The 72,089-nt window shown below is 40.6% G+C and overlaps 2 protein-coding genes across 5 annotated transcripts in view; one reads left to right on the top strand and one right to left on the bottom strand.

The window, feature by feature from the left end:
- SIDT1 (SID1 transmembrane family member 1) overlaps positions 1–8,191 on the top strand; it is a 109,120-nt gene extending 100,929 nt beyond the window's left edge. Inside the window, exon 25 of the mRNA XM_040224116.1 lies at positions 1,242–8,191. Coding sequence (XP_040080050.1) covers positions 1,242–1,304 — 63 coding nt within the window. The 3' untranslated portion in view covers positions 1,305–8,191. The remainder of the gene's footprint in view (positions 1–1,241) is intronic.
- A 9,990-nt stretch (positions 8,192–18,181) lies between these two features.
- On the bottom strand, positions 18,182–66,653 carry USF3 (upstream transcription factor family member 3). 4 transcript variants are annotated; one of them, XM_040223822.1, is made up of 7 exons: positions 66,385–66,653; positions 42,721–42,836; positions 39,705–39,769; positions 38,422–38,450; positions 35,283–35,365; positions 28,177–28,273; positions 18,182–25,499 (listed from the first exon to the last, which is right to left on the bottom strand). In XM_040223822.1, the coding sequence occupies exons 3-7, from the start codon at positions 39,749–39,751 to the stop codon at positions 19,069–19,071; spliced, it is 6,687 nt and encodes a 2,228-aa protein (XP_040079756.1). In that variant the 5' UTR covers positions 39,752–39,769; positions 42,721–42,836; positions 66,385–66,653; the 3' UTR covers positions 18,182–19,068. The 4 variants fall into 4 exon arrangements, with proteins under 4 accessions (XP_040079756.1, XP_040079770.1, XP_040079776.1 ...); XM_040223836.1 differs by having other exon boundaries at positions 42,712–42,836; positions 66,385–66,580; XM_040223842.1 differs by lacking the exon at positions 42,721–42,836 and having other exon boundaries at positions 66,385–66,580.
- Positions 66,654–72,089: the final 5,436 nt, after the last annotated feature.

Here is a 72,089-nt window from a genome sequence, read left to right as displayed (position 1 = left end):
TTTAAACATTGTATCCTCTAGTTAAATCTTCATTTTGTTCTTTTACTCTTCAAAACTTTAAGACACAGTGATAAAATAGTTTTCCTTTAGTTGCACAATGCTTGGACTGTACTGATGATTAGAACTCATGTGCCCAGCTCCCCCAGGAAGCACTTTCGGTGGCACTCGCTACCATCTCAGCCACACTAGGTTGGTTATTCCTTCATGTTTCATACCACATTCCTTCCTCTCCTCCAGTCTCACAACATACCTTAATACAAACATTTTACAAGTTCCTGGAGTGGCTCAGGATAGCAGCCAGGCCTCTTGCTGCCTCTCTAACCAGTCTCTTTCAAATCTGCAGTCCCTTCGTTTTTTGCCCACACACATTCCCTGAAGCTGTGCATATTATAACAACCCAGGATGACAACTCCCAGCATACTTCCATCTTGACTTTTCCAAAATAAACGTATATGGTGCCTGCACACAAGTTCTTTTAACAAGTAATAGGGGCCTCCTGGGTTCACTCTGACCCTTTACTTTAGTCTCAGCCAAGGAACCTCAAGAGTGGAGCGGGGCCGCCTCCTAGTGGCCAGTTTGGGAAGTTTAACGAGTCTGCATAAACATTCTTCCTTAAGGCTCTCTTTAATCGTCACATTCTCTGGGGAGACAGAGATAATAAAAGTAGAGCTAAGAGTTCCCTCTGCATCACAGAGAGAGTGATGGTGGAGGGAACTATAAATGGAGAGTGGGGGAACAATTCTTATAGCAATACCCTATTGCAACAGAGTTTTATTCCCTTTAGGTCCCCATTCAAATGTCCCCTTCTAAGTGGTAATGTTGTCCCCAGCCACCCCCCCAAAATTTTTTTACCTCATCCCATCCCATACTCCCTATATTCCCTCCACAGTTTAATTTTTATCCTTAGTACATACTGCTATCTAACATAGTAGCCTCTGTTCATGCATTTGCTTCATGTCTGAAGCCCTCTCTCAAATGTAAGCTCCATCAGGGTAGACATTTGTCTCTCTTTTATTCTAAGCTGTATCCCTAGCATCTAGAATAGCACTTAGTAGACCCTTGATATATACTTGAATAAATGAATTGTGGAATTACAAGTGTCTATTAAGAGCAGAGCGCTGCAGAAGACATGAAAACAATTAAGTACACTTGTGAGTCTTAGAAAACAATTGTGAGTCTTAGAAAACAGGGACTTATCGCAACTGTGCATTCCTCTCATTTTTCTGCCCGTCTTGTTTCAGGTTTTGTTAACCCTAGATGACGACCTGGATTTGGTTCGGAGAGACCAGATTCCTGTCTTCTAAGCCTTCCAGCATGGAGGGCTGGGGAGAGAGAGCCACTGATCTTGGTGCTGTTTCATGAAAAATACAGGGACTGCAGCAAAGTCACCACTGCCAAATGCTCCACTCACCGCTGACGGGTGAGCTCTGTACACATTCCCACAGGGAGGAGAGGAGCTAAGGGGGACCCAAACCTGCAAGAAAGGGAGGCAGAAGAGAAGTTGCAGCTGTGGACAGAGATGAGCCCTCCAGAGTCAGAAACACCCACCATCCCCTTTTGTTGCAACTCTGAACTAGACGTGGGCAAGCTGCATCGAAGTCAACCACCTTGGGACTCCTCCTACCCTCACCTGAGACTCGCCAGCCATGGCAGAACCATGCTACACTCTGCCCTCCACCTGCCTCCCTGCCCAGAGAGGCCAGCAGCCCAGATTTCCTGCCCAGAAACTCCAGGCTGTGCACCTCTGTAACATCCGCTGCTCTAGATATCCCCAGACAACAGCCTCCTTCTCCAAGGTCCTGGGATGATGTGATTCCCTGAAGTCTGGTAGAGGGGTGGCTCTAAGGCCCTGCCCAACTGGGATAGATGTTCTGCAGCACCAGCTGGTCACCCCCACTGCAGGAATGCTGTACGCTTCCCTCAGGTTCCTGGAAGCATTAGGGAGACTCCAGGTTGGGCTCCAGGTTGTCACACACCCTTGGCAGGTAGCTGTCTCTGGGACCAAGGCGTGGGTGCTTCCCTGTTCCCTGAGTCTTCATCCCACCATTGTGTGTTGACCCCATGACTCAGGCTCTACCTTCTTGGGAAGGCCCTGTTTCTCCACAGATCAGCTCCAAGGTGGAAGGGGAAATGGGAAATTCTTCCACCATCAGGAGGAACAAGAGGAATGCCCGACAGCACTAGGAGACTGGTGACATCAGCATCAGGCCAACGGGCCTCGCACAAAAGACTTGGGCTCCTGGAATAGATTTAGCAAAGGCAAAAGTACCTCCAGTTCAAATAGCTCCATCCCGTGCCCACATCACCCTTGGGGAAGACATAAGTGTTCTCCTCAGGGTCACAGCTCTCACGCTCCTGTGCCACCAACCATGGCCCTCCTCGGCTGCTGCATGCAGATCAGGGCTCCAGACTCTCCCCCCGAGGTTCTCTGGAGGCCAGTCTCAGGGTGAGCGCATCTCCCTCCTCCTCTCCAGTTGCAGAGAGCTCAGCCAGTTTGGGGTTGTCTCTCGGATTCACATTCTCTCCCCAGGACAGTGTTGAAAAGCTCAGCAGCCCCCACCCTCACTCTCACGCTGGTGGCTGCTCTGCCCCTAGAAAGTCCCATTTTGACCAAACTCCCCTGTTACCTGGGCTAGATGCTATCATAACTTGTACATGCAAACACATGTACACAGGTATGTCTGCCTGTGAAACCGAAGTTACTTTCTCACCTCTGCTTTCCCAATCTTTCATTAGAGAAATGGATCAGCCACCCTTTTTAAAATATATTATTCTTTCTCGAAAACAATGTTCAAAACACATTTTTGAAGTTTAAATAGCAAACTTTCCCTAATTTTAAGAACAGAGATGCTTTCAATGAAGCATTGTGACCGTTTTTTTCTAAAATGCTCCCAAATTTGTAATTAGTCTTCTGTTATTCTTTGTTTCTTAAAAATTGTTGGCTTCCATAGGCCACATGCGGCTTCCCAGGCGGCGCTAGTGGTAAAGAACCACCTGCCAAAGCAGGAGACATAAGAGACATGGGTTCGATCCCTGGGTCTGGAAGATCCCTTAGAGGAGGGCATGGAAACCCATTCCAGTTTTCTTGCCTGGAAAATCCCATGCACAAAGGAACCTGACATGCTGTAGTCCATGGGGTTGCAAAGAGTTGGACACGACTGAGCGACTGAACTCAACACATAGGCCATATGAAGGCCACCTAGTAAATGGTTCTATTAATCTAACATCTAAAACAAATTTCAAACCCGTTTAACTTTGCTGAGTTGACCTAGTTCTTTTATTTTTAATGCACTAAAGGATTTTGTATCCAAAAAAGGTGGGGCAGGATGTGAACAACAAAGTTTGTTCAAGCACCCCTGTGGCCTGAAGTGAATAAACTGTAGGACACTTAACCTGCTCGGTAGCTTGTCTGGGAAATATGTCCATGGAAGTGGAGAGGGGGGCCCTGTAGAAATGGATGGATTATGCTGCTGTATTCTTCAGCATTGTTTTCTGACAGTGTCTGCTGAGTGCTATAAACTCACATATTGTGGTTCGGTTTTGTTCTCTGCAGCAGGACTGAAAACCCAGACCAAGCCTGCTCCTATAAATATCAATTCTAAATGTATTTGTTGTTCGCTCTTTCTATTGTGCTGATTTGTGCAGTGGTAGGAAGATACAAGAAAAGCATTTGACTGTGTCTGTTGGGTTGATAGGAACTCAGGGTGGAGGGGGTGGCCAGAGTTATTCATAGTGGTCCCGCATCCACGCTTAGCACAGGCCTGTGCAAATTCTGTGCTCATGGACTTCTCTCTTTACATGAGGGGAAGGCAACTCTGAGTTCAACAGGAGGGTAACGGGAGACAGCCAGCCTGTGAGGAGGATCTTGGCAGAGGCACAGGGTAACGAGAGCAGTTCACTTGGAGGGCAGAGACATGGCAGCCAGAGGGGCAAAACGGCACATAAGAAATGGGCTCTTCACACCTCTGACGAAGGCTGCAGGCAGCCCCAGCTGTTAGCACTGGGTGGTAGAGGGATCAGCCTGGTTCTATTTTAGCAGCAGGAGTAGCCAGTGGAAAACCAGAGTCTATCTGGGGAAGGGACTTTCCGTGGCTGAGATGGAGACAGCTCCTGGAGCAACGACCGTGGCAGCTGCTGCTTCTGTGGCTCCAGGCAGCCCCCAGAATGATCTGTGGGGTCACAAATGTATGTGTCAGGGGAACAGTAATACCCAAATATTTCTCCTCCTAGGAGACTGTCTAAAGCTTGGGGAAAGGGGGAAAACAAAAATAAACATTCTTCATAGAAGGACCTGTTGGGTCTCGGAAAAATTCTCGAGTCAGACTTTAGTCCAGATATGTTCATCTGCTTGCTGTGTGACCGTGTGCAACTCTCTGGTCTTCACCTGCCACATCTACCCGACACTCCATGGAGCAGAGCAGGAGGAGCAGTGCCTGCAAAGAGAAGATCCTCACCTGCGCCTCTTGAATCCTACAGGGTGGCAGGTTCCCGTGCTTGGATGGCATCTCTCACCCGTGCCGGCCCTTCATTGAAACCAGCTGTGCTGTTATCTGTCCTCAGTCCCAGGAGGCCCTGAAGGGGCTGGGAGGCCTCTCCACCTCCAGAGGAACTGTCCCGAGTTAACAAATATCTCCCTCCCCTCCTTGTCCTTTTAAAGCTGCATTTCACAGATGAAAAATCGCTACCAAAGCTACAGCCAAGTGGAAAGTCTGGCTGTGCACAAAGTCACACCTCATTACTGCCAGCTCTGCCCTGGGAATCTCAGAGAAAACCTAGACTTTCTCCTCTCCCCAGCAGTTACTGCTACCACGGTCCAGGGGATGCCCTGTGCAAACGTTTCCCCTGACCCTCCCCACCCTTATCTGTAGAGAAAGCTGGGATGTTCAGCCTGCAGGTGACGAAACTGGTCCCAGAGGAGGCCTGGGAGCGTCTCCTGGTGAAACTAACGAAGATCATTAGGAGTAAAGTTAGAACCGGAATCTGCCCGAAGTAAAGTAAAGCCCTTGTTTACCATAATTTTGCCCAGCTTTTTTTTTTTTTTTTGGCTTTGCTTTTAATGCTCTTTGGTGGTGTTACGGAACCAGGTCCATTTTATCTGACGTACAGCAACCAAAATGCCGAGACGCTGAGGTTCGCAACAAAGACGGGGTTTATCGACATGGCAGCCATGCAAGTAGACGGCAGAACAAACCAGATCCTCCTCCGCGAAGGCACGGAGCAGGGTATATCTGGGATGAGGAATAAAGAAGCCCCGATGCACGGTGGGCTGGAGCGCAGGGAGCGTGGCGAGACGGGAATAGGTGATGGGGGAAACCTGTGTCGACATCTTTCCTGCAGGCGTGACTAGGCTACGGGCATCTGCACATTCCAAAGGGCACAGGTAGACACCCGCGCATGCCCAGTTGGAGGGTCAGGGGGCCCACCTAGTTTCAGCCAGTTCAGCTGAGCTAGATGCCACTGACTCCAGGTTCCTGGAAAACATCTCAGGCAAACAGGTTACTTATTGTCTGGGCCACATGCAGCTTGGAGGACGTGGGAGTCTTAAAACAACCTTGATTAGGGAATGCAGGGGAAATGGATTTGACTAATTACCAACAGTTTCAGTGGGAACAAGATATATTTGTGTGGCTAAGTTCAAATGTCTCCTCCATATTAAGGCACCATCATCAATAAGGTTAATCACCTGCTAAATCTTAGGCTTTAACACATGAATTCAAATAAGCTTGGTTAGGGTGGTGGATCAGCCTTTGCCAATTAGTTTCTAAAAGGTGGTATAAGGGGACCCTTCCCTCTTTCTAAATATCTGTAGATTAGAAGTTTTCATGATTTCCCCTGAACTAAGAATTTTAACTCCTACCTCTTTTTCATTGCCTTGAAGTCCCTGTCATCTAAGGCTTATCCATTTCACTGGAGATGAAAAATAGCTAACCACCATATAATAGCTTTGAAGTCATATCACATTACAGCTATGCTAATGTCTGGGTGCCCCATTTCTTATCCTAGTATTATAGTTATGACTCAGAAGACAAGAAATTTAAACACTGCAATATTTTCAAGTCAGAACATACAATCCCATTGTGGCTGGTTCCTGGGCCCCTAATTTCCTCTGACTCTTTACATTCTTTGTGAATTAGAGCTTTTAAATCCTTTAAAGAGAAGATTATCCAAATTAACTCAAAGCCCTCCCTGTTAGGGTGCTCTAATGTTGCCACCACAGAAAAAAAAAAAAAGTTGATCTGTGTTTCATGATTTTTATTGTGTTGCTTATCTGGGCCTTTCACAAAGTTCAGTACCTGGATCTAGGCAGGCCTCTTCAAGGGACAGAACAAGTTCAGGCCTGAGGTTCACCCTGTTTCTCTCTCAGTGTGGGATACCTTGTCAAGTCACTTGCTTTTTAGGGCATCCATTTCCCCTTTATCTTCTTCTCACCAGCTCTCTGTTCACTTATGTAGAATCAGAAACACTGCTTCAGTGAAAAATCAATCAAGAAATATCTGGGCCAAGCACCGCGAGGAACCAAGCACAGCAATGAACTAAACACAGTCTCTTCCATCATGGGTCTATGCTCCAAAAGAGGAGAAACAAATAGTTTGTTCATTATAAGCAGGCAAAGAGCTCCAAGAAGAGAATGGTCTAATGCAGACCCAAAGAGAGTCCAAATATTTATCAGCAATATTTATGCCCAGACGTGTAGCCCCTAAACTACTGATACAACGCTCAAAACCAAATTCCTAGAAGAAAATATCTGATAGGTTTCCAGGAGGACCTCTGCAAGAAGGTGTAGATTCTCGCCATCGTGGCTGCCAATTCTACCACACGATCAAGCAAGGAAATAGAATAATTGGAGGCACTCTGCTCAGTGTCAGAGAGAAGGTGCTACAAATAGTTCCCAGGAACGTACAACTTTGATGACATTAGCTTATTGCTAATATTGTGCCAACTATGTCAGAATTTCAAATTGACTTTCGAGTGCTAGAACAATATAATAACTAGGTGCGTGAAGAATTAAGGAGAAGGAAAAGCTGAGATGAGGCAAGAATAAGCAAACGTAAACCTGAGAGACCAACTTGAGATTCGACCAAAGGTCTGGTTCAAGCAGAAGTGTTTCCTGGGAAGCTTAAAAGGGAAGGGACCAATGAGATTTCAGCCTGACCCATCCCTAAGAAACTATAAATGCAGAAGGTGGCATTAAACAAAAGGGTAAATTGAGACTTGATTGGGACACAGAGGGGAAGACAGCTGATTCTTTGAGTAACAAAAGTTTAAGAGTAAACTAGAAGGGAAAGAAAGTCGTTTACCTTCCAGAGAAGCGCCGGGCAGTGGTGTTGGTGGCACACGTGACGGGAAGAGCCTAGAGAATGTTGTTTTAGTGAGAACTCTGTGAAGATGGTCAGAGAAGAGGGCTGAGCCAAAGGAGGTTGGATACTCTTTTGATGTGGTCCAGTTGTGAGTTTGGTTTTGTTTTCAGGAAGACTGAAAGCAAAATGAAAGAGACCCTTAGGCTCCTCTGAGCTGAGGCTGCCGAGCGGGGCAGTACTTGAAAATGTCAATTTGGACTCGCAGGAAGGTTACACTGCTGGGCTCTCACAACCTGCCTGTCATACCCAGAGGAAGAGAAAAGTGAGTCCTCTCCAGTGAAAGGGGAGAAATCAGAAAAATAAGACAAATACTTTGAACCAACAACCTCAGTTTTCCATAAGAAAAACAAAAGTCACAGTTTTAATCCCAGCAGAGGACAGAGACATAAAAAGAGAGATGATTGAGGTGGGATCATTTTAATTTATCCTAGAAGAAACAAAAACAGCTCCATCTCCCTAATTCCTAGGAATTGCAAAAACCCCTCCCTGCTGGAGGACAAGCACGGGACTGAGGTCTGAGGTTTGCCCTTTCAGTGGGATCTTGCTATTGGAAACTATTGCCCTCAATTTTCATCTCCAACCTCTACAAGATTAACGTTGGCAGAACTGATTATTAAAAGAGCAAACGTGTCATTGGCATTGTGCCAAGGGTTTATATATATTCTATACACTGATCCTGAAATACTTACCACCACTAACCCCTTGAAGTTTGCGTTATTACTATTATCCCCATTTCCCAGATGGAGAAAACTGAAACATCGAAATAAGTGGTTTATGTAATAAGAACAGAGACAGGCAAGATAAATTGTAGCTTTTATTTGTGTCTGTATATGCAAAACACAGCCTGGAATTGTATACCCCCTGAACATATTAACAAAAAGCGAAAGTTTTTCCAAAATTGAGATGTTTGTTATATAAACCTGAGTGACACTGAACGCATTGTGCTTTAGGAAAGCCAACCAAAATAAAACTGTGGCTTTGAATCATGTGGGCTCCCTAAAGTGGACTCTTGCTTCAGTTTCTAAGCTTGTACAGTTAAGAACCAAAGCCCTTCTTATACACTCACTGACTACATTTGGCAAAACCCTGAAGACCCAAAGACTTTCATTTTAAATTAAAATATACGTAGCCTAAGCTGTCAGGTCTCTACTGGGAGCCTGTTGGTTCACAAACAAAATTAAAAGTGAAGAGAAATCACAAGAATACAGTGGTCTTTTTAACTTCCTAAAACACATTCAAAAACTCTAAATACTGTCAAGAGTCAAAAAGTCTTTCAAAGTTGCCTCTGAAACTCATCTATGCTGGTCCAGTAGACCAGGCAGAATCTACGACTGCCATCAACAAAGACTGCTGAACTGTCTTTGCTCCTGGTGACTGGGAGTGGTGGTGGTGTTCAGTCGGTCAGTTGTGTCCAACTCTTTGCGACCCCACGAACTGCAGCATGCCAAGGTTCCCTGTCCTTCACCATCTCCCAGAATTTGCTCAAACTCACGTCCATTGAATCATCAAAGCCAACCATCTCATCCTCTGTCGTCTCCTTCTCCTCCTGCCTTCAATCTTTCCCAGCATCAAGGTCTTTTCCAGTGAGTCGGCTCTTCACATCAGGTGGCCAAAATACTGGAGCTTCAGTTTCAGCTTCAGCATCAGTCCTTTCAATGAATATTCAGGGTTGATTTCCTTTAGGATTGACTGGTTTGATCTCCTTGCTGTCCGAGGGACTTTCAAGAGGCTTCTCCAGTACCATTGTTTGGAAGCATCAATTCCTTGGCATTCAGCCTTCTTTATGGTCCAACTCTCAAATCCGTACATGACTACTGGAAAAACCATATGGACCTTTGTCAGCAGAGTGATCTGCTTTTTAATATGTCGTCTAGGTTTGTCATAGGTTTTCTTCTAAGAAGCAAGCATCTTTTAATTTTGTGGCTTTTTAACGATGGGAATGGTGTCATTTCACCACCGTAAGGCAGTGGAATTAGACTGCATTGAACTGGGAAATCGTAATTCTTCAATTAGGGGTACAATGATAATGGGGACAAAGGTTTCTAAATTTGTCCAGGAGTAAGACCAAAAAAAAAAAAAAAACCCCCCCAAAAAATCCAAAAAGCAATATGACTTGGTTTGAAACACTGACATACTAACCAATTTTCTTCTCCCATACTATACGCTATCTCTTGGGCTTTCAAAACATAATAATGTGAATTTGCACATTTGCCAGTCAGCAGCACTTTTTTAATGGGGTTTAACCAAACTGAATAATGAGTTCCCAGAAGGAAAGTTCCCTGAAGCAGGAAGTTCTCCACCGCTACTATTAGGCTTCAGTCTCTTTCCAAACCTGTGATAAAGCAATGTAAGAAAACACCACCCAGACCGGACCTACACAGCACACACTTAGTTAAAAACTGGATTTTTGTGTCATCCCCAAATCTGTAGCTTATGTGGTTACTTGAAAAATAAAGTGGCACATTTCTATTAGATAACCAACCTACCTGACTTCTGAACCTATGCAGGCAGGAAATTAGCTGCTGCTGCTGCTGCCAAGTCGCTTCACTAGGGTCCGACTCTGTGCGACCCCATAGACGGCAGCCCACCAGGCTCCCCCGTCCCTGGGGTTCTCCAGGCAAGAACACTGGAGTGGGCTGCCATTTCCTATCTCCTTAATTTCTCACAGTAAAAAGTAAAGGTCAAAGCAGATGTTGAGACTGACCAACATAAATGGATGCTGAATTTTATCAGCTGTTCAAATGATCATATTTTATCTCTTTTATCCTAGTAATACAACAAACTGTATAAATTGACTTTAAAATGTTCAAATAACTTTGCACTCCTGAAAAATAAACCTCATTTGGTCATGATGTACTATTCTTATATCAGTAGATTCAATTTGACATTTTGTTTAGAATTTTTACACCTATGTTTATTAGGGATATTGAGCTATAATTTTCTTTTATTATAATGTTATGACCGACTTGGTATCAATTTGGTTATGTTAACTTCCTAAAAGAGGTTTAGAAATAATCCCTGTTTCTCATGAATTTGAGTAGATTGATGTTAATTCTTCCTTTAATATTTAGAGAAATTTCCCACTAAAATCTGGTGGGCTTGAGGTTTTTTTGTGGGAATACCTTAACAAAAAACAAAACAGCTGTCAAGATGTAATTCACACATCATTGAATTCCCCCATTTAAAGTGTATGATTCAACAGCTTTTAGCACATTCACAGAGTTGGGCAATCATCACCAAAATTTTAGAACATTTTCATCAACCCTGACAAAACCACATGGACATTAGCAGTCACGTCCCATTTTCTCCCAAACTCCCCAACCCTGGGCAACCACAAAGCCACTTTCTGTTCTTCAGATTTGCCTATTCTGGACATTCATAGAAATGGAATTATATATGGTAGGAAGGTTTTTTACTTACAGATTTAATTTGGCTAATGGGTATAGGTGTTAAAGATTTTCTGTTTTCTTCTTGCATTCATTTTGGTAAACTGTATTTTTCAACAATTGTGTCCATTTCATCTAAGATGCCAGTAATGTTGTCATAAAGTTGTAAATAATGTTTTATGATTTTAATTTTTGTATGCTTTTTTGTGAAGTCCCCTTTTCCATTCATTTTATTGGTAATTTATATTTTCTTTTTTTTTTTCTCCTGATCAGTCTTTCTAGGAGCTCTTTTGTTTGCTTTTTAATCTTTTCCAAAAATCAGCTTTTGGGTTTTCTGATTTTCTCTGTCATGCATCTGCCTTTTCTTCTGCTTATTGGTCACATTTTTTGTATTGGACACTGTATATATTTCCTGCATATTGTACATAAATGAACTGCAGAGATTGAAGTTATTTTTCACTAGAAAGGAATCACACTTTTCTTCTGTTAGAGTTGAGCTGAGTGAGAGCTCAGATGCAGCTGTAGTTAGATGCAGTGAGATATAGTTCTCTTCTGGTTTTCAACATCTAGATGGTGAGACGGCTTCATTGAGCAGGAATTTGTCTCCTAAGTTTCATAAAACTGTGGGAACTTTCACACTACGTTTTCAACCCATACTCATCCGATGTCCCCAGGAGAAAAAAGAGAGGCTGGAGATCTCATCTTACAGTAGGGAAGACTTTTTTTTCTCTCTGGAGTTTTGTTCAGATGTATCTAGTCAAAGGAATTTTGTCTTTATCGATGGGTTTTAATATCTTTTAAAACGTAATTTTTCTAACAACAATGTCCTATTGTATATTCAATATCCTGTAATAAACCATAATGGAAAAAATATGGAAAAGAATGTATACACACATATATATACATATATATATATATATATACACACACACACAATATAACTGAGTCACTTTGATGCATGGCAGTAATTAACACAACATTGTAATTCAACTGGATTTCAATAAAAAATACATTTAAAAATAATTTTTCTAATTTATCTCTTTGTTCTAGTTGGTGCAGTGGGATTGTGAACCTGCCACTTGCTATTAAATTTTACCTAAAAGTGAAAATCCCCTAGATAGCTTTCAAAGAAATTTGTCACTAATCTTCCTCCAAACATCCAACTAGATCAGAAAGCTAACAAAATGTTACAGTATATAGCTATTATAATCTGCACATTCATTTTAGGGAGATTGAATTTATGCCTAGTGGTTGCACTATTATGGGCTGTATACACTTTATGCCTTATTAGGGCTACTTGTATAATCAAAACGTGTGCTTCATCTGTAACCTGAGATGAGTGCCAGTGGGCAATAGCAGAAAGAATGCTAAACCCTCGATAGTCAGAAAACTGAGCTTTAACCTGAACTCGCAAAAAGCTCGACCAGGAAATACTGTGAGCACTAGTTTTCCAGAGGACATGTGGGAATAAGTGTGTGCTGAGGTCCTTATTTTACCTGTTTTAGTATTAGGCTATGTTTTATTCACTCCTAAGACAAACATGTCAGGTGTGAGATGAACACCTGGGTATCTGCTCTCCAATCCAATAAACCCGACCAATGCTTTACAAGAACCACTCTCGATACTCTCCTCCTCCCTCCTTTCCTAGGAAAGATTCATCACCCTGAACTTTTAGGTTTATCATTTCTTGAATTTATAATTTTTACAACTGTAGGCTATCCCCGAAGAACAAATTGTTTGATTTATAGGCATTTAAACTGTAAATAGTTTTATACTGTGCAAGTTCCTCAGTGATCTGTTTTTTCCCCTCAAACTTCATGCTTGTGAGATGTGACAAGCTGATGTGGGTAGTTGTAATGAAAGGCCTAATTCTTGTCCCAAACTGATTTTGTGCTTGTTTCCGACACTATAAATATACAAGAATTTAAATTGAATCATCTCTCAGTTCTCTCCAGACCTGAAATTCTAATCCTACTTTTCACAATAAGTATAGAGGCGTACAGTTTACTGCAAAAGTACAGCACTGATCATAATTATGATTTGAGGTTGATTCTTTGATCAGAAATACAATCCTCATGGGCAATGTGCCATGATATCATTTTCGGAAATTTTGGCAAAATTTCAAGATTACTCGAATACAAAACTTCAGCATGCAAGACAAATCATTTTAATACCAGGTTTGAAGCGATACACGCAATGATCAGAAAAGACAGAATTCACAATGCAAAAATGCAAAGTTTATTTTCTTAAATAAAATACTATATTCATATCTATACAAATAATTATTACAACCATTAAAATGTTACATTTACCAATAAAAATTTCAAAACTTTAAACAAGAGCATGGTTCAGAATATTCACACCCTAATACAATGCATTTGTAAAAAGATGTCAAAATAAACAGGACCTATTCTTATTTACAACTGTAGGACAATCCTGGCCATATTATACATATCTGCTCTGAATTCATTACAAAACAAATTAGTTCCCATTAGAATTATAAACCAGGTGATTTACAGTAATAGGACACACTGCACAGCAGACATCGCTGGCATGGGAATAGATACAAATATTACATATACTGAAAGCACTACAGTTAGGTTTTTTTCTGGTGACTGCCCTACAGTAAGCTTCTCACCCAGTGTATCTATAAATAATGTGTGAAGGTAACTATGTTCTCAGATTTTTCCACCCACTTGTACTGAAATGGATATATATGTGTATATGTGTGTGTGTGTGTGTGTGTGTGTGTGTGTGTGTGTATATCTCCTGTTGAAAGTGGAAGCAAATCTTTTCTTCACAGTAACACAACTGCAGCATTTTAAGCAACACTGTCTGGTCCCTTTCTTTTGGAAGATCAACAGTTCAATTCCCCCTAAAAGTTACCAATATAGTCAAGTCCAGTGACTCAATGACCTCACAGATAAAAAAACGGTTTTAAGACTTAGGGGGCGGGGGAATAGAGATCTAGAAAAGTGAAGAGGGGATTGACATGGAGTAAACTTTAAGTTCCTATGACATAGTATGGTGTATACCTGTACATAACAACTGAGGGGGGGAAAAAAGAATTCATTATTGTTTTAAATGTCAAATTACAAATGAAGACTTATCTTCTATGTCTCATGAAATCCCTAGTGACAGATTATGCAATCATCCAAAATAACACCACTTTCAATATTATCCCCAATATTTTCAACCTGGGTAGGCTCATGTTTATGAAGCATCTGAACACATGCGTGCACCAGAAAAAGACTACAGTTGACAAGGTTTGTGCAAATCTAGAAATAAGAATATTGAATGGCCACCACACACAAGCTCTGAGTTTAAAAGGAGTCTTGCATCTAACTAGTAAATTTTTTTTTATAAGATCAGCATTAAAGATGGCTCAGAGAATGATAAGGCAACAGTGAGAAACGTCAGCTGTATTTGTCATCTAGGTGTTTGATTACACAGCATGTACCAGGCTGGTCCTTTGCCGTAACAGAGGAGTGGGTGAGCGGTATGTTCCAATGGCTGGTCCTAGGTAGGACCAGAGGCACAGTTGCAGGTAAAGTGCAGTTTCCGGGTAGAGGCATGTGGGCACAGCTAGAAGTTCTGTGTCTAAGAAGGTCCTCAACACTTCTTCCCAGAACACCTCAATCTGAACTTGATGACCCCCACAGACTCTAGTAGAAACACTCTTAGGCTCACACAGAAATGTAGAATACAGGGAGAATATGATTAAGTTATAAAGGACCCTTTTCTGTTGAACTTACAGGGGAAGGAGAAATGGTTTCATTCAGCCAAAAAGTTATCAAAGAAGAAACTAATTTCTGGCCTTTAATTTGCATAAGTGTATCAAAAATTATTACTTGCTATTACTGCCCTCTGGAAGTACACAGCTATAGGTGATCAACAAAGGCAGATTTGGAGACAGCAGAATTAGAACAATGACTGCTAGGTTCCTAACGATATCAACCCAAAGCCATCTGATTTTGGTACCACCTTTGCCCTTTCTTTACTCCTCCATGGGGGAAAAAAACAAGCTCTCCAAAACAAGGAACAAAATTATATGGCACATAAAATATTTTCAATCAATCTTGAATTACTTTTGTTTTGAGGAATTCTCTTTGCCCTAGCTTTGGGAATCACTGATTTGGGAGTATGAGTCGCTACTATGCACTGATCCAATGACGCTGGGCCCAATAAATGTTTCAAGGCAGAGGAGTAATCATTCTGCTAAGAAATGAGTGGGTTCCCTGCCACTTGTTTAACATGGAGCAGACAGAAGAGAATAAGAGCCTAGGTACATTGCATCAAAGGAAGGATACAGCTAAGAAGAGTCTTAACCTTTTCTCAAGTTCTAAAAACATCACTCCCATTAAAATGTATTTCCACACTTTTTTGGAGTGTAAATATCAGCCTCTCCATGAAATGGCTAATGTTAGAAGGCAAGAGCAGGGCAAGTGAATTATGTTTAAAATATTTAAATAATTTGTATACTAAGAAGGCTAATTTTAAAAAGTCAATCCTCATTGCAGTTAACCCTGAAATGTGACTGAAAATCACTGAAAAAGAAGATTCCCTCCTCATTCTTCTCTTTCCACAGTTCTGACACATTAAATTTTATAAAGCATGATCACTCTGGAATGCACACTCTTTACTGCACGATCACTCTGGAATGCGCACTCTCTACTTAGAAAAAGGGTACCATTGCTGGAACACCCCAAAGGTCTTAACATAAAAACAAAAACAAACTTCCTGGAATAGTATAAAATATCCCCAAACAACTTTTATGTACCAAAAAAAAAGAAATGACATCTTTTATCCATGATTGACACATTAGAAATTTTTGCATGATAAGAAATATGAAATTTTTTACCCTATCAGAAGTTGTTGTGTTAAATGTTTAGAGGAATCAACATCTTTCTGAAATTGATTCCAGGTGATCAATAACACTATGAGAGAAATTAATCAATGATTCACTTATGCTTCATACATGTTTGTGTATTTCTAGAAATGACAAATTTATCTGCAGAAGTGACTTTACATTCTGTAGACATATATTAGCAAGCCATGAATAACATTAGATTTACTATAACCAAAACTATGTTCTGCCATTTGTTTGCCAAAAAAAAAATCCAGATTGTTATATATTAAATAATAAATTTCCTTGCCCAAATCATGTAGCTCTAATTATCAAATAATACTGCTGGTAAATCTCATATAATCATGCTTATAAATGAAGTAAGATTACTGTGCTCTGAACATTTTCAGACTTGAGTTTGTATATAAACACATACATACACATATGTCTATAAGACAATTAGAGCTGTATGGAAGCAGGCAGGAGCCAAATTATTTGCAGATGGTCACATCTTTCCTCAGATGGTCAATGAGCCTTTCTTAGGGGTAGAGACTCATTTGGAATCAGTGTTGGACGCTTGGAATGAAAGTTCTGAGGAATGTAAATATTATCTCTGAAGAGAGCTGAGCAGAAAAATACAATCAAGACAACAGAGAAATATTTGCAAGTACCAGGCTTGAGGCCTTTCCACTGAATGTTCAAATTCAGCTTCTCCTTGGCCTGTTACCTTAGTTCTGATTTTACCTAACAGTCCCCAGTTTTTCAGAACTCAGCAGCCACTGTGTGTGTGTGCGTGCACGCAGGGGGAAGAGAAAGAGAAGGTAGGAAAGAAGAGAGAGAGGATGAATAGCCGAACACTCTAAGAACAATTCTTGAAACTGGCAGATTAGACCTTTCAAGTACCAGGAAAAACTTGAATGTTAAAGCTTAAAACTCAGTTAAGTTATAAATGTCATATTTTTCTCAATAAATGTTTTAACTGTTTACTTAAGTAACTTATTTATGAATCTCTCCTATTTCTCCCCATGACCATTCTGAAGGAAGAAAATACAGACATTTTCTTTGTTTTCAGTATATTTTTTGCGCCGAGGAGGCTGCCTCCGCCAGCAGCAGGGGAGTTTGGCGAGAACAGCTAAAGAGGCACAGATGACCCTTTTGCTGAGACCCTTTTACTATAGTAGAGGTATCTGCTAGAGTTATCTGCTCTAACCAAGCCTTCTGTGTATGTTCAGTCACTCAGGCCTGTCTGACTCTTTGTGATCCCATGGACTGTAGCCTGCTAGGTGCCTCTGTCCATGGGATTTCCCAGGCAAGAATACTGGAGTGGGTTGCCATTTCTTTCTCCAACCAAGCCTTAGGAGTTTTTTTTTTTTTTTTTAATGAGAATAAAACCAAAACACTGGTCCGTGGGTTAACTTTGTTAACAGAGCAGACAGAACAGTTTATATCTCTCACTCCATTCCATTTTTGGCAGAATATAACAAGAAGCAACGGGCTTGAAATATGAGTACACATCAATTGTTTTCTTAACTTTTAATAAAGTTTTCAAAATGGAATACATGAATTTTGAAATATATCTTTAAAATTCAAAATTCATTATTAACTTCAGTGGGGCTTAAAAAAAAACTCTATATCAAGTTCTACTCCTCAGCAGGTCTCAGGTGCCAATTTCCTATTTTCAGATGGCAGGCCTATTTTGAAAGAGCTAGTTTATACCTTAAAATCTATGTCCAGGTACACACACACTCACACACGTGAACTTATATAAAGACAATTTTTTGAAGCACCATTTCACATCTACCATCAGGAAAAGCAATGAACAAATTCATCTTCTCACTGTAAGTGAAAATACTGACAGAGCTTCAGTATTTTCAGGTTCTGAAAGCTTCAGAGCTTTCAGAAATATTTGAAAAGTAAGGCTCAAATAACTGTAGATTCCAAACACACTATTAAGTGATCAGTCCCTGATGATTAAACAAATGTCAAAGAACCTATTTCAAAATCAAATAAATGGAACAAAGAGAGAATTCTACAACAAAATTCAATGAATGAAACAATCCTTAACTGAACACATGCAAAATCTCCCAATACAACTGGCTATCATCCTTATGGCCTGATGCAAAACGCAAGGACAAAATGGAAAATATCTGTGTACTCTGCTGTTTAGCTTTCCACTTTTAAGGCTACTTGTTTAAGGAAGACCTTTGCTTTACAGGACCTTGGCACATTAAAGGATAAAATCACTGGAGATGGTGATTGCAGTCATGAAATTAAAAGATACTTACTTCTTGGAAGGAAAGTTATGACCCATCTAGATAGCATACTGAAAAGCAGAGACATTACTTTGTCAACAAAGGTCCATCTAGTCAAGGTTATGGTTTTTCCAGTAGTCATGTATGGATGTGAGAGTTGGACTACAAAGGAAGCTGAGCGCTGAAGAATTGATGCTTTTGAACTGTGGTGTTGGAGAAGACTCTTGAGAGTCCCTTGGACTGCAAGGAGATCCAACCAGTTCATCCTGAAATAAATCAGTCCTGAGTGTTCACTGGAAGGACTGATGTTGAAGCTGAAACTCCAATACTCTGGCCACCTGATGCAAAGAGCTGACTCATTTGAAAAGACCCTGATGCTGGGAAAGACTGAGGGCAGGAGGAGAAGGGGACAACAGATGAGATGGTTGGATGGCATCACTGACTCAATGGACATGAGTTTGGGTAAACTCCAGGAGTTGGTGACGGCCAGGGAGGCCTGATGTGCTGCGGTTCATGGGGTCACAAAGAGTCGGACATGACTGAGCAACTGAACTGAACTGACGGTTCCCTCATTTGAAAAACAAGACATGGAATTCAGATAATTTATGAATTGTTATAATTAAGGAAGAAGCTTCTACCTAAACCAAACCTTGGGGTTAAAGGTTGATTCACTAACTCACCTATTTGCTAACTGCTTGACTTGAATCATGGACATTCATTCTACATTAATTCAACATCTGCCATGGGTTAAGAGACTGTTCCAGAATACACTTGGCCAGCATTTGGTTACGAGCCACTGTGTTCTATCGAAATGTCTGTATTGTTGGAAAGCAACTCAACTATCTCAACTGTCTATTTTACAAATTGTCAACAATCAAATTTAAAATCTAGGTGATGACGCCAAGATGACTTCCCCCAACTTCTAGTTGATTAGTATCTAGACAATGTCAGATTACAAATCAAACCTGAAAATGTAAGTCTGCTTGGGAAATTTAAAGCACACACCGTGCAGTTAAAAATGAAAGATAAGATTTTTTTTGACAACCTAGGATGTGCCTCATCTCTGACATGGCTTCCTTACATTCAGAAGATAACTGGCAACTGATTAGACAAACACAAGGAGATACACTCACACAATCTCTCTCTTCCTGTGCATGTATGTGTGAACACACACACAAATATATTTGTAATCTCACTCGTTACACTTATGTTTAGTCAGTTGGTATTTAAACAGCTGAACTGCAATCATGACCTAAGATATGGCTTATGTTGTGGGCAGGTCTGTTGGAGGACTGCTTGGAAGAGTCTGAGGCAGAGGAGTTTGCTATCGTAAGCAAAGGGGACATCGCTGAGCCGTCAGGAAGAGCTGTAGCTATTTCTGGAAACAAAGATGTCATATTAAAATTGGATAAGTGAGAGTTGGTCATGTGCATTGGGGGCATGTCGGGGAGAAGAGGAAAACTTGGTTGAGCAAAGCCAACAGGTCGGGGAGGAGACAGAATTGATCCAAATCGGTTATTCAAACTTCCACTGTTTACCTTCTCTGTGCTGGGATTTGAGAACATTTGATTAGAAAAATATGGGATTGAAATATCATTGGACAGTGTGGGATGAGCAGGAGAGTATGGAGGATAGAAGGAGGGGAGAGTATTTTGGGGATCCACAGGGATGAGGGCTGGGGTTCGAGTGGCACTAGGCTGAGTAACCTGTGGAATAAAAGAAGCATTAGCGTTTATTGGCGGGTTCATGCCACCCTCAGGGATAAAAGGGAAACCAAAATTTTGTGACAGCGTGTGCTGGTCAGGCACTGAATTATCATTAGGTACTTGTGGGCTATCTGGCATGAAACGAACAATACTTCCTCTCTTTTCTGCAGCAGGTTGTTGGCGTCCAAGAATCATACTGCCGCCAGTAGACAGAGGAAGGTGAGGAAGACTTGGATCAAAGACATTGCTATGTCTTGGGTTTCCAGAGCGAGTCCTTTCAGGTGGACGAATTTTGGAACTGCTGCTGTCTTGCAATGGATGCCTTGATCGCTGGGGAACTGAAGAACTGGTTTGACGTACAGGAGGCCCTTGGTCAGCGTTTCCGTGAGACGCAGACGGATGCGGCAAAGCTGGCCTTACAACCCCATGCATGTTGGTTGTGACTGGAGGGTTCATGTGGCCCTTGGCCCCATGACTGTCAGTAATCCTCATGGGATTGGATTTCTGTACAGAAACATTGGGACTCGTGTTTCGACCTTGAATATCTCCTGAAGACGAAGAACTTGAAAACGGAATATTCAAGGTGCTGTTCCGGGTGTTAATTGCGCCCAGGGACATGTCACAGCTCTCCCTACTCTGACTCTCACTCTCCCTTCTAATATGGACACTTTCATGGCTCGGGGGACAGTTATATTCAATTGCAGAGGAGGGACCACACTGTGTATTCCTCTGATGTTCTGAGAGGGATCTCTGACTCCCAATGACCTGATCGCCCAGGTGAGGGGCAAGTAAACTCTGCATGAAACTTTGGTGACATGTATTTTCACTGTCCCTTGTTGGGATAGCATTTCCTGTTGGGATGCTCTGAACTGGTGGATAAGGTAATCGCTTTTGGCGGTCGACTGGTGGTGGACCAGGGTTTTGACTAATACGAAAAGCTTGGGGCTGCATACTCCTCAAGGATGATACAGGGTTACCTATTTCATTATTTCTTGAAGACTGTACTTCAAAATTATTCTGGGGCTGCTGAGTGGCTCCACTTGGTTTAAATGTCTGACAGTCAGAAAGGCGGATATCTGGGGCAGTATGGTCCACACGACCCTGCATATTATGAATGGCTAAACTCTTGTTTCTGGGAACATCAAGGTAGCTTCTCATTTCAAGCTGATCTGAAACTCTGGAACCCTGAATCGATATACCCATTCTCTGCTCTGAATTAGAAGATGTTTTTCCAATGAGTGCCTCAGCAGAGTAACTTGAAACTCTGTTTCTCTCTGGCCTGTGTGGAGCACAGGTCATGTCTGAAGGTCTCGTCACAATACTCGATTGGGATGCCATTTGCTGCTCTATGCCTCTTGATGTCAACAGCCTCTGCATTGGATTATGCCCGGATACGTGTTCAGAAGAAACCCCCGGAGCTTGCTGCCGGCTTCCCACCTCCTGCTGGTGCAGAAGATCTTGACTGAGATGGTTCTGGTGGTTCCGGCTGGTGGAAGGGTTCTCACAGCCCTTCTCTGCCTGGGAGCTTCCAAAATGTTGCTGCACCTGTTGCTGCATCTGCTGATGGTGTGGGTGCGGCTGCCCGCTCTTAGGCCGCGATTGGTCAGTTCCGTGATGCTTGGGTTGTAAAGACAGCTGAGAGGCCTGAGTGCCCTGAACAAGATTCCTCTTTTTTTGCATCTGAACTTCCTGTTGCAGGGTTCTCTGTTGGTGGATGCTGTGGGGCTGAGAGTGGACAGAGCTCTCTGCGTGAGGTACGTGACGCTGCAGCTGATACAAGTGATGCCTCTCTCTCAACTGCCCTGCTTGCTGCTGCTGCTTTAAGTAGAGGTGGTTACTATGTAGGTGAGGTACCCCTTGAGCTGGAACATGTTGCTGCAGGGCCTGCAGATGTTGGCCGGCCTGGGCTGGTTGCTGCTCAGCAATGGAAGCCTGTGAACCACACTGAACCTCGGTCTGCCTCAACGTGGGGACCACAAAGTTGTTACTAGGCGGAAATAATCGGGTAAGGCCGTCCCCGTGTGCTGGGTTGCTAATAGGTACAACTGAGTTTGAAGAGTTGGGAGGAATCTGACCAACCATCATTTGAGTTTGATCGGAAATGCTGTCTGGAGTTCGGCTCATCAAGGACAGACCTTCAAGCCGGAGTGGGGCTGGCTGACAATGCTTCTGACGTTTAGCTGAAGACAGTAAAAGGTCATCCTGGACAGCACGCTTAGCAGAGTCTTTACGGCTTTCGTGACTTGGCTTTAAGAGTGGCTCTGGAATCGGTGTGTTTGGTACGGTACCAGCAATAGTATTTAGCTGTTCTTGGGAGTATTCGGTCATCAGGGATGGTCCAGGAGGCTGACTGCCATAGGAGCCAGATGAAACTGTCAGATTCACTGTTGTAGGAACAGCTGTTTGCCCTGAAGTTTGGGATAAACCAGTGCAGCTGACCAGAGGATGGCTGAGGGTACTCTGGTGGATAAGATTATTCACACTTAAACTGGTGATGCTTGGTGGTTGGGAAGTCGAAACCTGTAAAGAGGCATTTGATGTTTTCATTCCTATAGAACAACTTGGTTTTTCAAGGGGCCTATCCACACTGGCTTCAACTGAGTCCTGAGAATTAAATTCATTTGGTGTTGCTTCTACCTGTCCTGGACCATTCTCTTTAGATATCTGTGTTTTGAAAGGCTGGTCTCCCTCTAAAGAGGATGCTTCAGAAGGCTTTGAAGGAACTTCCCGTATATCAGCTGGTACCTGGGTACCAGCTCTTCCCTTCTCAAGGTTCTCCTGGTCAAAAATAGCTCGTGCTGCAAGAGCAACTATATCAGTTTGCTCCACAAAGGTACAGCTGTCACACGTATTAGTTGTTGCATTGCTGGTGACATCCTCTCTGGCTGTTTCAGGAAGCATAGATGCAACTGAGAAACTACGACTACTGCCAGAGCTGGTCGACATGGGAGAGTCAGCCTGCCTACTGGTGAGCAAAGAACCATTAATAACCTCCTGGTCAGGGATGCAGGAATGAGGCTGTCCTGGATCTCTATCATCACTGTTCATCAGTAATAGCTCCTGTTTGGGATGCAACTCAACATTTGAATCAGCTATTTTAGAATTTTCTGAAGAGAAGTCAGGATGGTCCACCTGGACTGAAAGAGATGATTTCTGAGGGTCTTTTTCTTTAGCAAGACCAGATAGCAGTGCAGTTAAACCTTGCCCCTTTAAGAGACCTGCAGTTTGTACTGTATCTGATGACTCTTGCTCAGCCCTGCAAGGGTCGGCAATGACTTCTACCTCAGAAACACAGTCAGTACTTGTAGTGCTCGTGGCAGATGACAGATGAGAAACCTGAGAGGCCAAGATGGGGGCATCATTCGCAGAGGAAATCAACACACTGGCCGACGTGCAGGATTTGGCAGCCTCTGGCAACGCCAAACTACTTGGTGGCTTATCCTGAGATGTCTCTCGTTGCGAAATGGGGAGAAAATCTTTGGATTTTGCTGGGGCCATTGTAAATTGTTCACTTGTTACAGATTCTTGAGAGGGTGAGCTAGACTCTTCGGCTGACTTAGATTTGGGTACAGACTCAGGCATCACTGATTCAGAATTCAGAACATTCAAAGAATGTGAACCAGAAACACTTACACTATTCGTCTGGGACACAATGGCAGATGGTAACACACCAGGGAGGCTTTCCAGAAGTCCATCATTACAGGATGGCTCTGTGGAACCTTCAGTGCTAGGGCCATCTGACTTGCCCACATCTCTGACTGGATTCAGGGAGCAGGCTGACTTGTTAGTGGCTAAGTGTTTCTTGACACCCGGCTTCTTATTCAACCTTTTTGCCTTCGTGTTAGGCAAACAAGCCACAGTGTTCACTGAGGGAGTGGTCACTAGGTTATAAGTACTGGGTGGTGTGGCTGAATTATCTGTTGTCACGGGAGGTGCTACAGTTGTTAATGAAATACAGTTAGCTGGGGTGATTTGACTATTTGCAGCAGTTTGAGGATGGACTGGCTGGCTAACAGACAACTGTACACAGCTTTGCCCAGCCATCTGCGATATGCTTTGATTGAGGCTGGCCAAAGCGCCAAATGTATTCAGGGCAACATTGGTATTTGGATCTTCGCTGGTGGTGGGCTGAATAATTTGCATAGGGGTTTGATTTGTAGTTCCTGATGAAGACATCACAGGCTGCAAAGCAAAGAGCTGTCCATTTAAAGAAATGGTTTGAGGCTGCTGTTGGCTGGATACAGTAACAGAAAAAGTTTGTGTGGAATTCGATGCTGATAAAGATGTAGGTCGTGGTAATATGTGGACAAGGTGCTTTCCTCCAAAAGTCTGCGGGGTGGAAACATTTTGCACTGAATTGTTAGACCCTATGATAGCACTGGCTCCATTGACAGGGAGTCGAACAGAACCAGGAGGTGGAGCAGAGAGAAGTGGCAAAGTATTCTGGTTAGCTGCCTGGATGATGACTATCTGCTGACCTACTGTTTGGTTGGGAACCTCTGCCCTCATCACTGTTGGGCACGGGGTGGTGCTGGGTGGTTGAAGAATGATAACGTTCTGATTAGCAGGAGCTGCATTAACAGCTGACCCCACTGGCTGAGCCATCTGAATCACCTGCATGGCGGAATTCAATGGGAGGATACTTTTTGGAGGCTGAGACTTAACTTGTGGCTGGGTGATCAGTGGCTGCATAGGTAAAGGTGGACAGGAAGGCAAGGTTACAACTACTTGCTCAACTGGCTGCCCCTCTGCTGGAAAGGAATTATTCAAGCTGATGCCTGGAGCCACACATCTACTGTGGTTGGCTGTGGTGGGGCTAGTGCCAGACTCATTTAATACCGGGGTCACAGCAGAAGACGGTGTCTGGCTTAAGGGCTGAATAGTGTTTCCCGCCAGCTGCAAAGTAGTCCACGTTGTCTGTGTGTTTCCAGCTGAGGAAATTCGGGTAAGGCTATTCATGTTTTTCAAATCTGAAGCACTGACAGCTGAAGAAGGCAAAGAGCAAGAAAGAGTCCAACCACTGTCCATAGGGTTTGCAGAAAGGGTGCTTACAGGCATGGTGGCCATCCCTCCTCCAGGGACAGATGGGGATACCACCATGGTAACACTTGCGGAGTCTGCACCCTTGCTACTGCTTGCCACACAAGAATCACCGGCAGGTCTGGGAGGCTGGGAGCAGACTGCAGTGGTGATGGAAACAACCAGGGTGGTTTGAAGATCACTTCTGTGATCCTGTGCGCTCAGGCAGGACTCGCTTCCAGGCTGTCCTTGAGTGGCAGTTGCTGAGCAGCTGGAGGAGATGCTTGTGGCACAAGGGACTGTTTTCTTCAATACTTGGGGGCTTTCTTGCCCCTTCTTATTTTCAGAAGAATTCTGATCATTTGGACACGTATGCGATGAACGATGCTGGAGTGTTTCAGGCCCAACAGGAACAGCGATCAGTGAGCTGCTGGTGGGACCAAGCACACTCGACTCACTTTCAGAGGTGGAAAGCTCGAGAATATTTTGAGCAGAAAGAGCAGCAGGAAGACAAAGAGGAACAGGCTTGTTGGCAGCCAATGCAGAAACCGTGGTCTGATGCCATGGCTTGTTTTCAGAAGGGTAAACTCCAGAAATAGACACAGGAGTCACAAGACTGCAAGTCCTCTGCACTGGCACCACATTGGCAGTTTGCTTTTGTAAATTATGACCAACATTAAAGGTTATCCCCTGAACAGCTGTTCCCTGGCTGTTTCCACCAGGCTGATTCCCACTGGAATAAACAATGATATTTTTTTGAACCTGGTCACTGGGAATAACAACAGAGACCTTTGAATTTTTAAGATTTCCTTTCCAGTGGATTGTGGGGTCGTCATATAAACATATGTCATTTGCTTTTAGTAATTCAATATATCGGCCATTTTCTTTTTGAATTTCTTCCAGTTGTTTACGTAGCTTTTTAATTTCTTCAGCTATAATATCAAAAAGAAAAAAATTTTTAAATTACCTCTAAATGTCAGTATTTACATTAATTTAAGAAAGAGCTGTATACTGAGCTACAGAATTCTAATTTTAGCAGCCTAAATACCTCAATTGAGAATCTTCAGCTCTTTTACAATATAAGTTCTTCTTTTTAGAATGGTATCTCAAACCTCTACTCAATCCTTGTAAAGGTACATATCTTTAAAGATCAACAATTCAAAGGTCAAAAATTACTCATTATGTAGAAATCTCAAAATTACCAAATTCAAAATAGGGCAGCTAAAAAGGTGAAGCAAGGAAAGACATACTGCTTTCATGGAAACATGCTAGGAAAATAACACTGAATATCAGTATAGTAGCATTTCAATGTTAAAATAACAAACATTACTTATGGTGGTAACAGTCTTTTCCCCCCTCCCCCAACCGGCTACACCTGCCACCCAGCTTGTGGAATCTCAGTACCTTGATTAGGGGCTGAACCCATGTCATGGCAGGGAAAGTTCAGAATCCTAACCACTAGGCAACCAGGGAACTCCAGAGCGTCTCTTTTATAAATGGCTTTGAAAAGTAGAGACCAAGTAGAACATGTAAGAAGTAAGGTGGGAGGGCGATAAGAAAGCATCAGTGGTAAAACTTGCATTTTCCTTGGTAGGGCCATGTACTCTACTGAGGAATGAAGATGTCTCTGATGCCCTAAACCATTTTAAAAGAGACAGCCTCACTCATGGATCCTACTAAGGATTAGGCTTGGCTGCTGGTATTTATGCTCTGTGACGCTATATAGCTCCACCTGCCTTGTCATAGTGCTAGGCATTCACCACTCCCTCCGCCAAAGGCAGCTGATCCTCAAGGCCAGTACCCTACATGGTAGCCTGAAATAAAAAGTTCTGTTCCAACAAGGAGGAGCTGAGACTATCAAATTGCTTTTCTCAGGTATTTAAACAGGAGACACAGAAGATCAGAAATTAAAGGACAATTATCATGGACTAAATAATAAAGATGACTGTTCTCACTTACTGGACACTTACTCTATGCCTGGTACTTTGCATTCACTGTCTCATTTAATAATAACAAAAATAGTAACAACAACAGATAACATTTATCAAGCATTTTCTATGTTCTGGGCTTTACTCTAAGTGCTTCACCTGTGTTATCTCTTTTAATCCTCATAACGACCATGAGATGGGAACTACCTTTGTCATCATTACTTTTAGATGTAAAAAAGCAGGTTCAGAATAACCATATAATTTGTTTAAAGTTGACCAGATAGATGTTATAATTATCCTCATTTTAAGATAGAGAGACTGAGACTTGGCGCTGAGTGAAGGAAGCCAAGATTCAAACCCTGATGGTCCTGACTCCCAAGGCCACTGCTGTGGTCACTGTGCGAGACTGTCACATGGACAGTGAGTATGCGGAGGAAGCTGTTGGGAGAAGAAAAGAAGAGAGAGCAGAGGCACACACACACACAAAGGATGAGGACAGAAACGACAACACAATAGGACTTGAGGGCCCTCAGGTGGCCCCCAACTCCTGGTCTGGCTATTCAGCTCCTCTTGAATCCCATGCCACTTGAGTTTCCCTTCTCCTTAAGGTAACTTGATGGCCTCAGACACTGGGCTATGAAACCAGAGGAGCCCTCACTAGAAACGTACACATCACTCTAGCCTTATCATCCCTTTTGTGGGTGCCAAACATTGATTGGTTACCAAACATTGATTACGTATCTAATTGCCCGACAGCAGCATAAAACAGGACCTGGACCATAAAAGACAGCTGGCTGAGGCAGGTGGGGTAAGCTGTCATCTAACTTAAAAGTAAACAAGAATTCAGAGCGCTGACCTTCTAGATGTGCTTTCCAGTATCCTCCTCGTTTCTTACAATAATCACTGGTTTGCATCATCTCCACCTCAATAAATTCCGCCTTTGTTTCTCTCCTTTTAAGGTGACCTACTGAGTTGTCACAGGAGATTCTCTCTCTGCTATTCTCAGAGACATAAATGAAACATGGCTCAAACTGCCCTACCCCTCAGAGCTTTACACTTGCCTGGGGTGTATTTCTTCTCAGCTGTCGAAAGGAAACCTTCCCTTCAGTGCAAGTGGGAAAACAGAACTCATCTGACAGCATTAAAAAAGTCACCTCTAAAAATTAATATTATTAAATGATCAGGAAGTCTGAGTCACACAATACATGCAGTACACACAATTATGAACTGAATGCTTTGGCCTTCTGAGTTAATCCACAGTTGAGGGTTGACACAGGCATATACCTGTTTTTAAGTTACACTGAGCAGGACTCCCCCTACATCCTCTTATGGGATTTTCCCTAGCTAGGAGATCCATCTAGAATAAAGGAGAAACAGAACTATTCATGAGTTAAGCAAACAGAAAGTACAAAAAAGAGTATAAAATAAAAATTGTGTATGCCTACAAGGTAAGAATTGGGGAAGAGATATGCCTACAAAGAAGAGGGGAAGAGATAAACTTGAATAAAGGCTGAATTTATTTACAACACTATTCTCACAGACCCACTGAATACAAGGTCTTAATAATGTTTTGGGGCAAAAAAAACCTTCTGTATCCTAATACAGTATCGTAAGTTGCACTGTGTCACAAAGGCCTGAACACTGAAAAAACAATGAAAAGTAAGACTCTCAAAATCTTTACCTTGTTCATTGTTTCCTCCGTTAAGCAGGAGTTCATCGTTCTGCCTTTTCAATTCTGTTATGTACTTAAAGGCTTGGTCCAGGATCATATTCTTGCTCTGTGAAAGAAAGTCAACCATTTAAAAGTTTCACTGGAGGTTAAGAACTTGCCAGAAGAAAGTTAAAGCTTTGGTTTTTCCGATACGTATGATACATATCTTTTCACAATTTAAAACTGGCACTGTAATTCAAAAACTTCTACTATTCACCTTTTATTTATTAAGTATTTATTGAGGCTCTGTTCTAGGCACTTGGGATGTAATAAACAAAAAGGACAAAGTTCTTGACCTTGAGGAATATTACTTGTTTATGAGGGATTATTATATAAAAATATTTATATTTACAAATAAAATCAGGTGGTGACAAGTGTTATGAAGAAAAATAAAGTAGGGTCTTTTACTCTTTCAATCAAGTCGCCTCCCCTCCAGGCTCCAGTTTGAGTTTAGATGCATCTTTCTCTAGGAACTCTTTCATGGGCCTCTCTGTTCTAGAATTCTGCGTCTGTCTACATTGCAGGAGACCTGGGTTCAGTCCCTGGGTTGGAAGATCCCCTGGAGAAGGAAATGGCAATCCACTCCAGTACTATTGCCTGGAAAATCCCACGGACAGAGGCACCTGGTAGGCTACAGTCCATAGGGTCGCAAAGAGTCGGACACGACTGAGCGACTTCACTTCACTTCACTTCACTTTCACTTTGGGTAAACTGCAGGAATTGTTCCTCCCTTACTAGAATATTTACTGTATGCTAGAATCACAACATAGCATAATGGGTGGGAATGCAGGCTCCTCCACTTAACATTTTTGTAACTTGGGAAAGTAACAGTCTTTCTAAACCTCAGTTCATTTGTAAAATGAGGATAATAAAAATGTCTACTTTGAAGGTGTGGTAATGTTAAAGGCTTTATACAGAGAGACTCTTCGAACTCGATGGGGTATAGAGAAAAAGTGCTTCATAAGTGTTAGGTACTTGTGGCTACTATATATCTGGTCCTATGTTAAGTACTTCAAATGCATTATTTCTTGGACTCATTAGAAGAACTATGTTGTTATTCCTTACTTTTTTAAACTTTATTGAGGTACAACTGACTAAGATATTTTTTAAAAAGTAATAGTAAAGAAGGGTAAGGAAGGAATTACAGAGATGGCAGAGGCTACTCTGTGCTGTGGACTGAATGTTTGTGTCACCCCATAATCCATGTTGAGTCCCTAATCCCTGAAGTGATGGGGCCTTTGGAAGATAAGTAGGTCATGAGGGTCTATTCTCATGGACGAGCTCACTGCCCTTAGAAGAAAAAACATGAGAGAGGTGATCACTGTCTCTGCCATGTGAGGACACAACCAGGAAGAAGGCCCACATCAGGATCCAACCAGCTGGCACCTTGGTCTGGGACTCCCAGCCTCCAGAATTGTGAGAAATGCATTTCTGTTGTTTAAGTCACTCAGTCTGTGGATGTTCTTAGAACAACCCAAACCGACTTAGACATTCTGCTACAATATATTTCATAACAGGAGGCAGAGGAAGGCTCTCTGTGAGGTGATGTCTAAGCAAAAATTTTAAGGGAGTATAAGAAAGCATGCCCTGTGGACATCTGGAGAAAGAAGGCTCAAGCAGCAGGACTGGCAAGGACTAAGGCCTCCAGGCAGGGTTGAGTTTGGCGTGTTGGAGGAACAGAATGAGACAAATGAGATGAATGAGACAAACGGCAAGTATACAGGGAAACAGTGGGAGGAGACAGGCCAGAGAGGGCCTTTGCTGCTGCTGCTGCTGCTAAGTTGCTTCAGTCGTGTCCGACTCTGTGCGACCCCACAGACGGCAGCCTACCAGGCTCCCCCATCCCTGGGATTCTCCAGGCAAGAACACTGGAGTGGGTTGCCATTTCCTTCTCCAATGCATGAAAGTGAAAAGTGAAAGTGAAGTCGCTCAGTCGTGCCAGACCCTCAGCGACCCCATGGACTGCAGCCTTCCAGGCTCCTCCATCCATGGGATTTTCCAGGCAAGAGTACTGGAGTGGGGTGCCACTGCCTTCTCTGGAGAGGGCCTTTAAGACCATACAAAAATTTCAGATTTTAATGTTATCCTTTACTGTGTCAAACACAACTACAAACTATTCTAAACAGTAGGTTGAGATAACAATGGCACTTGATTGGGTTTTGGTGCCATGCTCCTAGTATATTCCATTTCTAAGCTTTTACAGAAAGGTTGCATTTTACATCAAAGTCCCTGTACTCTTTATTCAAATTTTAAAAATGGAAAACATAATATATACATAATGCAAAAAACGTAAATAATGAAGAGATATATAATGAAAAGCACATTCCTTTTGACTTTAGCCCTCTAAAGCCCTGTCCAGAGTCAACCAAGTTACTTATGTCTTTCCAGAAATATTACATGCCAATACATGTATATGTTATATATATGTATATGTTATATATATGTATATGTATACACACACATATCTTTTTTTAAAACTCCAAAAAGAAGGATACTATAAACAGTATGTTACATGGATACAACTAGAGATTATCATACTAAGTGAAGTAAGTCAGAAAGAGACGGACAAATACCATATGGTATCACTTATATGTGGAATCTAAAACACAGCACAAATGAACCTATCCACGAAACAGAAACAGACTCACAGACACTGAGATGGGACTTGTGGTTGCCAAGGTGGAGGGAGGGAGGGAAAGGGATGGACTGGAAGTCTGAGGTTGGTAGATGCAAACTATTATATTTAGAATGCATAACAACAAGGTTCCACTGTATAGCACAGGGATATCCCTGGGATAAACCATAGTGGAAATGAATTTTTAAAAGAGAAATATATATATATATGCATATAACTGAATCATTCTGCTGTACAGTAGAGATTGACACAATATTATCAGCCAACTATACTTCCCTGATAGCTCAGGTGATAAAGAATCTGCCTGCAATGTAGGAAACCCTGGTTTGATTCCTGGGTCGGGAAGATCTGCTGGAGAAAGGGTAGCTTACCCACTCCAGTATACTTGGTCTTCCCTTGTGGCTCAGCTGGTAAAGAATCTGCCTGCAATGCGGGAGACCTGGGTTCAATCGCTGGTTGGGAAGATCCCTTGGAGAAGGGAAAGGCAACCCACTCTAGAGTCTGGCCTGGAGAATTCCATGGACTGTATAGTCCCTGAGGTCGCAAAGAGTCGGACACGACTGAGCGACTTTCACTTCATACTTCAATAAAAAGATTTTTAAGCATGTTATAATTTTTAAAAACATACTTTATTATGGTCATTTTAACAATATTAATTCTTTGAATCCTTGAGCATGGTATATCTTTCCATTTGTTTGTGTCGTCTTTAATTTTTTTCACCTGTGTCTTATAGTTTTCCAAGTACAAGTTTTTACCTCCTCAGTTAAGAGTTATCCCTAGGTATTTTGTAGCTTTTGATGCAACTGTAAATGGGATTGTTTTCTTAATTTCTTTTTCAGATAGTTTGCTCTTAGTGTATAGAAACATAACTGATGTCTGTATGTTAATTTTGTATCCTGTAAATGTATCATACAACTTTACTAAATTCATTCATGAGTTCTAGTAGTTTCCTGGTGGCATCATTAGGATTTTCTATGAAGAATACCATGTTATCTGCAAAGAGTAAAAGTTAACTTCTTTCTTCCCAATTTACATTCATTTTCTTTGTTTTTCTTATCTGATTTCTGTGGCTAGCACTTTTTTTCTATTGGAAGATAATTACTTTACAATGTTGTATTGGTTTCTGCCATACAACAACATGAGTCAGCCATAAGTATACATATGTCCTCTCCTTCTTGAACCTCCCTCCCACCCCTCCATCCCATCCTACCTCTCAAGGTTGTCACAGAGCACCAGGTTGAGCTTCCCCTGTTATAAAGCAACTTCCCACTATTTTACATACGGTAATGTAAATGCTTCAATGCTATTCTCTGAATTCATCCCATCCTCTCCTTCCCCCATGTGTCCCCAAGTTCTCTATGTCTGCATCCTATTCCTGCCCTGCAAATATGTTCATCAGTATCATTTTCCTAGATTCCATTTATATGCATTAATATATGATATTTGTTTTTCTCTTTCTGACTTATTTCACTCTGTATAACAGGCTCTAGGTTCATTGACCTCACTAGAACTGACTCAAATTTGTTCCTTTTTTATGGCTGAGTAATATTCCATATATATATATATATATACCCATTCATCTGTTGATGGGCATCTAGGTTGCTTCCATGTCCTGGCTATTGTAAATAGGGTTGCAATGAATACTGGGGTGTGACTAGCACTTCTAATACTATGATGAGTAAAAGTGGCAAGAGTGGGCATTCTTGTCCTGAATAAATGCTTGCAGCTTTTTACCACTGGGTATGTTAGCTGTGGGCTTGTCATATATGGCTTTATTATGCTGAGGTATGTTTTCTCTATACCCACTTTGTTGGGAGCTTTTATCACAAATGGATGTTGAATTTTGTCAAAAGCTTTTTCTGCATCTATTGATATGATCACATGATTTTTATTTTTCATTTTATTAATATGGTATAAAACATTGATTGCTCTGCAGAGAGTGAACCATTCTTGCATCACAGGGATAAACCCTTCTTGATCATTGTTTATGATTTTTTAATGTTCTTTTGAATTTGATTTGCTTATATTTTGTTAAGAATTTTTGCATCTACATTCATCAATGATATTGGCCAGTAATTTTTGCACTCTTGGTTTGAAAGGATTAATATTGTTAAAATGAGCATACTACCCAAGGCAATCTACAGATTCAATGCAAAATCAAAATACCAATGGCATTTTTCACGGAACTAGAACAAATAATTTCAATATTTGTATGGAAACAATCTTGAAAAAGAACAGAGTTGGAGGTATCATGCTCCTTTATTTCAAATTATACTACAAAGCTTCAGTAATCAAAACAGCATGGTACTGTCCTAACACACACAGCAATGAACAGAACAGAGAGCCCAGAAATAAACCTATCTATTTATGGTCAATTAATCTATGACAAAGGAGCCAAGAATACTTTGAGGAAAAAGACAATCTCTTCAGTACATGGGAAAACTGGACAGCTACACATAAAAGAATAAAATTGGAAATTTTCTAACACCATACACAAAATAAACCAAAAATGGATTAAAGACTTAAATCTAAGACTGGAAACCATAACATTCCTAGAAAAAAACCCAGGCCAACATTCTTTGACATAAATTGTAGCAATATTTCTTTGTATCGGTCTCCTAAAGCAAGAGAAACAATAGCAAAAATAGATAAAACAGACTACATCAAACTAAAACTAAGATAATGTCCTTTCTTAAAGCAAAAGTTGAGACAAAAGCAATTGATAATGCCCACCTGCTGTTCTCTACTGCAGACAGGGGTGGGGACATGAGGCAAAAGTGAAGAAAGTCTAAATCTATTCAGCTTCTAGAAACCAATACTGACTTCCACTGCACACTCTAGGGTACCAAGAAAGAAATGATTATGGTTTCCTTTCAGAGAAACTTGTAGGAATAAAAGCCAAGAGGAGGAATATTTCACTAGGCAAATAACAAAGCGTACTGAGCAGTTACTATACACTGAGATATGGGGAAAGAAAAACAATCAGGAGACACAGTGCCAGCCCTTACGTTTGCTTTTGTGTTAAGGAAACAAAAAGTATATTTTTAAGAAGACTGAAAAACACATTTAGGCAAGATGGGGTACCACCTTGCAGGGAAGAATGAAAATAAACTGAATTATAAGAACTTGCTGAGGGAAACAGTGTTGAGAAGTGAACAAATTGATCTGGCCCTCCCCAACAAATGTCTGGGATGGTTTGGGACTGGGAGGCTCCAGTAACCATGGAAGGTGGGGTGAGGCACGGGGCTAAAAATGAGGAGACTGGTAGAAAGATTCTTCTTTTGTAATAAGAACCAGTCCCCACACACACTCTATGCAACTGGATGACTTCCACTCCTCCCCAACCACAGGAGACAAGTTTCTTTTCTGTGAAATTTGAACCCAAGGATTTCAGCCTCAGAGATACTTTCATGGCACAGAAGTGGATAAGATGAGGCTCCTAAGCGAAAACATGGTGGATGGGGAAGTAAAACAATGCTTCCTAAAGCATGAGACTCTCCAGCGCCTGTTCCCTGCCCCAGCTCCCAGAATAATGGCAATGAGTTAGTCCTCTTCCAACCATCCCCACTACTAGGTAGGGTGGTGAAGGATCTTTCTCTAGAAAATAAAAATTAATATCTAATTCCAAAAGAAGAAAATCTACAAATGTTGGCACTTTTTCATTCAATAACAACAACTACAACAACACTAGATCATCAGACAATCACTAAACTATTAGGACCACCAAAAGATAAGCCTGTTCAATCAGCTTTTTAACTCCTCCTTCTCAAATATGAAAAAACCAGCTGAGGTGTCATTAAATGTTTAAGGAGTGTCTCCAAAAAGAAAGACAGAACATCAAAACAGAGGAGAAACATTTTTAAAAACCAAACCCCTTTACATTATTCTCAAAGATGAGATATACTGGATCATCATAAATAACATAAAAGGAACAGAGACAATAAGAAAAAAAGACATGGGAATTAAAAATATAAGAGCTGAAATTAAAACCAGAAGAGTTGAGGACTCCCCTGTGATCCAGTGGCTAAGACTGTGCTTCCACTACAGAGGGCGTGGGTTCTGTCCCTGGTCAGGGAACTAAGACCCCACATGCCGCCTGGCCAAAAACAAAAAACAGAAGATTTGAAAGAGACCAACTAATTGAGACTGAAAAAGAAGGGTAGAGGGTTCCAGAAGTAAAGTCTCAAAGGAAAAATAAGGAAAATGAAATTTCATGGCAATTTGACCATGCAGAAATTACACTAAGAGACTGTTGGGAGGTGTGGAAAGAATTAGAGCTATGTACATTAAAAAATTGAGCAAATGAAAAACCATGAGGTAATTATTAACTCTAAAAAAACATTTTTTGACAGGGAACAAAAATAATCATTCTGAGCACAGAAACAACTTAGGGAATTATCTGATCACAAGCAATTGGTTAAAGTATAAGAGGATTTCTTACCTGTTTCAGTGCAGGAGAGCATGGGATCAGCTCTCCTATTCTATTTATCCCAGCATTGATTTTCTTCTTTCTATGCCTCTCCACTAGATAGAGAAAAAATTCATTTATCAAACCTTGCAGTCCTGCTGCCAAAGTGCCTAATTCTCCAAGGGTAAAGAAATTTTAGGTAAAGAAATCTCAAAGAAAGTCTTATCAAACAGTGTCTACTGAATACAAATAACCATAAGAAGATTACTAAGAATGTCATATTCTAAGTTTAGTGTTACGGAAATCAATACAAGCCATACTTTTTTTTCTTTTTTCCTCTCCCCCACCTCCCCAAGAGCTTTCTCTACCTTTAATCACCTTTTATTTGGATTTTAAATAAAGGGATCTGTAATAATTAAATTCAAATTACAAAAACAAATTACTAATACTGTATTACTCTTAGGTCATTATTATATTTCAAGTAATTATTAGAGATTTTAATAACTAAATTTCAAAAACCTGCTACTAGTTATGTTACTAGAAAGCTGCTGCTTTATAGCAAACATCAAATTAGACCTTTCCAGGCAGATTAAAGAACTTTAAAACACCTTTTATGCTGACTAGACAGAATTTTGGAGTAGAAATAGCTATTAGTTGTGACTTAAATAGATGAGAAAAGGCAGTGGCTTATTTTTCTCTATGGTGTCTGTGCTGTTCACTTTGCCCCATGTTAGGAGCTAGACAACTGACGACTTGTGAGAAATGTTCCAGGCTTGCATGCTACAACTTTAAAAGCTGTATGAAAGAGGCAAGAAGATACAAGAGATGATCTAAACAGTTTCTACAAGATAATGAAAATAGAAAAATTGGTTTACATTTTGTTAATTTTCTAAAATCTTCCTTTTAACAAAGGATTTCAGTGCTTCTAAGAAGATGACCTTTCAGATATAGCATAAGTAGGTCTTATTCCACAAATATATATTTTTGCCTCATAATCTAGCAGTGAGAATGACAGTGATTTACTTTCTCAATAAATTACTATCAGGACATATTTATTGTCCCATGTGACATTTAATTCCAATAAAAAAATTTAGTTCATAAGGCAAAAAAAAAAAACTTAGATGTACTGATAGGGCAAAAAAATCACACAGAGTGATAAAATAGAGCTCACCATTCTTCTGAATGCTCTAACAATAATATTTGTTGTTATCTAAGCACATATTTTCTAATGTGTGTAGACAAAACAACAACAAAAATAACATTAAGACTCTATCCACAGTGATAAAAGGGAATTGACATGCAGTGAACTCCCATTCTGAGGAACAGCAGTGTCCCATCAGTGTTCAACACTTCTTTCCATAAAGTTTCCTCCAGGTTCCTTTCCTTAGGGAAAGGAAGATATTATTTATAGAGTAAAAGAAACAATATGTATATTTAGATCTGACTACAGTCCCTGATGGAAAATAAAATGTTAAACAATATATCAAATTGTCAATGTATGCACAATTACTTCTATAAATGCTTACCTGGCTATGGCCTGTAATTCTGATATTTAAGATAAAAGCAAAATTTTTTTTTCTATATTTCTTCTTATAATTGAGGATTCCACAGCTTAATTTAAAACTGGTCACATTTCAAGTACCTTTAAAATCTACAGCCATTTCTTCCCAACTCCTGTAGGCAGCTAGCCTCCTCTAAAATTTCTGCAGACACATACTCTTCACTCTTTCCATAAGGAGTATACCTGGAATTCCTCAGTGGGGAAATCACTTAAAACACTAGCTCCAATGGTATACTAATCCTTAAATTAATACTAACAGTAGTATTCCCATCTCTCTCAGAATTTTCCACAGTTTATTGTGATCCACACAGTCAAAGGCTTTGGCATAGTCAGTAAAGCAGAAATAGATGTTTCCAGTCCATTCTGAAGGAGATCAGCCCTGGGTGTTCTTTGGAAGGAATGATGCTAAAGCTGAAACTCCAGTACTTTGGCCACCTCATGAGAAGAGTTGACTCATTGGAAAAGACTCTGATGCTGGGAGGGATTGGGGGCAGGAGGAGAAGGGGACGACCGAGGATGAGATGGCTGGATGGCATCACTGACTCGATGGACGTGAGTCTGAGTGAACTCTGGGAGTTGGTGATGGGCAGGGAGGGCTGGCGTGCTGCGATTCATGGGGTCGCAAAGAGTTGGATACGACTGAGCGACTGAACTGAACTGAACTGAATAGTAGTATTATTAGTAATACTAATAGTCGACTGGTAATACTAATAGTTGACTAGTCTACTAATAGTAGACTAATTAGTAATACTACTAATAGCTACTAATAGTAATACTACTAATAGCTGCTAATAGTACTATTAGTAATACTAATAGTAGACTAGTAATACTAACAGTAGACTAGTCTACTAATAGTAGACTTTTAGTAGCTACTATTTAATTGCTACTAATAGTAGACTTTTAGTAGCTACTATTTAATTGCTACTAATAGTCTGCTGCTGCTGCTGCTAAGTTGCTTCAGTCGTGCCCGACTCTGTGCGACCCCATAGACGGCAGCCCACCAGGCTCCCCCATCCCTGGGATTCTCCAGGCAAGAACACTGGAGTGGGTTGCCATTTCCTTCTCCAATGCATGAAAGTGAAAGTGAAGTCACCCAGTCATGTCCGACTCTCAGCGACCCCATGAACTGCAGCCCACCAGGCTCCTCCGTCCATGGTATTTTCCAGGCAAGAGTACTGGAGTGGGGTGCCATTGCCTTCTCCGTCTACTAATAGCCAAATAGCTAATTAGACTATAAGTCTTCATGAGACTTAGGGAGTGCTTTGTCAACTAAAAACAATACAGCACAAATCATTACGTATAAAATAAATAAGCTATATGGTACAACATAGGGAATACAGCCAATATTTTATAATGACTATACATGGAGTATAACTTTTAAAAATTGTGAGTCACCATGTCATACACTTGTAATTTATATAATACTGCACATCAACTTTACTTCAACTTTTAAAAATGAAAAATAAAACCCCAAACAATAAAAGAATACTTTCCTAGAATGTAATGAATAATGATTCTGTGCTCATAACATGAAAACACAATCAGCTACAGTATAATTTCATTTTGAATACAAAAAATGCTAACAAATAAAATTTAAAGTATTGTTTCTACCTGCATTGTGTGTCTCCCGATTTTTCTTTCTGAAACAAAAAAATATAGATAATAGGAACATGAAAATAATAAGAAAACATTTTACTTTATATTTTGAGAACCAAAAAAATTAATTTGATGAATCTGTATTTGTTGAATCAATAAGAAGCCATTTAAAAAAAATTTTTCTCAATAATAGATTATGGTATAAAAACCTGACTGCAGATACATCAGTATAAATTCAGAATTCACAACTGCTGAAAGTAACTACTATTCTCTATTTTCTCTTACCCCAAAGTAATTGGTTGGGAAGTAACTCAGTCACTGAAAACTGACCTATTTGAAAAATGTAATTAAGGAGCTAGTCAACTCCTAAAGTGATATGCCAAGTACCGCTGACTCTTAAACAACATGAGCTGGGACTTGTTCACTTATACAGAGATTTTCTTCAATAGTGAATTCTATAGTACCATAGGAACCAGAGTTGGTTGAATCCATGGATATGGAACAGTGGATATGGAGGAACCGTGAATAAGAGGTCTGGCTATACCCTAACCACCACTATGTTCAAGGGTCAACTGTAGCTGATTTCCAATGTTTGTTCTGGCACTGGCTAAGGGTTGGGGTGACTGTGTAAAGAAGACAAACAATAAAGAGGAACCTTGTAATCCCAGAGAGGGAAGTGTGGCAGGCACTGGCACTCACACACTAACAACTGGCATCTGAGACATCTTTTGCATTTATATACGTTAGGTTATCCAAATTCTTACATTTTCTCAAAAGGTGATCTACTAAAATCACCAATTTTCCCATCTATTCAATACATAAGCATTCTCTAATAGCTATTTAATCTCTAACAAAGATTGTAATATTTAATAATGGAAACATTGGTCATCCAATTCTAAGCAGAAACATTGCCCAAAATGATGGTTCGTAACATCACAAAATGTCTATTCAAACTGACTTTAGTCTAAGTGAGCTTTGCATCCACCACAAAGACTAATATTGAATGCAAGTAAAAACCTCAGAAGAAACTAAACATTTAGCATATATTTAGGTATTATATTAACTACTGATAGTCATTTAACCACTTACACGGTTAGCAGAATTCAAAGGACAGGTAAATTTTAACTATATACCCCTTTCCATATATCTATTTATATTTATCCACAGCTATTTTTGAAGAGTAATGGTTTTCTAGACATCCAAATTAAAGTTCCCTAAAGGACTACCTATTTCAAAAAGTGGGGACCAATTCTGCTTATCTGCCAAAACTATATTATTTTTGGACTGTGGCTTCATACCTGTGCTGCTTTTTTGTAGGAGTCTCATTCTCTGTCATTTCTGGCATGGTTACAGTGATAGGAACCTACAAGGCATGAAAAGACATGTCAGAAAGTCTAAAGGCATTCTAGTATCTGGGAGAAACTGATTAATAGCAATTCGGTTTGAATACCAAGATGCTAAAAAAATAAAAGTGACATCATGAAAAAGCACTGGATTAGGTATTGTGGACAGGAAAAAAAGTATAAGAAGATAGGACAAAAAATATTATAACCAGCAGGTGGAGAACATGGTGAATGTCAAATGGGAGATATAGCCAGGAAGTGCTTCAGAACACTGGAGAAGAGAAAGATCATTACAGATTTAGAAATCAAGAAAAGCCTAAAGGGGGTACAGATTTGAGCAAGATCTGGAAAGACAGGTAAAACATACTTGAGTTGGGAGAATATGTTCTTTGCTCATGATACAAAATTGAAAACAATGGTCATTCTCTCTGAATGCAGAAAAACCAAAAGTGACAAGTGCACAAATATATGCTATCCCATATATGGAAGCAAGCGTTCATTCATTTACTCATTTGCTGGGCTTCTTTCATTTCAAACTTCTAGAAGTTTTAAACACTATCAGTTGAGAATCATTAAAATCGGAGTTTGAGCATGAAAATTCTATTAATACTTAAAATACCATGATACTAAAGAATACATATATTATATGGAAATACACTCAAAAAGCCTGAAAGCAAATATATTACAATATTAAACAAAGTTATATAAGCCCAGGAATATTATAGGTGATTTATCTCTCTTTTCTGATTTTCAAGAATTTTGCAATAACTTTAATGCCTTTAAATCCCAGGGATTGGCAATCTTTCAAAAGAGGCCTGTCAAGTTGGGCTACCTGTTCTGATACACTGCAAGAGGTTGCAAGTGCAGTTTCCCATTTTCTCTCTGAAGGCAGTAAATAAGGAACTGGAGTCAGTGCGAGTTTAAAATCTGGTTCTGCCATTTCCTAGTTAGGAGGTCCTGGGCAAGTTGTGTAACCTCTTGGAAAGTCAGACATTTCATCTAGAAAGTGGATCATAATCACAGTATCTAGATCACTGGGTTGTTTCAAGAAAGAAAAGATGAAATAATGCAAGGAAAGGACAACAGCATGGTGCCTAGTTGTAGTAAGGATTTAATCAATGTTAGCCATGGATATAAATGACCTGGATAACCACAATGATGTGGTCACTCACCTAGAGCCAGACATCCTGGAGTCAAGTCAAGTGGGCCTTAGGAAGCATTACTATGAATGAAGCTAGTGGAGGTGATAGAATTCCAGCTGAGCTATTTCAAATCCTAAAAGATGATGCTGTTAAAGTACTGCACTCAATATGCCAGCAAATTTGGAAAACTCAGCAATGGCCACAGAACTGGAAAAGGTTCAGCTTTCATTCCAATCCCAAAAAAGGGCAATGCCAAACAATGTTCAAACTACTGCACAACTGTGCTCATTTCACATGCTAGCAAGGTAATGCTCAATATACCTCAAGTTAGCCTTCAGCAGTGCATGAACCAAGAACTTCCAGATGTACAAGCTGAATTTAGAAAAGGCAGGGGAACCAGAGATAAAATTGCTAACATCAGATGAATCACAGAAAAAGCAAGAGAATTCCAGAAAAATCTACTTCTGCTTCATCGACTATGCAAAAGCCCTTGACTGTGTGGATCACAACAAACTGCAGAATAATTCTTAAAGAGATGGGAATGCCAGACCACTTTACCTGTCTCCTGAGTAAGTTATATGTGAACCAAGAAGCAACAGTTAGAACCTTATAGGGAACAACTGGTTCAAACTGGGAAAACAGTACAACAAGGCTGTATATTGTCACCCTGATTATTTAACTTCTACGCAGAGGACATCATGCAAAATGCCAGGCTAATGAATCACAAGCTAGAATTAAGACTGCTGGGAGAAATATCAATAACCTCAGATATGCAGATGATATGACTCTAATCGCAGAAAGCAAAGAGGACCTAAAGAACCTCTTAATGGGGGTAAAAGAGGAGAGTGAAAAAGCTGGCGTAAAACTCAACATTCAGAAAACTAAGATCGTGGCATCTAGTTCCATCATTTCATGGCCAATACATGGGGAAAAGTGGAAACAGTGGCAGTCTTTATTTTCTTGGGCTCCAAAATCACTCCAGATGGTGACTGCAGCCTTGAAATTAAAAGATGCTTGCTCCTTGGAAGAAAAGCTATGACAGACCTAAACAGTGTATTTAAAAGCAGAGATAGCACTTTGCCAAGAAAAGTCTGACAAAACCAAAACAAAGCTTTGGTTTTTCCAGTAGTCATGTACAGATGTGAGAGTTGGACCATAAAGAAGACTGAAAGTCAAATAACTGATGCTTTCAAATTGTGTCCTGGAGAAGATTCTTGAGAGTCTCTTGGACAGCAAGGGGATCAAACCAGTCAAGCCTAAAGGAAATCAACCCTGAATGTTCACTGAAAGGACTGATGCTGAAGCTTGAATACTTTGGCCACGTGATGTGAAAAGCTGACTCACTGGAAAAGGCCCTGATGCTGGGAAAGGTTGAGGGCAAGAGGAGAAGGCGACAACGGAGGATGAGATGTTCAGACAGCATCACGGAGTCGATGGACATGAGTTTGAGCAAACTCCAGAAGACAGTGAAGGACAGGGAAGCCTGGCTTGCTGCAGTCCATGGGGTCACAGAGAGTCAGACATGACTCAGTGACTGAACAACAACAGCCATGGATACAGATGATGCATTTCGGGTTAAGGCTTTAGCTCTAGAAAGGAGGGAGAAGAGTCCTGGGAAAGAAGTAGAAGTAGGTGCAGACAAGGTGCTGATAGAAAGTTCTGATTGAATCAGTCTGAGGAGAAGCGTGTGCTCTAGATCTATTTCTGGCAGCTTATTTATTCCATTTTCTCCCTAACATTTATGAAGTCCAGATCAGCCTAAAAGCAGGTTCACATTACATAATGTGGGACACGTGAGTAAATAAATCAATCCCTGTCACCTTTCTCACCCAAGGGCTTGCAGAATCTCTTCACTTTTGATTCCTGGCTTCCAACGCCTCCCGTTTCTGATCCAAATCTATCATCTTCTGCCAGAAGATGGTCTATAAGTTATGTTTTCTTCTTACTACACAAGAGAAAAATCAGTGAATGTTTATAGGTTTCCATTAGCAGCATGAAATAAAACGAGGACTAGCAACCTAGGCCAAGCAGGCAGATTTTCCATGGCTTACAGGGTGATCCTGAATTCTCTGTACCTTTTAAAAAATTCTCGGTACCTCTTGAAACGAACCTAGTTGCTTTCAAAAGTCACTTCCCAGTGGGTTATGCATGCTCCACCCCCATAAAAATGGTAGCACAGCAGCCATTGGACCATCTCCAGGAGGTGCGTCTCTCCTTTCTTATGATGGCTCATTGTCACTTGCCTTCAGCCTAGCTTTTACACTAATTGTCCTCAATTCTAAAATTATCTTTCCTTCAATCTCCTACCTACTTCCCCATTATCTCTTGTGAGAGTGACTGAAGACTTACTCAAGGACCTTCCACTAAAGGCATCAGGAAGACAGCTCTCATATCTGCACATTGTATGTGCTCTTAAAAAATGTCAACATGGGGAGAATTCCCTGATCGTCCAGCAGGTAGGACTTTCCTTGTCATGGGCCCGGGTTCAATCCCTGCTCAAGGAACTAAGATCCTACAAACCCTGCAGCATGCCCACCCCCTGACCAAAAAAAGAGGGGGCTTCATCCCAGACAAAGAAGAAGTGCTAAGGAGGGCCACAGAATTGGTGCTTTTGAACTGTGGTGTTGGAGAAGACTCTTGAGAGTCCCTTGGATGGCAAGGACAGCCAACCAGTACATCCTAAAGGAAATCAGTTCTGAATATTCATTGGAAGGACTGATGCTGAAGCTGAAACTCCAATACTTTGGCCACCTCATGCAAAGAACTGACTCATTTGAAAAGACCCTGGTGCTGGGAAAGATTGAAGGCAGGAGGAGAAGAGGACAACAGAGGAGGAGATGGCCGGATGGCATCACCGACTCAATGGACATGAGTTTGAGTAAACTCCTGGAGTTGGTGATGGACAGGGAGGCCTGGCGTGCTGCAGTCCACGAGGCTGCAAAGAGTCGGACACAACTGAGTGACTGAACTGAACTGGAGGAGGGCCCAGGAATCTGTATTTCCAAAAAGATCTCTTTGTGATTTTTCTGTTTTCTTCTTCTTTTTTTTTTTTTTTTGTATAAAAGAAACTCTTTTTTAGGGCTGCTGCTGCTGCTGCTAAGTTGCTTTAGTCGTGTCCGACTCTGTGCGACCCCACAGACGGCAGCCCACGAGGCTCCCATCCCTGGGATTCTCCAGGCAAGAACACTGGAGTGGGTCAGTATTTCCTAAACATTCCTATTAATCCGAAGGTAACAGTTTAAAAATATAGATTCTCAGCTCATCCCAGATGCACTAAATCTGTCTCAAAAGAAGGAATTCCGACCTCCAAGGTAGTAGCCTGAAATTTAATGAGTGCCCCCAGGTGGTTCTTATCAGGACAACTTGAAAGCACAGGCAGTTATTTTGGTGAAATTCAGGGAGCTGACCAATACTTTACTGCAGGAGAGATTGTTTGGGATGTGGTATGAGAGTTGACCAGATATAAACCAGTAAGGTCAGATTTGCCTCATACCCACATGAGTCGGCATTTGGTGATTAATATCACTGTTCCAGTTGTTCCCCTCCAGTTGTCCTTTTTTTTTTTTTTTTAAACTTTTCAGATTCATGTTACAATTAAGATACATGAAGTAAAAGTGTTACATTTTTTAAACATCAAGAATCTTAAAGCTAATGACAATAGAGCCCTCTCACATAAGTAGATACAATCAATATATTGCACTGGGGTGAAAGCCAGCAGTTTACTCAAAGAGGAATACAACCTCAAATAAAAGTCACCCAGTTTACCAAATGTCACTACAAATATCCATCTCAAAGCACATTTTAACCAATTCAGTTAACCTAATTCAATGCAAAATTACTTCTATGTGCAGTATCCTTTGATATTAAAATTGCATTCCTGACACTGAAAAAGAACACTTATTGGAACAAAGAACTATATAATATTGTCATGAATCCTTGTCCACTTATTACTCTACTAATAAGGAAACAGCATTTTTAATACAATATTTATATAACCAAATACAAATATACCCTTTAAAATATTTAAAGTATCATGAATTTTTAAAGAAAACTGTCAGAATTATTATTTTTCATGGTAAGAAAGTTATTTCTGAAATTAGTGAAACTTCAGTTCAGTTCAGTTCAGTTCAGTTCAGTCACTCAGTCGTGTCCGACTCTTTGCGACCCCATGAATCGCAGCACACCAGTCCTCCCTGTCCATCACCAACTCCCGGAGTTCACTCAGACTCACGTCCATCGAGTCAGTGATGCCATCCAGCCATCTCATCCTCGGTCGTCCCCTTCTCCTTCTGTCCCCAATCCCTCCCAGCATCAGAGTCTTTTCCAATGAGTCAACTCTTCGCATGAGGTGGCCAAAGCACGGGAATTTCAGCTTTAGCATCATTCCTTCCAAAGAAATCCCAGGGCTGATCTCCTTTAGAATGGACTGGATGGATCTCCTTGCAGTCCAAGGGACTCTCAAGAGTCTTCTCCAACACCACAGTTGAAAAGCATCAATTCTTCGGCGCTCAGCTTTCTTCACAGTCCAACTCTCACATCCATACATGACCACTGGAAAAACCATAGCCTTGACTAGACGGACCTTTGTTGGCAAAGTAATGTCTCTGCTTTTCAATATGCTATCTAGGTTGGTCATAACTTTTCTTCCAAGGAGTAAGCGTCTTTTAATTTCATGGCTGCAGTCACCATCTGCAGTGATTTCGGAGACAAAAAAAATAAAGTCTGACACAGTTTCCACTGTTTCCCCATCTATTTCCCATGAAGTGATGGGACCAGATGCCATGATCTTCGTTTTCTGAACGTTGAGCTTTAAGCCAACTTTTTCACTCTCCTCTTTCACTTTCATCAAGAGGTTTTTTAGTTCCTCTTCACTTTCTGCCATAAGGGTGGTGTCACCTGCATATCTGAGGTGATTGATATTTCTCCCGGCAATCTTGATTCCAGCTTGTGCTTCTTCCAGCCTAGTGTTTCTCATGATGTACTCTGGATAGAAGTTAAATAAGTAGGGTGACAATATACAGCCTTGACATACTCCTTTTCCTATTTGGAACCAGTCTGTTGTTCCATGTCCAGTTCTAACTGTTGCTTCCTGACCTGCATATAGGTTTCTCAAGAGGCAGGTCAGGTGCTCTGGTATGCCCATCTCTTTCAGAATTTTCCACAGTTTATTGTGATCCACATGGTTCTCAAAGTGTGCCCTTCAGATCCCCTGCATCAAAAACCACATCTTTTTCCTTTTTTTGATGTGGACCATTTGTAAAGTCTTTACTGAATTTGTTACAACACTGTCTCTGTTGTTTACATTCTGTTTTTTTGACTGTGACACTTGTGGGATCTTAACTCACTGATTAGGACTTGAACCTGCACTCCCTGTACTGGAAGGCGAAGTGCTAACCACTGGGCAACCAGGGAAGTCCCCAAATCATATCTTTTTTCCCCGTGAACAAAAGCTTACATATTAGTAAAATGCACAAATTTTAGTATAACAATCAGTGAGTTTTGACAAATGCATATACCTGTGTGACACAACCCCTGTCTAGGCGCAGAACATTATTATCATCAGAGAAAGTTCTCTCATGACCCTTCCTGTCAATCCCTTCTCCTACTCTCACAGGGGCAACCATTTATTTTTTTCACCACAGAGCTTTATAATGTTTTATCTGAGAATTCTACTGTGGGGGGTTGGGGGCAGAAAGGGAACCTGGACCAGACTATAAAGGAATATTTTATGCCTAATGAATATGTTCAGATTGTATCTTAAGATCAGTGGTTCTTGAAGAGCAATCCACAGAAACTAGCCTAGCCCTGATCTGAAGTAAAATGAAGTCCCCTAGTCTACAGTAAAATGGAAAAAAGGACAACGCAGTTAGGATTTTTTTCTTTTTATTGATATATAACTTACATACAATAAGTCACTAATTTAAGTTCACTCTAATCACCTATTATTTATTTTCTCTCTCTCTTTTTTTTTGACTGTGCTGCACAGCTTGCAGGATCTCACTTCCCCAACCAGGGACTGAACCCAGGCCACAGCAGCAAAAGCCCAGAATCCTAAGCACTAGACTACCCTCATGTATTTTTATACAAGGATACAACCATATAACCACCACTTAGATCAATATATAGAACACTACCAGCATCTCAAAAGGCCCTTTCAAGGTCATTGCCACTTAATACTCTGAAGTTTCTTTTAAAAATATATTTATATTCAAGGAAGAATATATATTCCAAAGAAGACATACAGATAACCAACAAGTATATGAAAAGATGCTCAACATCGTTAAACATCACGAACATGCAAATCAAAACCATAAAGATATTTTACTTCACACCTGTTAGAATGGCTATTATCAAATGTCAAAAGATAAGGTTTGGCAAGGATGTGAAGAAAAGGGAATCCTTGGACACCATTGGTGAAAACATAAATTGGTACAGCCATTATGGAAAACAGCAGGGAGGTTCCTTAAAAAATTAAAAATAGAACTACCATATGTTCCAGAAATCACAGTTCTTGATGTATATCCAAAGGAAATAAGTCACTATCTTGAAGAAATCTCTGTACTCTAATTTGCTGCAACATCATTCACAGTAGCAAAGGTACGAAAACAACCTACGTGCCCACTGACAGGTGAATGGGTACAGAAAATACTGTACTATATGAATGTATTATTTCATATATCATATGTGATATATATATGCTCATGCTCGGTCGTGTCTGACTCTCTGCGACACCTCAGACTATAGCCCACCAGGCTCCTCTGTCCATGGAATTTCCCAGGCAAGAATACTGGAGTGGGTTGGTTGCTATTACCTATTCCAGGGAATCTTCCCAACCCAGGGTTCTAAATCTTGTCATCTTCCCAACACAGGGATCTAAATCTCATCATTTGCATCTCCTGCATTGGCAGAAGGTTCTTTACCACTGCGCCACCTGGAAAGCTCGAGACACACACACACACACACACACACACATATATGGAAAGCCCCCCCGCTACACAAACACGTTATTTGGCCTTAAAAAAAAGGAAATCCTGATACTTGTAACAACATGGATCAGTTTGAAGGCCAACATGCTAAATGAAATAAGCCAGACACAGGCAAAAACAGTGTGATCTCAGTTCAGTCGCTCAGTCATGTCCGACTCTTTGCGACCCCATGAATCGCAGCATGCCAGGCCTCCCTGTCCATCACCAACTCCCGGAGTCCACACAAACTCATGTCCATCGAGTCAGTGATGCCATCCAGACATCTCATCCTCTGTTGTTCCCTTCTCCTTCCACCTTCAATCTTTCCTAGCATCAGGGTCTTTTCAAATGAGTCAGCTCTTCACATCAGGTGGCCAAAGTATTGGAGTTTCAGCTTCAACATCAGTCCTTCCAATGAATATTCAGAACTGATTTCCTTTAGGATGGACTGGCTGGCTCTCCTTGCAGTCTAAGGGACTCTCAAGAGTCTTCTCTAACACCATAGTTCAAAAGCATCAATTCTTCGGCACTCAGCTTTCTTTATAGTCCAACTCTCACATCCATACACGACTACTGGAAAAACCATAGCCTTGACTAGACAGACCTTTGTTGGCAAAAGTAATGTCTCTGCTTTTTAATATGCTGTCTAGGTTGGTCATAACTTTTCTTCCAAGTAAGCATCTTTTAATTTCATGGCTGCAGTCACCAACTGCAATAATTTTGGAGCCCAAAGAAATAAAATCTGCCACTGTTTCCACTGTTTCTCCATCTATTTGCCATGAAGTGATGGGACTGGATGCCATGATCTTTGTTTTCTGAATGCTGAGCTTTAAGCTAACATTTTCACTCTCTTCTTTCACTTTCATCAAGAGGCTCTTTAGTTCTTCTTCGCTTTCTGCCATAAGGGTGGTGTCATCTGCATATGTGAGATTATTGATATTTCTGAGATTATTGATACTGATCTCACTTTTAGGTGGGAACTGAAAAAGTCAAACTCATAATAAGAGAGGGTAAAACTCTTGTTACCAGGGGGAAATGGCAAAAAGGTACAAACATTCAGTTATTAGATGAAAAGTTCTGAAGACCTAACGTACAGCACAGTGACTGTAGTTAATATAAAGTAGTATATATTTGAAATTTGCTAATAGAGAAAATCTTAATCGTTCTCACCACAAAAAGTAACTATGTGAGGTGATAGATGTGTTAATTACCTTGACTGTGATAGCTGTTTCACGATGTATACAAATATCAAAGCATTATGTTGTACACCTTGGCAGTGGTAGTTTAGTCACTAAGTTGTGTCCGACTCTCGCGACCCCATAGACTGTAGCCCGCCAGGCTCCTCTGTCCACGGGATTTACCAAGCAAGAATACTGAAATGGATTGCCATCTCCTTCTCCAGGGAATCTTCCAGACCCAGGGATCGAACCTGGGTCTCCTGCATTGCAGGCAGATTCTTTACCAACTGAGCTATGAGGGAAGCCCATTTATTTAAATATTTATTTACTTATTTATTTGGCTGGTGGTTGGAATTTACTTGGCTGGTGTTTGGTGTACACCTTAAATATATATAACTTTAATTTGTCAATCATACTTCAGTAAAGCTGGAAAAAATGCATACATTCAGAAGTATGCAGTTATCTCATATTTTCTGGTATGAATGTAAAATGGTGTAGTCACTTTGGAAACAGTATGGCAGTTCCTCAAACAGTTAACACACAGTTGCCTATAACCCAGCGATTCCACCTAGATATATACCAAAGAGAGCTGAAAACACATGTTCACACAAAAACGTGTACGTGTTTGTAGCAGCGATGTTCCTAACATCTAAAGTGTTGGAACAAGAGAAATGTCCAAATGACAAATAAATAAAATGTGATATATCTACACAGTGGAATATTATTTGACAATAAAAGGGCATGAAGTACTGATACATGCTACAACATGGGTGATCCTTTATACTATAAACATTATATTAAGTGAAAGAAGTCTGACACAAAAGGTCACATATTATGACTTTCATATCTTCCATTTATAGGAAATGTCCATAACAGGCAAATCCGTAGAGAAAGAAAGTATATTCGTGGTTGCCAGGGGCTAAAGAGGATGGGGAATGACTGCTAATGGTGGAGTGGGAGGGAGAGAAGGGGTCGGATTTTGGGGGATGATAAAATGTCCTAAAATTAGACTATGGTGATGGTTGCACAACTCCATAAATATACTAAAAACCACTAAATTACATTTTAAATGGTAAACTTCATGGTATGTCAGTTATATCTCAATCAGATCTTAAAAAAAAAAAAAAGAAACTGTTAATAGAAGTCTTCTTGGGTAATCTGAAATTCTCTACCATTCATCCTTTTCGTCAGTTTGTACATCTGCTTTCTTTCAGCAGGTAACTTCAAATTCTACTTAGTTACCAGTCATTCCCAATTTCCCTAATATGGGAAAAATGTGAAACCACCAAAAACAAGTACCAGCATTTAAGAGAAAACTCAGTTTAACTGTTCAGTGGCAAGTTGTGTTTTCTTTCCATTGAGAAGCAAACGAGTGGTAAAAGTTAATTTAAATTGTGTCTTTAGAAACGATGAAGAGAAAAACCTAATTCTAACCACAAAAATTTCAAACTGGAATTAAACTGTCTTAATTGAAAATATTTTATGGCACACTGCATGAACATTATTTGTCCATGAGTTGAGAAAAATCTTTTCAATTTCTGTTTACTTCTGTTCTGCTACCATGGAATGCATTCCTAAATATTTTACAATTACTTAAAATGTTTTGATGAGTGGGTATGCAGTTGTAAAATATGTTCCATTTCTTTATATGAGATCTATAATAAATCCATAGTCCTCTCCAATCAAAATGACTCACACTACTGAATATGACCCATGGAATCACAACACAATTAAGCATAAACCCTGGTTTGGGTCACGGCCATTAAAATGTTAGGCCATGGGCAATGTTCTGTTCTGTTTTTCACTTAAGGTGGGCATTTTTCCATGTCGTTCAAAACTATGGTTACAGGATTTATGTTTAATATCTTGGATATATGTATTCTATCATCTTATTCATGCTTTGAGGCATCTCTGCCCTCTGTATTTTGCGAGATGAGCTATTATTTGTATTTATCATGTCCAGCATTTTAGATTAAGAAATTCCTATGTGGTCTACATGATTCAACTCATTAAGTCTTTAAATCTGTATTAATAGTACAAAAATAGCACAGAGGTGCTTTTCATGTGTAGAAGAATTCTTCTATGCATGTGGTTGCAGCAGCTGCTTTCCATCTCGGTGGGAACTTGAGGAGCTGTTTATGAATGTGCTGTGTTGTCTTCTGCTTTGTGTAACTGTTATCAGAAATTCTAATTTCCTTTGCCATTAAAGAAATATTACAATTTAACAATGTTTGTTGGCTCCTTCCTCCTCAACATCATGCTGTGAGCCATCAGTCATGGAGGTTTCATAAATGCCAACCTTGAGATGCTATAACATATATACGAATATGAAATAATGAAGTCCTGCTTTCACTGTGCACTTGAGTGAAACAATACTTCACGAAAAAGAAATAAACCAAGGGTATAGTAATTTGCTCAGCATAGTTTTTATTTTTTTTATTTTTAAGCTACACTTGTAACCTGTTTGTATTAAAAAATAGTTTTTTATTGAGATATAATTGATATATAACATTAATTTCAGGTATACAACATAATGATTTGATATTTGTCTGTATTACAAGATGCTCACTACAAGTCTAATTAACATTCATCACCACACACAATCACAAAATGTTTTTCCTATGATGAGAACTTTTAACATCTACTCTCTTCAGTTCAGTTCAGTTCAGTCGCTCAGTCATGTCCGACTCTTTGCAACCCCATGAACTGCAGCATGCCAGGCCTCCCTGTCCATCACCAACTCCCAGAGTTCACTCAGATTCACGTCCATCGAGTCCGTGATGCCATCCAGCCATCTCATCCTCGGCCGTCCCCTTCTCCTCCTGCACCCAATCCCTCCCAGCATCAGAGTCTTTGCCAATGAGTCAACTCTTCACATGAGGTAAAGTACTGGAGTTTCAGCATTAGCATCATTCCTTCCAAAGAAATCCCAGGGCTGATCTCTTTCAGAATGGACTGGTTGGATTTTCTTGCAGTCCAAGGGACTCTCAAGAGTCTTCTCCAACACCACAATTCAAAAGCATCAGTTCTTCGGCGCTCAGCTTTCTTCACAGTCCAACTCTCACATCCATACATGACTACTGGAAAAACCATAGCCTTGACTAGACGGACCTTTGTTGGCAAAGTAATGTCTCTGCTTTTCAATGTGCTATCTAGGTTGGTCATAACTTTTCTTCCAAGGAGTAAGCATCTTTTAATTTCATGGCTGCTGCAGTGATTTCGGAGACAAAAAAAATAAAGTCTGACACAGTTTCCAATGTTTCCCCATCTATTTCCCATGAAGTGATGGGACCAGATGCCATGATCTTCGTTTTCTGAACGTTGAGCTTTAAGCCAACTTTTTCACTCTCCTCTTTCACTTTCATCAAGAGGCTTTTTAGTTCCTCTTCACTTTCTGCCATAAGGGTGGTGTCATCTGCATATCTGAGGTGATTGATATTTCTCCTGGCAATCTTGATTCCAGCTTGTGTTTCTTCCAGCCCAGCGTTTCTCATGATGTACTCTGGATAGAAGTTAAATAAGTAGGGTGACAATATACAGCCTTGACGTACTCCTTTTCCTATTTGGAAGCAGTCTGTTGTTCCATGTCCAGTTCTAACTGTTGCTTCCTGACCTGCATACAGATTTCTCAAGAGGCAGGTCAGGTGGTCTTGTATGCCCATCTCTTTCAGAATTTTCCACAGTTTATTGTGATCCACACAGTCAGAGGCTTTCGCATAGTCAATAAAGCAGAAATAGATGTTTTTCTGGAACTCTCTTGCTTTTTCCATGATCCAGTGGATGTTGGCAATTTGATCTCTGGTTCCTCTGCCTTTTCTAAAACCAGCTTGAACATCAGGAAGTTCACGGTTCACATATTGCTGAAGCCTGGCTTGGAGACTTTTGAGCATTACTTTACTAGCGTGTGAGATGAGTGCAACTGTGTGGTAGTTTGAGCATTCTTTGGCATTGCCTTTCTTTGGGATTGGAATGAAAACTGACCTTTTCCAGTCCAGTTCAACCAGTAACGCTGAAAAGGCTGAAGTTGAACGGTTCTATGAAGACCTACAAGACCTTTTAGAACTAACACCCAAAAAAGATGTTCTTTTCATTATAGGGGACTGGAATGCAAAAGTAGGAAGTCAAGAAACACCTGGAGTAACAGGCAAATTTGGCCTTGGAATATGGAATGAAGCAGGGCAAAGACTAATAGAGTCTTGCCAAGAACATGCACTGGTCATAGTAAACACCCTCTACTCTCTTAGCAGTCTCCAAATATTCAATACAGTATTATTTTAAAAATCATTTTTGAAGCATCTACAAATACATAAAGTTAAATGAAAAAGTTACTTAGCTCTACAATTGCACTCTTCAGGAATACCTACTGTAAACAGTTTGGCATTTTTTAGACCATTTCCTTGCTCTTGTCCATACAAACTACAAAAACTTCTGGCTCAGAAACTGTATCATAATTAAATTCAGAGAACTTCATGCTTTCAGGATTTTTTTTTTAATTCAGTTGCAAAAAATAATTCTTGCTCTTTGTAAAATTTTAAACAGCACAGATGTATGTATATAAAGTACCAATGCCCTTATACTTTTAACAATCTGGTAATATCAATTCCAAATATTTTTTCTATGTGAGTGAAAGTTGCTCAGTCATGTCCGACTCTTTGTGACCCATCTCTAAGCAAATACTTATACACATATTAGTAACTGTTAAACTAAATTAGAAGGACACATAAAATGCAAGCAGTATAAAATACCTTCCAGTCCCAGTTCAAATCTCCTCTGGTGGGTGATCCTACTCCTTGGATAAAAATTAGGGCAGATGCCATGACTTTACTGGTCACAACTACATAATAAAAATCATCTAGTCATTTCTAGTTACAAAACAATCCACTGGGAATACATCAGTACAGTTCCTTTATTGTGAGTAATGGCTCACACCCCACAATCTCTTGCACTCTGCTCACCCCCAACGTCTGTCTCTGTCCTTACAGCTCCCATCTCTTTCTCTGAGGTGCCCTTGTCCTGTCAGGAAGGGCTATGGCTCAGTGCCTAGACCAACTCCCTCCTGACATAATATGGACCCACATCTGGTTCACAGAAACACGTAACTCTTTAATACAACAATTCCTAGAAATTTACCTACAAGTATATTCATGTATGTGCCAGCAGATACTTAATTCAAGGATATTCAAGTAGCAAAAGACAAGGAAAGGCTCATCAAAAGAAGACTGATTAAATACGTCACAGGATCATATAGAACCACCTGAAATTGCCCATATTTCATACTTTCTGCCTCTAGAAACTGCAGTTTCAGGTGGTTCGACCTAATAGCTCCACCTGTACAATGCAGTTATATGTACCGATAGTCAAATATATGAACTTATCTATTTGTATGTGCTGTATCGTATCTCCCCCAGATTCACATGTTGAAGTCCTAATGGCCAATACTTCAGAATGTGACTGTATTTGAAAACAGGACCTTGAAAGAGGTAGTTAAGTTAAAATGGGGTCGTTAGGATAGACCCTCACCCAAGATGACTGGTGTCCTCACAAGAAAAGGAATTTAGAACACAGACCACACAGACATAGAGTTGATCATGCGAGGACACAGCGGGAAAGCAACCATCTTCAAGCCAAGACGAGGCTTCAGAAAAAGGTAAACCTGCTGATACCTTGATTCTGGACTTTGAGCCTCAGGAACTTTTAAGAATATTAACTTTTCTTATTTAAGCCCTTCAGCTTATGTATTTTGTTGTGGCAGCCCTAGCAAATTAATTAATTAATGTATGTATGTATTTTACAAATAAACTTGTATATATGTATCCTTTGGGATGCAGAGAAGAACATGTAAATGATGCACAGCTAGTCAATGAGGCACAGGACTTCTCTGGAAGGACTGCACAGGGGAAATGGGAGACAGGATCCATGGGATATCTTCATATGCAATTTTAATTTTTGCCACATGTATGCATTATGAATTAATTTTTATCTTTCTAATAAATGCATTTAAGACTATACTATCTCCTCAAGGTACAACTTTGTCTATAGCCTGTAAATTTTGATATGCAGTATTTTCAAGTTACTAATTCCTAAATAGTTTATATAGTTTCAGTTAAATTTTAAATAATTTTTTAAAATGCTATTCAAATCAGGTGTGAGTCACTCAGTCAGGTCTGACTCTTTGCTATACTGAAAAACAAAAAGACAAAAAAATTACCTCTAACCACATCCCTTTTTCCAAGGAAGAAAATTAAAGTCCCCAGTACAACCTATTCATTCTACCCTCTACCAACTGGTAATCAATTTGATATCAATTTTCTTGATCTTTCTACAGGTATACATTTACATATCTATCTTATCATATGCACAAAAATTTTTTATAAAAATTTAGTCACCTTCTATGTCACTCTGAAATATGCTTTATTTTAATTTAGAAATACACTATGGACATCTTTTTAACTTACTCTTTTTAATACCTGCATTGTGTAGCACGGATGAGCCATCATTTATTTAGCTGTTACCCATTGATTAATACTCTTTATCCCTCTTCCTTTTTTATTTATGGATTTTGTTTCACTTGGTTTGCTATTAAAAACAATGCTGACCAAAAAAAGGCTATAATCAGTATCTTTGAATTTTTAAATTCAAAGCAACAAAAAATATCATTATTGCTTAACCTGCACCTCCTTGACTAGAGAGGCTGAATATCATCTCAGATGTTATGAATCACTTATATTTTTCCAGAATTTGCTTGTTTTTATTATCTGGAATTTTCTTTCCTTATAATTTCAACTTTTATACCCTCTTCAAACTGAGTTAAAGTAAAAAGCTTTCCAAATAGTGATATTTCTTTTTTTTTGGTTCCCCTTTTTTAAGAGTGTGTGTGTGTGTGTGTGTGTGTGTGTGTGTGTGTGTGTGTGTCTGTTTCCTTGCATCACGACTGGCAATAACTAATTTTTAATTTTCAGAATTTGAGATTTCCTGTGTAGCCCTGTTACATGACATATTTTTGTTATGTGTTAGATGAGTATTTGAGAAAAGTACGTATTTTTAGCTCCTTAGGTATATAAAGTTTTATCAATTAGTTTTCAATTAAATGTTTATTGTGTGCAATTAAACTTTGTCTGATAACAAATTATTATGCATTTTCTTCCATTCAACATTTGCCTGGAGTGTGTATGTGTTTATATTATTTTAATTTTTCTGCATTATTTTGTTCCTATTTGTCTGAAATAACACAAATCTGAAGATCTGTTTCTATATAATTCAAGAGCCTTTAAAAAGAGAGAGAGAATGTTGTTTTTTTTCTCTTCCCTCCACTTCCTTCTCTTCCCTTCCACTATCTTTTTACTTTTCCTTTGCTGATTTTTTGTTTTTTCTTTATTTTCCTTAATATCATCTTTCCTTTTATATCTATTCTATTCATAAACACCCTTAACAATTTTAGGAAGCATATTGTATGAACACTTGTTATACATTTTCTTCTGTTCATTTCATGAACTTCCTTGATTTTCACTGAAGTATGTACCCCAACCCAGCCCAGTCATTGCACTTCAGCAGTAGGCCTTGGCAGGTCTTGGCAAATATTTTTTTCTGACTCTAATGGTCTCCAACTGATCCAATCAAAGCAAAGCTCAGGACTTTTCTTTGATGAAGCAGGTAGTTATACTCTCACTCCTTCGAAAAGGATGTGATTCCAAATACTGCACTTGCAGATATCTTCCAAAAGAGGGAAGCCAGTCTGAGGATGAAATTAACACACAAAGAAAAGAAACGCTTAGAGAATAAAGCCAACAGCAGAGGAATCACATATCGATAACTTAAGATATACTAGCACTGAATTTAAATATATTTTCTTCATATTAAAAAACAGTATCTATAGTCTCTTCTATCAATACAGAAGTTGTGACATACTTTAATTCTTACCCACCGAATGTGCACCATCTCCCCTCTGACAAAGACTCAACTGAAATTGTGTAGAACTTTAGCTCAAGGTGTTAGTTCTGCTTCTAGATATGTATTTCATGTCTAACAACTTAAAATTTTCTTCTTTGTTCTTCTGTACCATATTTCAGAATAACTCCTTGGGTCTCATCTTCCAGTTCATTAATTCATTCAATCTATTACAACCATGCTGCTATTCAACGTGCTATTAAATTTATCACAGAAAACATGTTTTCAACTTCCAAAAACTTTCCTGTTCTTATTTCTCTTTTATAGCGCCCCATTGCTATTTTATGGAAACTGTATTCCCTAAAATCTTTGAGGACATTTTTAAATAACAAATATTATCTATTATGTTCAATTTGTTTACCCCCAAATTGATTCCTCTGTTTGCTCAGTTTGGTGTCCCTCTTTCACCCTCTTGATTTTCCTTAAATATTTAGTGAGTCTCAGTTAACTGAACTGATTGCTAAAGTTGGTTTCCCCAGCCAAGTGGTTCTCAGCTCTGGATGCACTATAGAAATCACCTTTAAATTTAAAAAATGACCTAGGTGATTTTAATGGTCATGCACCTCTTAGAACCACTGCTTTAATACGTGTGAATAGCACTCTTCTCTGCATCATGAACTTGTATGCTGATAATGAGAGTTCTGCCTGTCAAGAGTGCCGTGCAGAGATGGAGGGGAGCAGCTAGGTGGGTAACTTGTAAAGAGAGGAGCCCCACGTTCACAGTGGCAATTAGAAGTTCTCTGAGATATAACCCTGATTCTCTCTCGGGCCCTCAAGCCCAATGGGGATACACCTAATTTATATAAATAAGTTCTAGGAGGTTAGCCCAGGAGTAAATATTGTTATTAGCTATTCTAATTACTCCTAATACAGTTCCAAAATCTAGTAATTAATTACCTTTTGACTGCTATTATCATCTGAATATTTGCATCCCCCCACCCCAACTCATATATTGACCTTCTAATCCCTAAGGTGATGCCATTAAGAGGTGTGACCTTTAGAAGATGATTAAGTCAGGAGGGCAGAGCCCTCATGAATGAGACTGGTGTCCTTATGAAAGAAGGCCCAGAGAACTCGCTTGCCCCTTCCACCTTGTGAGGCTGCAGCAAGAAGAAGGCAGTCTGTAACCCAGAAAAAGGCCTTCACCAGAATCCAACCATGCTGGCACCCTGATCTGCACTCCCAGCCTCCAACACTGTGAGAAATAAGTTTCTGTGGTTTGTAAGTCATCCAGTCTATGGTATGTTGTTAAAGCAACCAACATGGGCTAAGACAACCAACCTCAACATTTCAGTCTCTGCGCTTTGGAGTTTTCCAGAATTGTATCGGAAAACTCACTTTTCTAGCTTTTCCCGCTTCAAGTCTATACTGGTTTGCAGACTTCTCAATGCTGTATGCTTTTATCATCAAACTGCTCTGCTCCTATGTGCTTTTCATTTTGCTTAAAGTCCTCAATGTTTCTGATCCTTAGATGACACCTTTCCCAGCTTTTCAACACTAGTAAGGATGTGTTCTTATTCTCCTATTTTTCTTATTCTTGGTGCTACTTAACTAGATTTGGTTTTCATTATACAATAAAACATCCTTATATTAGACTACTCAAATCATTCTGAAGAATTTAATTTGTAAAAGTAGTAGTCATCCCCACCAATTGTCCTCCTCAAATTTCTTGTTAACACTATTCAAGTAGTTACAGTAATGCTACTATATTTCCCTTTATAGTCTCTATGAAAGTGAATACTACTAAGTCAAGTCCACACTGAAAGAGAGGAGAATAAATCTCTATCTCTTGGAGAAGATGTATCAAAATACACGTTTTTCAGAATTCTTCTATGAAGGAGATTTCTCTCCTCTCTCTCAATCATTTACTCATCATTTACTTGTATCATTATGAACTCAGGATATTTATTTTATTCGTTGGGTCAATATTTAATGCTATAGTTATTTTGTTGGTCAAACTGTTCAAACTTTGGCCATTGGGCACCCCAGTGTTCTTTTTCCATGCCCTTCCCCTTCCTCCTCGCCTGCTTTGTAGTACTTCCCTATCTTTTGGCACTGTATGATGCTCCAGACTCTTCTTGTGACATATATCCTATTGTTTTTCTGGAGAACCCTGACTAATATAGTGGATAATCAAGGAGTGAGCTGATAAAGGAATGAGTGACAGGGGTAAAGTACAGGAACTTTTAAAGCCCCTCAAATGCTTCTGAGACACAGCCACTGTAGTCAGTAACACAGATGCTCTCAAGGCCCCGATACTCTTCACCTCACATTAATGAATGAATGGTAGAGGGTAATGAGACTACCCTTTGATATCAGACCAAGGATCACATCTCAAAGTTGACATTCACTAGCTATTTGGTTTTAAAAATAAGTATTCAAGGGACTTCCTTGGTCCAGTGGTTAAGACTTCGTCCTTCCACTGCAGGGGGCACAGGTTGGATCCCTGGGGGCGGGGAACAAAGATCCTACGTGCCTCATGGTGTAGCCAAAAAAAAAAAAAAGAGAGGAAAATTTAAGACTTCCCTGGTGGCCCAGTGGGTAAGACTCCATGCTCCCAATGCTGGGGGCCAGGGTTCAATCCCTGGTCAGGGAACTGGATCCCACAAGCCACAACTAAGAGTTGGTATGCCACAATTAAAGATACCACATGCCACAACTATGATCCAGCGAAGTCAAATAAATAAATATTTAAATATGTAAAAACTAGTATTCCTTGAAGTCTTAGCACCCTCAAATTTAAAACTGGCAGATTATCATGAATCCCTCAAAGAACTGTTAAGAGTTTACATGATAATATATGGAATGGATCAAGCAAAGTAATCTGGTACATAGCAAGAGATCAAGACACCTTAATTGCCTTTCTTCCATTTTCCCCCTAATTCACTGGGAAGATAAAGGTCATCTGGTTCCTTAACTAGATCCTACATTTATCATAACAGACCTCAATCTATACATCTGTCCGTTCAGCTTACCAGAACATCCTAAAGCTAACTCCACCATCTGTGGAGAGAGATTCTATACTTCTTTCCTCTTTAGTACTATATTCCCTCCTTAACCATTTCTCTCTTGCTTCTTCATATTAAACAAGTATTTACTGCTTTTTCTATTTATCATTCTGTTTCTCTCCTCCTATTTCTATGAAACTACTCAGCTTTCTTTCACTGGCCAATCTCTTCTAAACTCCATGGTGGTATGCCTTCTGACTGCTCCTGCCAATCAAAACTACTTTCTTAGAGGTACTATTAGGGACTATTTTTCAACAAGCCAGAGGCCTTCTCCTCTCTGCAGGATGAGGTTGCTGATCTCTCCTTTTGCTTGAAATTCTCTCCCACACTGTCTTCCTCTCTCCAATTATGCATCATCTTTCTCTAACATGAATCCTGTCTTTCTCTCATTTTGACTTCCAAGGATGAATGTTTTTTCCTATTTGCTTTTTCCCTACAAAGTTTCAATTTCTTTCTGTATAAAAGCTGCTATATTTTCACAATACAGCTAACATTTCAATTCTGATCTTCTTCCATATCTTTGGTTAGGCAAAACACTCTTCAGAACAATTTATTTCAAAGCAATAAACCAGAGTCTGTTTGCAACATGTCAAAATGGCCTTGCCTCTTAAGAGAACTACTTCCAATCTCCATTTTATCAACACCACCAAAATTTTAACCTGCTTTAAACCCCAAAATGACCTTCAGATCTTCTCACTGAATCCTATCAATCTATTTCACAATGCTCATCTCCTAATGTTTGTTACTGCCTTGGAGTAGTCTTTCTTTTACACAGGTCTGGGACTTAGAGGTCTTTTGCTCCCAGTCCTTCAGTGGTTTTATACTCCAGTGTCTCTGTTATCTTTCCATTGCACTGCAACCCATCATGTGCCTCTCCTGCTCCAGAGAGCAGTACCATTTCCCCATACCTACTGCATCAAATCCAAACTCTTGGGTCCTGCCTTTCCTGACCCTGCTTCACACTGCCATCTTTTCTGGCCAGGCTTGCTTATCCACATCTCCTGGTATAACACACGGAGGAGCAGGGTTATACAGCTGATCACGTCATCAACTCTTCCCTCCCCTCTTCACACAGGTTCTTCCCTATGCTCCTTACAAGTTAGTTTACTTTTTGCTAAGTTTATACTCTTTTCCCACTGGCATAACCTCTCTGTTTTACTCTGCTTATCCAAACCAGATTAACTCTTTAAAGCCCAGTGAAATCTGTCTTCTTCTATAAACCCTTCCCTAATATTTCCAGCTAACATTTCACCTTCTACCTTTATTCTGGACTCTATCACTCCCACTTCTTAGCAATCTTGTTACAAAAATATATCTTATCTTTCATATATTATTAATCTCTCCTTCTTTACTAGTGCTTTAACATTAAAATACATTCATTCTTTCCCATTTAAAAGTTTTTAAAATTCTTTTTTATCTTTCTGACCTTGCCACAGATTCTAGGTATTCCTATTCTTTTCTCCCTCCTCGCCATCAGGCTCCTTGAACAAGCAGTTTCTACTCAGGGTCCCTTCTTCCTCCCTTGCTATTCACTCTTCAACTCCCTGTTATCTGGCTTTTATTTCAAAAACTGTTTACATCAAGCTCACACATCAAGACCTCCACATGGCCAAATCCTGTGAACTCTGTAGGAAATGTCTTGTTTGGGGCCTTCTGGCAATACCACCTCACTTGTCCTTTGGAGAGCTTCTCTGTCTCACTCCTGAGATCTGATATGACTATTAAAAGTGGGTTCACCCCAGGGATGGGCATGGGGCTGACCAACAAGACTGCACAAGGAGGGAAACTGGCTGAGGCTGAGTTAGCCCCATAGGCCCATGTGATCCTAGAAGCTGCTTTCTCTGGTCTTCCCAAGGCTTCATTATTTGACTTTCCTTCCACTTCTGTGCACTTACCCAGTATCTATCCATAAATCCCCCTTTTCCACTTAAGTTAGCCAAAAGCAATTTCTGTTGCTCACAACCAAACAGAAATTTATCCTGCAACTGAAGTAGAGGTAGAAGTGGTACCTCTCATGGTTACACTACAAATTTCTTCTCCCTGTCCCCTTCACTATAGATGCCTGGTGTTCAAGAAATTATAGTAGCTAAAGGGAGAATGTTTTTGCCAAGGGACCCAATAATGGCTTCATTAATTTGGAGGGAAGACTGTCTAAGGCGCCTCATGCAGCCACCTAATAGACAAACGGAAAGTCACAAGGAGCATAGGTGGGAATTGACTGAACCTGGGGTACCTCTTTTTATTAACACTAGCAGCGAAGTTACTACACTACTGCCACATTACACAAACAAGGTCTGTGAGGGCTCAGATCTCTCAAGAATAAAGTTTGCAAACCACACGTGTCTGACCCCAAAGTCCATGCCCTTTAACATACCACAACAATCTACTTGCAGCTCCTTAATCAAGAAAGGCCCTCTCTCATTTCCATGCCTTCATACCTGTCACTACACAAAGTGTTAAGAGGAAATACACTCTATATTCTTATTGGGTATTCCCAGTAGATTATAAACTTCTAAATGGTAGAAACCAAAGCTTCCACATTTGTATTCTTAAAAATTAGTACTCAGTATGGGGGTGATAAATGTCAATTGAAAGAATATCTGGTCGTCTCTTAATTTTCCATGGTATTCATCACTGAGTACCTATTTTAAATTAACATCAATTCTGAGTACATATTTTAAATTAGCTAATGAATATTGTGTTCAGTCCCTTATTTGATATGATGTTCCCCAATCCTCCCAATAAGTCTAAAAACTTCTTAAGAGCTGAGTCCAGACCATTTACTACTTTTATATTCTCTTTAATACCTAAGAGTTTTGGGCACATGGTAAACACTCAATAAATACTTCATGAACTGAATTAAAAACACAGTATTAGCACATTAATAGGAACAACTTATCATCCCCTACTGATCTAATTAAAAGATCTGGCCTTCTGAAGTAGTGCAATTGTACCCATATGGAAAACTTAATGAGAAAAAGAAAAATTATCTAATTGGACAGTTAACAGCTTTTCTTTTAGTGTTACACAAATATTTTATGGATAACAAGAGTCAACTTCCAGAGTTCAGAGTACAAGACTCAAGGTATATATCTCCATGCATATTGGAAGGAAGATTACATGTTTAAGGGATCCATCATAACCACAATTACTTAAATTCCATTAATCCTTAACAAATCCATAATAGTAGTATAGGACTATTAATTGATTTAATGGTGAAATCAATTAATGCCAATTCAACCTATGCTAAAGATGCATATGGCTATCTTCACATACTATATAACACAATAGGCATTTACGCATTTAACAAACACTTTTTGAATGCCTATACTAATAATTAGTGCTACTTTAGGTCCCAAAAGTACGAAGATGAGAGAACACAGTTGCTATGTTGGTGGGGTTCTATCTCCACCAGGTTACAATGGTATGCAAAACTACAGTGTGAATTATACCTCCTGGAGCCTTCAATGTGGATGCTCCAGGGGTAGCAGGCTCATAGAGAAGGTTGATAAACACATACTCAGGGGCAATGTGATTGGTGTTAACAGAGAAATAAGTACAAGCTGTTATTGGGACCACAGAAGAGAAAATAATCAACTTACTGAAGAAGTCAGGAAAAGACATGGGAGAAACTGACATACGTGAATTCTGATGTGAATTAAGGTGTGAGGAAGGTACCAACACAGAAACATTCAGAATGGAATCAAACCTGAAACTACGGCTACAAGCAGTGTTGGGGAGGTTTCAAAGCAAATCAATCTGACTCAAAGCAAACTGCTGTAGAAGAGCAAACAATAAAACACTCCTTGCCATCAAGTTTAAGAATAATGAAACACAAACACAAAAGAAGCTTAGATGTAAGCATAAAGGGAGTCTCTTCAACAATATGTCGATGAAAAGTTCAAAGGGAGCCAATCACTAAGGAATTAGAGAGAGCAGTCCAGGAAAACCTTCATTAAAGTAGAGTTAAACTACAGTCACTAGAGAGGGAGCACAGGGGGGTATCCCAATGCTGAGAAAGACCAACATCACTAACAAAAGCCAGGATCTGAACTGCTGATGTGTGGGACCACGAAGAGGCTCATGTTGGGAAGCAGTGGGGGAAAAGCTGGACACATGAGTGCAGGCCGGATTTAGAAGAGCCTACAACACAAGTTTATTAGATTGGACATTTTTTTAGACACATAGTAGTTCTCAACCCTTATTGCTAAATGGAAACACCTGGGGAGCTTTAAAGACTACCCCTATGGCTAAGGTTCACCCCATATCAAAAGTAAGAGAATCTCTGACACAAGCAGCCTGGGTATTAAAATGTAAAAGCACATAAAATGATTCTACTATACAGTCCAGACTGAGAACCACTGGGTCAGAGAGTAGAAAGGTAAGGCATGACAGATATGGTTAAGACCCAAGTGGGAAGCTTCCCTGGTAGTCTAGGGGTTAAGAATCCACCTGCCAGTGCTGGAATATAGGTTTGATCTCTGGTCTGGGAAGACCCCACACGCTTCCGAGGAACTAAGCCAATGCGCCACAGCTATGGAAGTTCACGCAGCCTAGACCCCGTGCTCTGCAACAACAGAAGCCACCGCAATGAGAAGCCCAGGCTCCCCAGCAAAGAGTAGCCCCCCACTAGCCACAACTAGGGTAAGTCTGTGCGCAATGAAGACCCACCACAGCTAAAAAATAAAATAAGTAAATAAATCTTTAAAAAAAAAAAAAAGACCCAAGTTTGATTCAGTCCCTAGTTTCGAGCTGACTGCCTGTTGAAGCTTATCTCCTGAGTTAAACATTCTGTTTTCTTAGAGCTTCTTTTCCCTTGTTGACAATGCTAAACTCTGAAAATAGCTCATCAATTTCTCTTACCTGACTATTTCACTGACTGCACAATCTGCAACTTTAGAATTTTATTTCCACGTTGTCCCACAGACAACTAACTTAGAAAGTAATTATTCCAGGGACTTCCCTGGCGGTTGGGTGGTTGACTCCACACATCCAATGTAAGGGGCATGGGTCTGACCCCTGGTTGGGGTTGGGGAACTAGGATCCCACATACCATGCGGAGCATTAAAAAAAAGAAATTGAAGTAATTATTTCAATCCTATGCTGCCCTTAAATTGCTACAATGGGGTGCTTTTATACTAAGGAATGTTCTAGGCTGCAGGCTTGTCTGGATTTTATAAAACTTTTAAAAATATAGAGAATGTAATACCTGTGTATAAAAAAATTCATACTGCTTAGATTAGAGCAAAATATGAGAGCAAGTTCTTCTTTACATTGTTCCTGAGACCAGGTACTTTTCCTGGTTTCAGAAGTGCAATGATTACAACATATTTTGCTTATTTTGTAACAAATACTTTTAAAGTACTTCACAAAAAAGGAGAAACAATAAATGTATCCCATATAGCTACTCTGTACTATATTAAATACGTCTGCTGTGTAGGAGGAAAAAGTCAAGGTGATTAGAGTGCGTGCCAGCATGTTGATCCTTCAAAAAGCAGGTTTGCTTTTTTGCTTGCTTGATTTTTTTAAGAAAAAGCAAAGGTACAAATATGCTTCAGAATCCATGTTACTCACAGAAATGTTTATTCAAGAAATCTGTACTTTGTTAATAAGTAAGCAACTGTCCTTTTTTATGCAAACTTAAGTTAACCACAATTGTCTAGTGTGGTGTTAGGTCAATATATCTACTATTGGCAGTAAAAACTGCATGAGAACGTATGTTTAAAGTCTATAGCTGGGATCATACATATAGGTTTACGTTTAGGTTTATAGTTAATAAATCGGAAGGATCATACTCCAATGTAACAGGGAGGCGGGGGGTGGGGGAAGGGGGCCGTGAGTTTGGGAGAACCGCTCCAATTCAGAACGGACAAGAAAGGCTTCTAAAAAGACCTGCAAGCCTAGCTCCACTACATAGAAGTGAGAGTTAAAAAGCAAGTCACATGAGTCTGACCACTGGGTCCGAAGGAAATTCGGAAGGCAAGGAAAGAAGAGGGAATGAAGGAGACAGAAAAAGGTGAAGGAGGCGGGCAAAGGCCATCCGGTGTGAACCTGGATGTCCAGTTCTTTATGCACCCGGGGCAGCGTGGAGCCCTTCTCGCCCCGCGCGCATCTGGGGGCCGGGGCGCAGCGCGAGCCCCCCACGGGCCTGGCACCAGAGGGCGCGGGGCGCCGAGCGATCGGGCAGAAGAGGGGTGCGCGCGCCTTCCGTGCTCGCGGCCCCCAGGTTCCGCAAGCAGGGGTCCTCAGGAAGAAGACACTCTGCGCAGCCCTAGCCTCCGGGAGCTGGGAAGGGGTGGGTGGAGCAGCGCCCGGAGCCGCCCCCCGGAGCCGCCCCCGCAGCCCCGGCCCCCGCCCCGCGCCCCGGCTGTCAGCGGCCCCCTCCCTCAGTCACTCACCCGCGGGCTGCGTGGTCTCGGCCGCGGCGGCGGCGGCAGCGGCGACCCCAGCCTGGGTCATGATCCCAAGCGGGTTCCGCAGGGGTGTCCGACCGCCCGGGCCAATCTCTCCGTCCGCGGCCGCCGCCTGCTTCTCTGGGGCTGGGGGAGCGCGGGCCCAGGCCCTCCTCTCCCCCCGCCCCCGCCGCCTCTTCTAGCGGCCACCGCCGCCACTGCGAGCCCGAGCCCTCAAGGCCGGAGACCCGGCGGCAGCGCGGCCTCAACTTTCCCAGCCCCCCTCCCCCCGCCCCTCCCCGGCCCTCCCCGCCCCTCCCGCGGCCGCCGCTCGGCTAACGAACAGCCTACCCTGGATGCACCGCGGTCCCGCCCCTGCCACTAAGCTCACCAATTCTAACCCGGAGAGGGGCAGTGATAGCCAATCAGAGCCCGAGACGCCGTTGCGCTATCTAGGGGGCGGGAGAAGGTGGAGGGAAAACCAAAGAGTGAACAGGCCTCGGGCGGCCCAATGAGGAGGGCCGGGGGTGGGTGCGGAGGTGTGCAAGTTGAGTTGAAGGAACAGGAAATATTCTTAAAGGTAGAGTGATGGGCAGGACCGAAAGCCAGTAGATGAATGGGAAAGAGGTGGGCCTGGTTCCTTAAAGGGGACGCCTTGAGAACCTAGCAAAAGAGGTGTTTGAAGAAACTTCTTTGTATCCTGTTCTCTGTTCTGCTTTTACACGTCTTTTGTAGGAGTTTGAAAGTGGAAAAACTAGAAAGGAAGAGGACACGGAAGGCTTTCAAGAACGATTAGAGAGATCCTCTTATCCTAGAGGGCAGGAAGGCGGGATGAAGCTCTGTAATAGAAAGTGAGGAAGAATAAAAAAGAATGCAGATGTCTCCGGCTGCTATTTCACTGGAAGACCATTGCCGAGCTGACTCTGCTCGAATTTATTGGCTGCGATCATCTATCATTTTTCATTTGCCCCAAAGGCGGATTCCTGCGAACTGGAGATCGACCGTGTTAAGACAGGTCCTGGGAGGCTCCTAATTAGAGGAAGCGAGTATGTGGCGCTGGAGGATGGATTTGGAACTTCAGGCTTGGGTTCCCAGATACCTAGATCTGGAAGGTACAGAGCCGCGGATGATAGCATGGAGACCAGGGTCCGCTAATTCCAAGATGGGTTTGGGGCCCTGGAACCGTGGTCACAATTCCCTTTTCCTGGTTTCACTTCCTATTTCATAACCCCTCCTCTTCTGAAACAGGTGTCCTCCGCCTAGTGGTGGTGAAAGATTTCCAAGCGCTTTCACCTCCAGGTTTGGAAATGTCCCAGATCTTAGACTTCCGGGGACTAGACCAGGTAACTTGCAGAAGGTGCATGGCATGGTGGGAATTACTTGAGCCTGTGTACAGAGGAAGCTGACCTTGTGTTGGGAAAAGGTGTAAAGTTAAACAGTAACCGCACCTTATGTTTCTACAGCAGTTTAAAAGCTATGATGAAACGAATAGAAGGCTTTTAGTGTTATTTCTAAACTATGGCACTGTGAAGAGTCTGGAAATTTTCTTTAACTTTTGCATCTCAGCATATGAATTTCTAGTTAGCCTCTGAGTACATTTAGCACACCCAAATCAAAGCTGCAGATAAGAACGACCCTAGGATTCAGAGCCAAATAGTAATGCTAATAGAGCACCTCCATGAAATTTATAGCATTAGTTAGTATGTCCGGCTGTAGGAAATAATTTCCATTGTGATCAGAATATAATGCATTCTGTTTAAAAATTATTACAGTAATAAATATAATATTTAGGGTATGTATGATTTTCTAAGAAAATACAATGCATCGAGTCTAAAGTAAAATAACAAATAGTTTTGTTTATTCAAAAAACACGTTAAGAGTTTCTTTGGATCACCATTGGAATACACATGAATACCTTTCTGGCACAACGTAGAAGTGTTAAATAAGAGAAATTTCTATTTGATAAAATGTGAGGAGAGGGATAAATTGGGAATTTGAAATTAACAGATACAAACTGCTACAAATAAACAATAAGGACCTACTGTATACCAAAGGGGCCTATATTCAATATCTTGTAATAACCTATAGTGGAAAAGAACCCAAATCACTTTGCTGTACACCTGAAATACTGTAAATTAGCTATGCTTCAAAAAAATTTAAAAAGTAACACAATAAAAAGTTCTAAATGTTTGCTTTTTAATTTAATCCTCATTCCTGACTGAAGCCCAATTCCCAGTCATAGATCTTTTCGTTGACTTTGCCAATTCAATATTGGTTTATTGCTCTGCATATGAGAGGATGACATCAAATAATGGCATCAGTCCTATTTCAGGCTAGCTGCCGTGTGCTTATAGTGCCGTTTTTTGTTTTTGTTTAAGTTGCTCAGTCCTGTCCCACTCTTTGGGACCCCATGGACCAGTCCATGGAATTCTCCAGGCCAGAATACTGGAGTGGGTAGCCCTTCCCTTCTCCAGGGGATCTTCCCAACCCAGGGATCAAACCCAGGTCTCCCGCATTTCAGGCGGATTCTTTACTAGCTGAGCCACAAGGGAATCTCCCTACGCGGATAATAAAATATGGTGGTAAAGTGAAACTGATCCCTTTGCCTCCAGGCCAAGTCCATTTTTTACAGGGCTCAAGTAAATCTGATTTTCACCCACATACTTAAGATCCTTCACAAGCCCCTTGCTTGCATCCCGTTTCATTTCCTGACGTCCCCCCCCTCTTTTTTTTTTTCCTGTTCCTAGGGATGAATGACTAGAGAGGGGCGCCGACATCCGTAGGGAGGGGGGCGTCTCTGAGTTCTGCTTTACTGAACCCGTCCCTGCTCCCCGAGTAGGGGACTGCGCAGACTGTGCCTACTTATGGGGGACCGTTGAGTGCAGAGCTTGGTGGGGCACGAGAACGGGGTCGGGGGGTGGGGGGCTTGCGCGCATCCCTCTTCTCTCCAACTTCTGGGCGCCCTATATCCCAGGATGCCCGACCCTTGGGGAGCTCCCGCTTCGCCCCATCCCCACCCCTGCTCCAGATGCGCGGCAGGCGGCGGGAGAGGCTCCAAGCTGGCATTTTCTTTTAAGAAGCTTTCAGAAATGAACTGCAACAGTACATGCGAACCGTCCATTGTTTTCCAAAACGGTCGTGGTATTTCTCATTGTCAACAGAAATATAGACGGATTCCAGGTACTCCTCCTCCTCGCCAGCCCTTCTTACAGTCAGTCTTTTTCATTCTAGCCCACATAGTGAGTATGAGGTAGTCTCTCATGATTTAACTTGCACTTCTCTTATTACTGCTGGTGTTGAGCATATGTTCTGTTTATTGGACACATGCGCATCATCTTTGGTAAAATGTTCAATTCTTTAGCCCATTTTAAAAGCAGGGTGCGGGTGGCTCAGACAGTGAAGAGTCCACCAGCAACGCAGGAGACACCGGAGACGCAGGTTTGATTCCTGGGTGGAGAAGATCTCGTGGAGAAGGGAATGGCAACCACCCCAGTATTCTTGCCTGAAGAATTCCATCCATTGGGTCGCCAAGAATCGGACGCGACTGAGCCTCTAACACTAACGCTGTCTTATTATTGAGTTGTAAAAGGTTTTTTACGTTCTGGATAAACGTTCTTTCTCAGATAAATGTTGTGCAGATATTCTCACCTATTCTGTACCTTAAAAGCAACAAAATTGCTTTCTTGAGGTATGACTCATCTTCAATAAACTGAACGTTTAAAATGTACAACGTGACAGATTTGACATTTGCAAGCCGCTGTGAAACCATCTCCACAATCAAAACTGAACATACATGTCCTGCCCTGTCTCCTTCATCTCTTCATTCACTTGCCCTCATCCTGTTCTCCAGGCAACCACTGATCTGCTGTCACTATACATCCTTTTCTAGAATTTTATATAAATGGAATCTTTCTATTTATACTCCATTTTGTCTGTGTCTTCTTTCATTCAGCATGGGTAGCGGGAGATTAATCCACTTCGTTGTGTGTATCAATAATCCATTAACTTTTGTTGCTAAGTAGTATTCCATTATATATAGATGTCATGTATATTCATGTTGGTGGACAATTGGATTGTTTGCAGGTTTTGACTATTACAAATAAAGATGCTAGAACAGTTGTGGACAAATCTTTATATGGACATTTGCTTTCATTTTCCTTGTGTAATAACTGGGTAAATATCCAGTGGAATGGCCAAGTTATATGCTAAGTGTACCTTAAAAAAAAAAACCTGCCAAATAATTTCCCAAAGCTGTACTAATTTATATTCTCACTAGTACAATTTGGGGATCTGAAATGTGCCATATCAACACTTAATAAATCTTTTAAAATTTTAATTATTGAAATAGGTAGTATTTCATTGTGACCTTAATTTGCATTTCCATAATTAAAGATATTGAACATTTTTCATGTACTTATTAACCATTTGTATATCTTTTGTGAAGCTGTTTTAATCTTTTGCCCATTTCTATTGGGTTGTTATTGAGTTTTAAGAGTTCTGGATTCTGGACACATATCTTTTATCAGATATGTGATATACAATATATTCTCCCAGTTCTGGGTTGTCTTTTCATTCTTTTAACTGTGTTTTTCAAATAGTTGTTCTTAAAGTCCAGTCTATCAATTTTGTCTGAGTCATGCTTATGGGGTCATATCTAAGAAGTCTTTGACTAACACAAGTTCACACAGATTTTTCTATTTTAGGAGTTTTACAGTTTCATGTTTTATATTTAGATCTACAGCATACTTTAATTGTTGTATATTCAGAAGTATGATAAAAAATCCTTTTGTATGAAGAATATGGATTATATTTTTACATTAAGGAATCCCAATTCTTCAAGCACCAATTATAAAGACCATCCTTCCTCCACTTAGCTGTCTTTGAATCTTGGGCAAAATCAACATGTGTGGTTGTTATTTCTGAACTCTATTCTATTCCATTGATCTATTTGTTAATCTTGACACCAATATCAGACTGTTTTAATCACTGCAGCTTTGTTAAGTTTTGAAGTCAGGTAGTACAAGTCCTCCAATTGTCTTGTTCTTAAAAAGTTAAGTATTCTAGGTCATTTGCATTTTCATATAGACTTAGGCTTGTCAAGTTAAAGAGTAGAAAAAGCCTGCTAAAATCTTGAGTGGGATTTATAATTCAATTTGGAGAGAAATTGTAACTTAATATTTGGATGAATGTATTCTCTCTCCATTTATTTGGGTCTTTTAGATTTTTCTAAGGGTACTTTACAGCTTTCTGTATACAGGTCTTACATATAGTTTGCTAAACTTGTCTCTAAATATTTCATACATTTATGCTATTGTAAATGTTATTTATGAACTTAGATTTCTAATTTTACTAGCTGGAAATACAATGGATATTTGTATCCTGTGGACCTGTTACACTCATTATTAGTCCTAATATTTTTATTAATAATTAGCACTTTCTACTTCATATTAACTACAAATAATGACAATTTTCTTTCTATCCAAAGTTTTTATATTTTGGCTGCCCCAAAGGGCATGTGGGATCTTAGCTTCCCAACCAGGGATCAAACCCACATTCCCTCCATTGGCAGCACAGAAGTCTTAATCAATGGACCATCACTGGATTGGCGAGGGCTTTCAGAGCAGTACTACACAGAAGTGGTGAGAGGAGTCATCCTTGTCTTCTTCACAAGCTTAAGTATAAAGCATCCAGTTTTCTATCAATTTTATTTT

Source organism: Oryx dammah, unplaced genomic scaffold, assembly GCF_014754425.2.
Source record: "Oryx dammah isolate SB20612 unplaced genomic scaffold, SCBI_Odam_1.1 HiC_scaffold_2, whole genome shotgun sequence".
Lineage (NCBI taxonomy): Eukaryota > Metazoa > Chordata > Mammalia > Artiodactyla > Bovidae > Oryx > Oryx dammah.
Note: the sequence above shows the minus strand (reverse complement) of the source record. Positions and strands in the feature narration are given on the sequence as shown.

What these genes read in the sequence shown, in the direction of transcription:
- USF3 (XM_040223822.1), bottom strand. Translation starts at nt 39,751, where the DNA reads ATGCCAGAAATGACAGAGAATGAGACTCCTACAAAAAAGCAGCACAG. An exon ending in GCTCTCCTGCACTGAAACAG is followed by an intron (nt 28,274 to 35,282) that starts GTAAGAAATCCT and finishes TTTCTTTCACAG; the next exon opens with AGCAAGAATATGATCCTGGA. An exon ending in CGGAGGAAACAATGAACAAG is followed by an intron (nt 25,500 to 28,176) that starts GTAAAGATTTTG and finishes TTGATATTATAG; the next exon opens with CTGAAGAAATTAAAAAGCTA.